Source organism: Salvelinus namaycush, unplaced genomic scaffold (assembly GCF_016432855.1).
Source record: "Salvelinus namaycush isolate Seneca unplaced genomic scaffold, SaNama_1.0 Scaffold966, whole genome shotgun sequence".
Taxonomy (NCBI): Eukaryota; Metazoa; Chordata; class Actinopteri; order Salmoniformes; family Salmonidae; genus Salvelinus; species Salvelinus namaycush.
Window position 1 is genome coordinate 4,529 of NW_024061715.1, and position 72,089 is coordinate 76,617.

The 72,089-nt window shown below is 44.5% G+C and overlaps 2 protein-coding genes and 1 non-coding gene across 4 annotated transcripts in view; 1 reads left to right on the top strand and 2 right to left on the bottom strand.

Annotated features, from left to right (window-relative positions):
• Positions 1–26,035: 26,035 nt before the first annotated feature.
• Positions 26,036–26,107, bottom strand: trnaq-cug. Its single transcript has one exon. It is a non-coding gene; the product is annotated as a tRNA-Gln (tRNA).
• A 205-nt stretch (positions 26,108–26,312) lies between these two features.
• On the top strand, positions 26,313–45,676 carry LOC120043580 (ras-related protein Rab-11A). 2 transcript variants are annotated; one of them, XR_005476479.1, is made up of 6 exons: positions 26,313–26,476; positions 28,349–28,544; positions 39,537–39,730; positions 42,783–42,863; positions 42,975–44,151; positions 44,217–45,676. XR_005476479.1 is itself a non-coding variant. In XM_038988144.1 (5 exons), exons 1-5 carry the CDS (start codon positions 26,437–26,439, stop codon positions 43,109–43,111), a joined length of 648 nt encoding a protein of 215 aa, XP_038844072.1. In that variant the 5' UTR covers positions 26,313–26,436; the 3' UTR covers positions 43,112–45,676. The 2 variants fall into 2 exon arrangements, 1 of the variants encoding a protein (XP_038844072.1); XM_038988144.1 differs by having other exon boundaries at positions 42,975–45,676.
• A 14,015-nt stretch (positions 45,677–59,691) lies between these two features.
• The window catches only part of LOC120043579 (multiple epidermal growth factor-like domains protein 11), a gene marked incomplete at its 5' end in the record, with an annotated part of 29,749 nt that continues 17,351 nt past the window's right edge, over positions 59,692–72,089 (bottom strand). The window contains 6 exons of the mRNA XM_038988143.1: positions 59,692–59,909; positions 61,470–61,670; positions 65,504–65,557; positions 66,513–66,582; positions 67,927–68,048; positions 70,345–70,581. Coding sequence (XP_038844071.1) covers positions 59,692–59,909; positions 61,470–61,670; positions 65,504–65,557; positions 66,513–66,582; positions 67,927–68,048; positions 70,345–70,581 — 902 coding nt within the window. The remainder of the gene's footprint in view (positions 59,910–61,469; positions 61,671–65,503; positions 65,558–66,512; positions 66,583–67,926; positions 68,049–70,344; positions 70,582–72,089) is intronic.

The following is a 72,089-nucleotide window of genomic DNA, read 5'->3' on the forward strand; positions in this document are numbered from 1 at the left end:
AATGGAACAGCTGGATAGGGGGAAACAGATTGAGTTGTGGATCTAGTTCAGAATGGAACAGCTGGATAGGAGGAAACAGATTGAGTTGTGGATCTAGTTCAGAATGGAACAGCTGGATAGGGGGAAACAGATTGAGTTGTGGATCTAGTTCAGAATGGAACAGCTGGATAGGGGGAAACAGATTGAGTTGTGGATCTAGTTCAGAATGGAACAGCTGGATAGGAGGAAACAGATTGAGTTGTGGATCTAGTTCAGAATGGAACAGCTGGATAGGGGGAAACAGATTGAGTTGTGGATCTAGTTCAGAATGGAACAGCTGGATAGGGGGAAACAGATTGAGTTGTGGATCTAGTTCAGAATGGAACAGCTGGATAGGGGGAAACAGATTGAGTTGTGGATCTAGTTCTGAATGGAACAGCTGGATAGGGGAAACAGATTGAGTTGTGGATCTAGTTCAGAATGGAAAAGCTGGATAGGGGAAACAGATTGAGTTGTGGATCTAGTTCAGAATGGAACAGCTGGATAGGAGGAAACAGATTGAGTTGTGGATCTAGTTCAGAATGGAACAGCTGGATAGGAGGAAACAGATTGAGTTGTGGATCTTGTTCTGAATGGAACAGCTGGATAGGAGGAAACAGATTGAGTTGTGGATCTAGTTCAGAATGGAAAAGCTGGATAGGGGGAAACAGATTGAGTTGTGGATCTAGTTCAGAATGGAACAGCTGGATAGGGGGAAACAGATTGAGTTGTGGATCTAGTTCAGAATGGAACAGCTGGATAGGGGAAACAGATTGAGTTGTGGATCTAGTTCAGAATGGAACAGCTGGATAGGGGGAAACAGATTGAGTTGTGGATCTAGTTCAGAATGGAACACCTGGATAGGAGGAAACAGATTGAGTTGTGGATCTAGTTCAGAATGGAACAGCTGGATAGGGGGAAACAGATTGAGTTGTGGATCTAGTTCTGAATGGAACAGCTGGATAGGGGAAACAGATTGAGTTGTGGATCTAGTTCAGAATGGAACAGTTGGATAGGGGGAAACAGATTGAGTTGTGGATCTAGTTCAGAATGGAACAGCTGGATAGGAGGAAACAGATTGAGTTGTGGATCTAGTTCAGAATGGAACAGCTGGATAGGAGGAAACAGATTGAGTTGTGGATCTAGTTCAGAATGGAACAGCTGGATAGGAGGAAACAGATTGAGTTGTGGATCTTGTTCAGAATGGCACAGCTGGATAGGGGGAAACAGATTGAGTTGTGGATCTAGTTCAGAATGGAACAGCTGGATAGGAGGAAACAGATTGAGTTGTGGATCTAGTTCAGAATGGAACAGCTGGATAGGAGGAAACAGATTGAGTTGTGGATCTAGTTCAGAATGGCACAGCTGGATAGGGGGAAACAGATTGAGTTGTGGATCTAGTTCAGAATGGAACAGCTGGATAGGAGGAAACAGATTGAGTTGTGGATCTAGTTCAGAATGGAACAGCTGGATAGGAGGAAACAGATTGAGTTGTGGATCTAGTTCAGAATGGAACAGCTGGATAGGGGAAACAGATTGAGTTGTGGATCTTGTTCTGAATGGAACAGTTGGATAGGGGGAAACAGATTGAGTTGTGGATCTAGTTCAGAATGGAACAGTTGGATAGGGGGAAACAGATTGAGTTGTGGATCTAGTTCAGAATGGAACAGCTGGATAGGAGGAAACAGATTGAGTTGTGGATCTTGTTCAGAATGGCACAGCTGGATAGGGGAAACAGATTGAGTTGTGAATCTAGTTCAGAATGGAACAGCTGGATAGGAGGAAACAGATTGAGTTGTGGATCTAGTTCAGAATGGAACAGCTGGATAGGAGGAAACAGATTGAGTTGTGGATCTAGTTCAGAATGGAACAGCTGGATAGGGGGAAACAGATTGAGTTGTGGATCTAGTTCAGAAATACAATTTCATGTGTACATCTTCTCCTTTAAGAGTTTCCTTAGAGGCTTTGTCATGTTCCCTGTTGTGTGTGTGTGTGTGGACGTTGTAAACTATACTTGTGAGTCCCCACAAGAATAATAAACAAACAAAAATTTGACCAACTGGGGACAGTCCCCAAGGTCAAATTCTATTTCTAGGGGGTTTAGGGTTAAGGTTAGAATTAGATTTAGGTTGAGGTTTAGGGTTAGGTTTTCGGGTTAAGGTTAGGGTTAAGGTTAGGGAAAATAGGATTTTGAATGGGAATCAATTGTGTGTCCCCACAAGTGTAGTTGTACAAGACTGTGTGTGTGTGTGTGTGTGTGTGTGTGTGTGTGTGTGTGTGTGTGTGTGTGTGTGTGTGTGTGTGTGTGTGTGTGTGTGTGTGTGTGTGTGTGTGTGTGTGTGTGTGTGTGTGTGTGTGTGTGTGCGTGTGTATGTGTGTGTGTGCGCGTGCGTGTTTGTGTGTGTGTGTGTGTGTGTGCATGTGTGTGCGCGTGTTTGTGTGTGTGTGTGTGTGTGTGTGTGTGTGTGCAGGCGTGTGTGTGTGTGTGTGCGTGCGTGCGTGCGCGTGCGTGTGTGTCAGAGAGGTCTCTAAGTCCATGGCCGCTAGTTCAGTCACGTCTTCAAGGTAAAGTTGTTGTGAGAACAGCACTAAGGTGGTCAGGGTCAGTCAGGTCGTTAAGCATTATGTGTTTTCACCACTGGCTACAGAGACACAACAGAACAGGCCTTGTTGTGTCTCACATCGCTCCCTACTCACTGTGGTACACATTAAACACTAGTTGTAAGGAACACGAGGGGAGACAGAGAGCTGGTTTCAAGCGCAGGGCCCAGCAGGTGTTTATTGCAAAGGACCACAGGAGGAGGCAGGTGGCTGGGTCCAGGGGCAGGCAGAAGGTCATACACAGGAGGAGGCAGGTGGCTGGGTCCAGGGGCAGGCAGAAGGTCATACACAGGAGGAGGCAGGTGGCTGGGTCCAGGGGCAGGCAGAAGGTCATACACAGGAGGAGGCAGGTAGCTGGGTCCAGGGGCAGGCAGAAGGTCATACACAGGAGGAGGCAGGTGGCTGGGTCCAGGGGCAGGCAGAAGGTCATACACAGGAGGAGGCAGGTAGCTGGGTCCAGGGGCAGGCAGAAGGTCATGCACAGGAGGAGGCAGGTAGCTGGGTCCAGGGGCCGGCAGAAGGTCATACACAGGAGGAGGCAGGTAGCTGGGTCCGGGGGCAGGCAGAAGGTCATACACAGGAGGAGGCAGGTAGCTGGGTCCAGGGGCAGGCAGAAGGTCATACACAGGAGGAGGCAGGTAGCTGGGTCCAGGGGCAGGCAGAAGGTCATACACAGGAGGAGGCAGGTAGCTGGGTCCAGGGGCAGGCAGAAGGTCATACACAGGAGGAGGCAGGTAGCTGGGTCCAGGGGCAGGCAGAAGGTCATACACAGGAGGAGGCAGGTAGCTGGGTCCAGGGGCAGGCAGAAGGTCATACACAGGAGGAGACAGGTAGCTGGGTCCAGGGGCAGGCAGAAGGTCATACACAGGAGGAGGCAGGTAGCTGGGTCCAGGGGCAGGCAGAAGGTCATACACAGGAGGAGGCAGGTAGCTGGGTCCAGGGGCAGGCAGAAGGTCATACACAGGAGGAGGCAGGTAGCTGGGTCCAGGGGCAGGCAGAAGGTCATACACAGGAGGAGGCAGGTAGCTGGGTCCAGGGGCAGGCAGAAGGTCATACACCGGAGGTACAACAAGGCAACAGTACAGGTAGGGAAAAGGCTAGTAACGTAGTCCGGGAGATCAGGCAATAGGTTGCTAACAGGAAATCTGATAGTCTAAAGTACAGGCAGAGAATAGGCAGAAGGCGTCGTTAGTTAGGCAGGCAAAAACTATCAAACACAGGAGGAGTAAATGACAGGAAACCCAGCGTTCCGAAAGCCGTGTGTCACAAAACACACAATACCTCACAGTGATGAGGTGCAAAGAACTCAACTAAATAGTGTGATAATGACCTACAGAGAACTGAACTAAATAGTGTGATAATGACATACAGAGAACTGACCTAAATAGTGTGATAATGACATACAGAGAACTGACCTAAATAGTGTGACCACGTAGAGCAACGATTCAGGGAACGATTCAGGGAACCACGTAGAGCAACGATTCAGGGAACCACGTAGAGCAACGATTCAGGGAACCACGTAGAGCAACGATTCAGGGAACCACGTAGAGCAACGATTCAGGGAACCACGTAGAGCAACGATTCAGGGAACCACGTAGAGCAACGATTCAGGGAACCACGTAGAGCAACGATTCAGGGAATTACGTGGAGCAACGATTCAGGGAATCACGTGGAGCAACGATTCAGGGAATCACGTGGAGCAATGATTCAGGGAACCACGTAGAGCAACGATTCAGGGAACCACGTAGAGCAACGATTCAGGGAACCACGTAGAGCAACGATTCAGGGAACCACGTAGAGCAACGATTCAGGGAACCACGTAGAGCAACGATTCAGGGAACCACGTAGAGCAACGATTCAGGGAACCACGTAGAGCAACGATTCAGGGAATCACGTGGAGCAACGATTCAGGGAATTACGTGGAGCAACGATTCAGGGAATCACGTGGAGCAACGATTCAGGGAATCACGTGGAGCAATGATTCAGGGAACCACGTAGAGCAACGATTCAGGGAACCACGTAGAGCAACGATTCAGGGAACCACGTAGAGCAACGATTCAGGGAACCACGTAGAGCAACGATTCAGGGAACCACGTAGAGCAACGATTCAGGGAACCACGTAGAGCAACGATTCAGGGAACCACGTAGAGCAACGATTCAGGGAATCACGTGGAGCAACGATTCAGGGAACCACGTAGAGCAACGATTCAGGGAACCACGTAGAGCAACGATTCAGGGAACCACGTAGGACATTGAACATTATCTCAATTGGGTCTTCAGTTGGTAGTGATAGAAGGAACGCTCTACTTCAGACAGGGCTGCCTCGCTTGCTGTTCCTGACTGGTAGCCTCAAGTTGCCTTTTCACACTTGTCCATCTGTGTTATGGTCTTAAATAAACACATCCAGTACTGTCTAAAACAGCTGATCCAACGTAACGAGGAGGAGCTTGGAACTGTTTTTAACCTGTTTGGGCTGCAGGGGGAGTATTGAGTAGCCAGATAAAAGGTGCCCATTTCAAACGGCCTCGTACTCAATTCTTGCTCGTACAATATGCATATTATTATTACTATTGGATAGAAAACACTATCTAGTTTCTAAAACCGTTTGAATTATTTCTCTGAGTGAAACAGAACTCATTCTGCAGCACATTTCCTGACCAGGAAGTGGAAAGACTGAAATCGATGCTCTGTTCTACTTCCTGCCTATACATGGGCATGATACGTAAGAGTCTACGTGCACTTCATACACCTTCCCCTGGATGTCAAGAGGCGGTGAGAGAAGAAATTTAGTGTTTATCTTGGTCTGAGGTGGAATAAAAGCTCTTTGTATGACGTGACCGTCCATTTTCTGTTTTCTGGAGCGCGCGAAAGACGACATGGATTTGCCTTCTGTTTAGCTGTCGTTATGGACGACTAATATCTCCGGCTATGATTTTATTTGATACATGTGACCATATCATCGTAAAGTATGTTTTTTCAATATAGTTTCATCAGATTATTGAACATTTTTCGGGAGTTTTGCCGTGTTCCGTTCTCTTCCGTTTGTTGACTTGGAGAGCTTTGTGCCACTTGGCAAGTGCGCGTGCTAAATCGAGAGGGAAAATGAACGTTCTGAATCCAAACAACGACTGTTCTTGACAAAGGACACCTTCTACAACATTCTGATGAAAGATCACCAAAAGTAAGAAACATTTTATGATGCTAATTCATATATCTGTCGTGCATGTGAATTAGTCGTGGGCGCCCAACTTTGGGGTACTCAGCTATACCGAAGCTGGATGTCGTAATGAAGTTATTTTTTAGAATTCTAACACTGCGATTTCATTAAGAACTAATGGATCTATCATTTCCTATACAACATGTATTTTTTACTTATGTTTATGAATAGCTATTTGGTCAGAATATGTGTGTCAGAAAAATATCGTTGCTGTTTAGACGTTGTGGGAAAAAGATGCTACGTTAGCACAATGTGTAACCACTGATTTCAGCTCTAAATATGCACATTTTCGAACAAAACATAAGTGTATGTATAACCTGATGTTATAGGACTGTCATCTGATGAAGAAAATCAAGGTTAGTCAAAAATTATATATCTTTTGCTTGTTTGTTACGATCGCTAACTTTTGCTACTGGGAAATTGCTTGTGTTTTTGGCTATTGTGGTAAGCTAATATAACGCTCTATTGTGTTTTCGCTGTAAAACACTTGATAAATCGGAAATATTGTCTGGAATCACAAGATGCCTGTCTTTCAATTGCTGTACACTATGTATTTTTCAGAAATGTTTTATGATGAGTATTTAGTTATTTGGCGTTGGTGTCTGTAATTATTCTGTCTGCTTTCGGTGCAATTTCTGATTGTAGCTGCAATGTAAACTATGATTTATACCTGAAATATGCACATTTTTCTAACAAAACATATGCTATACAATAAATATGTTATCAGACTGTCATCTGATGAAGTTGTTTCTTGGTTAGTGGCTATTTATATCTTTATTTGGACGAATTTGTGATAGCTACTGATGGAGTAAAAAACTGGTGGAGTAAAAAAGTGGTGTCTTTTGCTAACGTGGTTAGCTAATAGATTTACATATTGTGTCTTCCCTGTAAAACATTTTAAAAATCGGACATGTTGGCTGGATTCACAAGATGTGTACCTTTCATATGCTGTATTGGACTTGTTAATGTGTGAAAGTTAAATATTTAAAAAAAATATCTTTTGAATTTCGCGCCCTGCACTTTGAGCTGGCTGTTGTCATAAGTGTACCGGTGTCGGGCTGCAGCCATAAGAAGTTAATAAACACATCCAGTACTGTCTAAAACAGCTGATCCAACGTAACGAGGAGGAGCTTGGAGCTGTTTTTAATAAACACATCCAGTACTGTCTAAAACAGCTGATCCAACGTAACGAGGAGGAGCTTGGAGCTGTTTTTAATAAACACATCCAGTACTGTCTAAAACAGCTGATCCAACGTAACGAGGAGGAGCTTGGAACTGTTTTTAATAAACACATCCAGTACTGTCTAAAACAGCTGATCCAACGTAACAAGGAGGAGCTTGGAGCTGTTTTTAATAAACACATCCAGTACTGTCTAAAACAGCTGATCCAACGTAACGAGGAGGAGCTTGGAACTGCTTTTAATAAACACATCCAGTACTGTCTAAAACAGCTGATCCAACGTAACGAGGAGGAGCTTGGAACTGCTTTTAATAAACACATCCAGTACTGTCTAAAACAGCTGATCCAACGTAACGAGGAAGAGCTTGGAACTGCTTTAAACCACTGTTTGATCTGCTGTGTGATTTTATATACAATATCCCTCATTAACTACAGACTGAGAAAGCGCTTCATGTTAGTTAGGATAAATATAGTTAGTTAAAACTAATTCAGGGAGTTGATGTGAAGTCAGAGACATGTCTCAGATTATCATTTACTCAACACTTGTTGCCTTAGCTATACCACAGAGACAGACAGAGAGAGACAGAAAGAGAGAGACAGGGAGACAGAGAGAGAGAGAGAGAGAGAGAAAGAGAGAGACAAAGAAAGAGAGAAAGAGAGAGAGAGAGAGACAGAGAGAGAGAGAGACAGAGAGAGAGAGAGACAGAGACAGAGAGAGAGAGAGAAAGAGAGAGAGAGAGAGACAGAGAGAGAGAGAGACAGACAGAGAGAGAGAGAGAAAGAGAGAGACAAAGAAAGAGAGACAGAGAAAGAGAGAGAGACAAAGAAAGAGAGAGACAGAGACACAGAGAGAGAAAGAGAGACAGAGAAAGAGAGAGAGACAAAGAAAGAGAGAAAGAGAGAGAGGCAGAGAGGCAGAGAGGCAGAGAGAGAGAGAGAGAGAGAGAGAGAGAGAGAGAGAGAGAGAGAGAGAGAGAGAGAGACAGAGAGAGACAGAGAAAGAGAGAGAGAGAGAGAGTGACAGACAGAGAAAGAGAGAGAAAGAGAGAGACAGAGAAAGAGACAGACAGAGAAAGAGAGAGAGCGAGAGAGAGAGCGAGAGAGCGAGAGAGAGCGAGAGAGAGAGAGAGAAAGAGAGAGACAGAGAGACAGAGAAAGAGACAGACAGAAAGAGAGAGAGAGAGAGAGAGAGAGAGAGAGTGACAGACAGAGAAAGAGAGAGAAAGAGAGAGACAGAGAAAGAGACAGACAGAGAAAGAGAGAGAGAGAGCTTCTTCTACTTTCCCCAACGCACAAGTGGTTATCTCCACCCTGCTACCACGAAAAGACTTCCACCCTGCTACAATACAGCGGGTAAACGCAAGCATTTCCCGTGACTGTGCCTCAAAACCAAATGTCTTTCTGGCCCACCACTCCACCCTGGACTTGAACAGCCTCTATGACCAGGTCCACCTCTACAAGGCAGCAGTGCCCACCTTTGCCCGGACTCTAAAGGACATCGCTCTCAAACGCAGCCCCAACACTTCACACAGGAGCAACAGATCAATAGACACCCCACCCAGACCAGCGAGACACCCTCCAAGACCTTCAGGACCCCCCCCTGGACCTACACATAGAGGACCCACGCCAAGAGGACTTACATCCAGACCACAGCACCCCCAGACACATCCACACCCCCACCCCAACCAATCAACACCCCCCCACATCAACCATGCCCACACCCAATTTAGGCCCCCTCAGATCAGACCTATGCCACTCCTGCCCACCCCATGCACCCCACCCCCGCAAAGAGGGCATCAACATGGAAGTCACACCTACGCCCAGGTAGTGAGCGGGCAAACAGGCCCAACCCCCACTCTTACACTCGCCCAAGCCAACGGCATGTACCAGATGCTCAGCAGGCTCTGCTCACACTTACTGGCCTGAGGCCAAACCACGACCAACAACATTGGACACTTTATGGAACAAAAAGCCTTCACTATATCATCCTGGAATATCCAAGGCCTGAGGTCATCTGCCTTTGGCCTAAAGAGCAGGAACCCGGACTTCACCAAAGAAATCGGTAATGCAGACATTGTCATCCTGCAAGAAACATGGTATAGAGGAGACGGACCCACTGGTTGCCCTCTAGGTTACAGAGAGCTGGTAGTCCCATCCACCAAACTACCAGGTGTGAAACAGGGAAGGGACTCAGGGGGAATGCTAATTTGGTATAGAGCAGACCTAACTCACTCCATTAAATTAATCAAAACAGGAACATTTTACATTTGGCTAGAAATTCAAAAGGAAATTATCTTAACAGAGAAAAATGTCCTCCTGTGTGCTACCTATATCCCCCCACTAGAATCCCCATACTTTAATGAAGACAGCTTCTCCATCCTGGAGGGGGAAATCAATCATTTCCAGGCCCAGGGACATGTATTAGTCTGTGGCGACCTAAATGCCAGAACTGGACACGAACCTGACACCCTCAGCACACAGGGGGACAAACACCTGCCTGCAGGTGACAGCATTCCCTCCCCCATATGCCCCCCTAGGCACAACTATGACAACATAACCAACAAAAACGGGTCACAACTCCTGCAGCTCTGTCGCACGCTGGGTATGTACATAGTCAATGGTAGGCTTCGAGGGGACTCCTATGGTAGGTACACCTATAGCTCATCTCTTGGCAGTAGCACTGTAGACTACTTTATCACTGACCTCAACCCAGAGTCTCTCAGAGCGTTCACAGTCAGCCCACTGACACCCCTATCAGATCACAGCAAAATTACAGTCTACTTGAACAGAGCAATACTCAATCATGAGGCATCAAAGCCAAAGGAAGCCAAAATCTCAAATAGAAAACCGAAGAAAATGAACAACAATGACAAATGGTTTGATGAAGAATGCAAAAATCTAAGAAATAAATTGAGAAACCTGTCCAACCAAAAACATAGAGACCCGGAAAACCTGAGTCTACGCCTTCACTATGGTGAATCACTAAAACAATACAGAAATACACTACGGAAAAAGAAGGAACAGCATGTCAGAAATCAGCTCAATGTAATTGAAGAATCCATAGACTCTAACCAATTCTGGGAAAATTGGAAAACACTAAACAAACAACAACACGAAGAATTATCTATCCAAAATGGAGATGTATGGGTAAACCACTTCTCCAATCTTTTTGGCTCTATAACAAAGAATAAAGAGCAAAAACATATACATGATCAAATACAAATCTTAGAATCAACTATTAAAGACTACCAGAACCCACTGGATTCTCCAATTACCTTGAATGAGTTACAGGACAAAATAAAAACCCTCCAACCCAAAAAGGCCTGTGGTGTTGATGGTATCCTTAATGAAATGATCAAATATACAGACAACAAATTCCAATTGGCTATACTAAAACTCTTTAACATCGTCCTTAGCTCTGGCATCTTCCCCAATATTTGGAACCAAGGACTGATCACCCCAATCCACAAAAGTGGAGACAAATTTGACCCCAATAACTACCGTGGAATATGCGTCAACAGTAACCTTGGTAAAATACTCTGCATTATCATTAACAGCAGACTCGTACATTTCCTCAATGAACACAATGTACTGAGCAAATGTCAAATTGGCTTTTTACCAAATTACCGTACAACAGACCATGTATTCACCCTACACACCCTAATTGACAACCAAACAAACCAAAACAAAGGCAAAGTCTTCTCATGCTTTGTTGATTTCAAAAAAGCCTTCGACTCAATTTGGCATGAGGGTCTGCTATACAAATTGATGGAAAGTGGTGTTGAGGGTAAAACATACGACATTATAAAATCCATGTACACAAACAACAAGTGTGCGGTTAAAATTGGCAAAAAACACACACATTTCTTCACACAGGGTCGTGGGGTGAGACAGGGATGCAGCTTAAGCCCCACCCTCTTCAACATATATATCAAGGAATTGGCGCGGGCACTAGAACAGTCTGCAGCACCCGGTCTCACCCTACTAGAATCCGAAGTCAAATGTCTACTGTTTGCTGATGATCTGGTGCTTCTGTCACCAACTAAGGAGGGCCTACAGCAGCACCTAGATCTTCTGCACAGATTCTGTCAGACCTGGGCCCTGACAGTAAATCTCAGTAAGACCAAAATAATGGTGTTCCAAAAAAGGTCCAGTCGCCAGGACCACAAATTCAATCTAGACACCGTTGCCCTAGAGCACACAAAAAACTATACATACCTCGGCCTAAACATCAGCACCACAGGTAACTTCCACAAAGCTGTGAACGATCTGAGAGACAAGGCAAGAAGGGCATTCTATGCCATCAAAAGGAACATAAATTTCAACATACCAATTAGGATCTGGCTAAAAATACTTGAATCAGTCATAGAGCCCATTGCCCTTTATGGTTGTGAGGTCTGGGGTCCGCTCACCAACCAAGATTTCACAAAATGGGGCAAACACCAAATTGAGACTCTGCATGCAGAATTCTGCAAAAATATCCTCCGTGTACAACGTAGAACACCAAATAATGCATGCAGAGCAGAATTAGGCCGATACCCACTAATTATCAAAATCCAGAAAAGAGCCGTTAAATTCTACAACCACCTAAAAGGAAGCGATTCCCAAACCTTCCATAACAAAGCCATCACCTACAGAGAGATGAACCTGGAGAAGAGTCCCCTAAGCAAGCTGGTCCTAGGGCTCTGTTCACAAACACAAACACACCCCACAGAGCCCCAGGACAACAGCACAATTAGACCCAACCAAATCATGAGAAAACAAAAAGATAATTACTTGACACATTGGAAAGAATTAACAAAAAAACTGAGCAAACTAGAATGCTATTTGGCCCTAAACAGAGAGTACACAGTGGCAGAATACCTGACCACTGTGACTGACCCAAACTTAAGGAAAGCTTTGACTATGTACAGACTCAGTGAGCATAGCCTTGCTATTGAGAAAGGCCGCCGTAGGCAGACATGGCTCTCAAGAGAAGACAGGCTATGTGCACACTGTCCACAAAATGAGGTGGAAACTGAGCTGCACTTCCTAACCTCCTGCCCAATGTATGACCATATTAGAGACACATATTTCCCTCAGATTACACAGATCCACAAAGAATTCGAAAACAAATCCAATTTTGATAAACTCCCATATCTACTGGGTGAAATTCCACAGTGTGCCATCACAGCAGCAAGATTTGTGACCTGTTGCCACAAGAAAAGGTCAACCAGTGAAGAACAAACAGCATTGTAAATACAACCCATATTTATGCTTATTTATTTTAACTTGTGTGCTTTAACCATTCGTACATTGTTACAACACTGTATATATATAATATGACATTTGTAATGTCTTTATTGTTTTGAAACTTCTGTATGTGTAATGTTTACTGTTAATTTGTATTGTTTGTTTCACTTTTGTGTATTGTCTACCTCACTTGCTTTGGCAATGTTAACACATGTTTCCCATGCCAATAAAGCCCCTTGAATTGAATTGAATTGAATTGAGAGAGAGCGAGAGAGAGAGAGAGAGAGAGCGAGAGAGAGAGAGAGAAAGAGAGAGACAGAGAGACAGAGAAAGACAGAGAGACAGAGAGAGTGACAGACAGAGAAAGAGAGAGAAAGAGAGAGACAGAGAAAGAGACAGACAGAGAAAGAGAGAGAGAGAGCGAGAGCGAGAGCGAGAGCGAGAGAGAGAGAGAGAGAGAGAGAGAGAGAGAGAGTGACAGACAGAAAAAGAGAGAGAGAGAGAGAGAGAGAGAAAGAGAGAGACAGAGACAGACAGAGAAAGAGAGAGAGAGCGAGAGAGAGAGCGAGAGAGAGTGACAGACAGAGAAAGAGAGAGAAAGAGACAAACAGAGAGAGAGAGAGCGAGAGAGAGAGCGAGAGAGAGACAGAGAAAGAGACAGACAGAGAAAGAGAGAGAGAGAGAGCGAGATAGAGAGAGAGAGAGACAGAGAGACAGAGAAAGAGACAGAGATACAGAGAAAGAGCGAGAGAGAGAGAGAGAGAGAGAGAGAGAGAGAGAGAGCGAGATCAGTGGAGTACGTAGAGGATGCTTGGCTTTCAGATCAGTCAGGTAAATTGCTTGCTGTTCCTAATTCCTGACAGCCAATGATGTACTGTAATCTTTAGGTTTAACTGAGAGTGCCAGTGAGAGACTGGGGAGTGTTAATTAACCACGACTACATCAGCTAACCTTGATAAATAACTCTGCTTGTACAGGCGGGCTGTGCCAGCTTGAGACACACACAGACAGACACAGATCAGCACCCATCTGTCTGTCTGCTAAATGATGCCATCGGGTGCCTTTTTCAGTCCGAAGGAAACACAGTTGAAAACCAAATCAAAAGTTGGTTCTACAGGTACTGAGAACTGATGATACATAGTAAACAAGAGGGCACGACAAAACCTATTCCCCCTCAGGAGACTGAAAAGATTTGGCATGGGTCCTCAGATCCTCAAAAGGTTCTACAGCTGCACCATCGAGAGCATCCTGTCTGATTGCATCACTGCCTGGTATGGCAACTGTTCGGCCTCCGACCGCAAGGCACTACAGAGGGTAGTGCTTACGGCCCAGTACATCACCAGGGGTAAAGCTTCCTGCCATCCAGGACCTCTATACCAGGCGGTGTCAGAGGAAGGCCCTAAAAATGCTCAAAGACTCCATCTACCCTAGTCTTAGACTGTTCTCTCTGCTACCGCACGGCAAGCGGTACCAGAGCGACAAGTCTAGGTCCAAGAGGCTTCTAAACAACTTCAGTGCCCGACCTCACTAATGCTCTTGTGGCTGAATGGAAGCAAGTCCCCTGCAGCGATGTTCCAACATCTAGTGGAAAGCCTTCGCAGCAGAGCAGAGGCTGTTATAGCAGCAAAGGGAGGGGACCAACTCCATATTAATGCCCATGATTTTGGAATGAGCTGTTTGAAGAGCAGGTGTTCACATGTGGTCATGTAGTGTATATTGATATTTGAAGTTTTTTGGCTTCTGTAGGTAGCGTCAGCTAGCGCTAGTCTGTAGGTAGCGTCAGCTAGCGCTAGTCTGTAGGTAGCGTCAGCTAGCGCTAGTCTGTAGGTAGCGTCAGTTAGCGCTAGTCTGTAGGTATCGCCAGCTAGCGCTAGTCTGTAGGTATCGCCAGCTAGCGCTAGTCTGTAGGTAGCGTCAGCTAGGGCTAGTCGGCTGTAGCTGCGCCCAAACTTTTAAAAATAGTGAGCCAACATGTATTCAGCACTTTTATGTCCATGACTGATCAAAACTAGTTTTCTCATGACTCTCTCTTGTCTCTCTGCAGCAGCAGACATATAGTGAACAATATGTTTGGAACATCGAATCGCAATAAAATCTCAGTATTGAATCACACTACATATAGAATCACAACACATATCGTATCGTTGTATCGGTACCTAAACATGGTGATAATATTGTATGGAGAGGTCCCTGGTAATTCCCTGACCTAACTCATAGTGCATCCGGAAGAATGGTAAAAGACTAGCTTATAATAAAAAAGACTAGCTTTATACTAGGTGTTATTGACCTTACAGTCACGCTATCTGTCCCTTCAGGGATGCTAGACACGGGCTATTGTGCCCCGCTATAGGGACACAGATAAATGAAGCTATTGGGGTCTTTTTTTCATGACCAAAGTGACTGCAGTAAAGCAACCAACACTGTGGGATAACACAGGAAGTGGAGTGGTTCAACAGCTAGCCTACTTCCTTTTCTCCAGCTGATGTAATATGGATGGAAGGACTTTAAGTCTTTAAGCCAGGTTCTTATGTCCTTAGAGAAACACAGAGACTTAAAGTAACAACACATTCTATCTACTCTGGCATATTGGCATAGGCTAAAGATATACTCTGATTTTCCTAAACACAAGAGTCCAGCATCAGTACAGAGTTATAGAAACAGAGTTATAGAAACAGAGTTATAGAACGGAGTTACAGAGTTACAGAAACATAGTTATAGAAACAGAGTTATAGAGTTATAGAAACAGAGTTATAGAAACAGAGTGAGAGTACGTCAGAAAGAATGATCCAGAAATCACTTAATTTGTTACGTATTGTCTCTTCCTTCATACCCACTCTAGGTACCGGTCCTTCATACCCACTCTAGGTATCTATCCTTCATACCCACTCTAGGTACCGGTCCTTCATACCCACTCTAGGTACCGGTCCTTCATACCCACTCTAGGTATCTATCCTTCATACCCACTCTAGGTACTGGTCCTTCATACCCACTCTAGGTATCTATCCTTCATACCCACTCTAGGTACCGGTCCTTCATACCCACTCTAGGTACCGGTCCTTCATACCCACTCTAGGTATCTATCCTTCATACCCACTCTAGGTACCAGTCCTTCATTCCCACTCTAGGTATCTATCCTTCATACCCACTCTAGGTATCTATCCTTCATACCCCCTCTAGGTATCTATCCTTCATACCCACTCTCGGTATCTATCCTTTATACCCACTCTAGGTACCGGTCCTTCATACCCACTCTAGGTACCGGTCCTTCATACCCACTCTAGGTATCTATCCTTCATTCCCACTCTAGGTATCTATCCTTCATACCCACTCTCGGTATCTATCCTTCATACCCACTCTCGGTATCTATCCTTTATACCCACTCTAGGTACCGGTCCTTCATACCCACTCTAGGTACCGGTCCTTCATACCCACTCTAGGTATCTATCCTTTATACCCACTCTAGGTACTGGTCCTTCATACCCACTCTAGGTATCTATCCTTCATACCCACTCTCGGTATCTATCCTTTATACCCACTCTAGGTATCTATCCTTCATACCCACTCTCGGTATCTATCCTTTATACCCACTCTAGGTATCTATCCTTCATACCCACTCTAGGTACCGGTCCTTCATACCCACTCTAGGTATCTATCCTTTATACCCACTCTAGGTACTGGTCCTTCATACCCACTCTAGGTATCCATCACTACTTTAGACCAGGGCCCTTCAGGACAAAGAGAATAGGGTTCCATTTGGAACGTCCACTAGATAATTCCTTCACTACCTGGCAGAAAACCCTTCTTCAGAGAGCTTAAGGCTTCAAGGCAAGGCAGCCAACAGGTTTGCCAAATCCTTGTGTTTTTAGTTGTCCTGGCCTGTTTTTCATTCACAGGCAGCTCTTTGCTTTGGGAAGCGCCAGTAGGTGCTTTGATTTGGTGACTCATCAGAAGATGAAGACAGCCAATTGCTTTCACCTCCATAAGCTCCCCATCCCCCGTTCTGTGTATTAGAGAAATTAAAGGAAATACATAGTCAGTGGAACGACTGAATACATTCAACTGAAATGTGTCTTCTGCATTTAACCCAATCCCTCTGAATCAGAGAGGAGCGGGGGGGCGGAGGGAGCAGAGGAGAGGAGAGATTAACCTTTTTTATCATTTGCATTTTCCTCCCCCACAATCACATTATCTCTGTTTTTCCAGTTTGACACTCCTGGAGTGAATTGAATTCCTGTTAACTTTATCACGGTGGAATGTCAATTAAAGAGGAGCTCTAATTGAGATTCATTCAGTCCAGGGATCTAGTAACGCACAACATAGGGATGGAGGCAGGTGAGGAACGGACTTTCCCTCAGTAGTAGTTGGTAAAGATGCAGGTCATTAAGACAGACTTTCCCTCAGTAGTAGCTGGTAAAGATGCAGGTCATTAAGACAGACTTTCCCTCAGTAGTAGCTGGTAAAGATGCAGGTCATTAAGACAGACTTTCCCTCAGTAGTAGCTGGTAAAGATGCAGGTCATTAAGACAGACTTTCCCTCAGTAGTAGTTGGTAAAGATGCAGGTCATTAAGACAGACTTTCCCTCAGTAGTAGCTGGTAAAGATGCAGGTCATTAAGACAGACTTTCCCTCAGTAGTAGCTGGTAAAGATGCAGGTCATTAAGATAGACTTTCCCTCAGTAGTAGCTGGTAAAGATGCAGGTCATTAAGACAGACTTTCCCTCAGTAGTAGCTGGTAAAGATGCAGGTCATTAAGACAGACTTTCCCTCAGTAATAGCTGGTAAAGATGCAGGTCATTAAGACAGACTTTCCCTCAGTAGTAGCTGGTAAAGATGCAGGTCATTAAGACAGACTTTCCCTCAGTAGTAGCTGGTAAAGATGCAGGTCATTAAGACAGACTTTCCCTCAGTAGTAGCTGGTAAAGATGCAGGTCATTAAGACAGACTTTCCCTCAGTAGTAGCTGGTAAAGATGCAGGTCATTAAGACAGACTTTCCCTCAGTAGTAGATGGTAAAGATGCAGGTCATTAAGATAGACTTTCCCTCAGTAGTAGCTGAGTACTAGCTAAACCAACGGTTACTGTACGTAACCTAGCCCTGCCTAAACCAATGGTTACTGTACGTAACCTAGCCCTGCCTAAACCAATGGTTACTGTACGTAACCTAGCCCTACCTAAACCAATGGTTACTGTACGTAACCTAGCCCTGCCTAAACCAATGGTTACTGTACGTAACCTAGCCCTACCTAAACCAATGGTTACTATACGTAAGCTAGCCCTGCATAAACCAACGGTTACAGTACGTAACCTAGCCCTGCATAAACCAACGGTTACAGTACGTAACCTAGCCCTGCCTAAACCAATGGTTACTATACGTAACCTAGCCCTGCCTAAACCAACGGTTACAGTACGTAACCTAGCCCTACCTAAACCAATGGTTACTATACGTAAGCTAGCCCTGCATAAACCAACGGTTACAGTACGTAACCTAGCCCTACCTAAACCAATGGTTACTATACGTAAGCTAGCCCTGCATAAACCAACGGTTACAGTACGTAACCTAGCCCTGCCTAAACCAATGGTTACTGTACGTAAGCTAGCCCTGCATAAACCAACGGTTACAGTACGTAACCTAGCCCTACCTAAACCAATGGTTACTATACGTAACCTAGCCCTACCTAAACCAATGGTTACTATACGTAACCTAGCCCTGCATAAACCAACGGTTACAGTACGTAACCTAGCCCTACCTAAACCAATGGTTACTATACGTAAGCTAGCCCTGCATAAACCAACGGTTACAGTACGTAACCTAGCCCTGCCTAAACCAATGGTTACTGTACGTAAGCTAGCCCTGCATAAACCAACGGTTACAGTACGTAACCTAGCCCTGCCTAAACCAATGGTTACTGTACGTAAGCTAGCCCTGCCTAAACCAATGGTTACTGTACGTAAGCTAGCCCTGCATAAACCAACGGTTACAGTACGTAACCTAGCCCTGCCTAAACCAATGGTTACTGTACGTAAGCTAGCCCTGCATAAACCAACGGTTACAGTACGTAACCTAGCCCTGCCTAAACCAATGGTTACTGTACGTAAGCTAGCCCTGCCTAAACCAATGGTTACTGTACGTAAGCTAGCCCTACCTAAACCAACGGTTACAGTACGTAACCTAGCCCTGCCTAAACCAATGGTTACTGTACGTAACCTAGCCCTACCTAAACCAATGGTTACTGTACGTAACCTAGCCCTACCTAAACCAATGGTTACTGTACGTAACCTAGCCCTACCTAAACCAATGGTTACTGTACGTAACCTAGCCCTACCTAAACCAATGGTTACTGTACGTAACCTAGCCCTACCTAAACCAATGGTTACTGTACGTAACCTAGCCCTGCCTAAACCAACGGTTACAGTACGTAACCTAGCCCTACCTAAACCAATGGTTACTATACGTAACCTAGCCCTGCCTAAACCAATGGTTACTGTACGTAACCTAGCCCTACCTAAACCAATGGTTACAGTACGTAACCTAGCCCTGCCTAAACCAACGGTTACAGTACGTAACCTAGCCCTACCTAAACCAATGGTTACTGTACGTAACCTAGCCCTACCTAAACCAATGGTTACTGTACGTAACCTAGCCCTGCCTAAACCAACGGTTACAGTACGTAACCTAGCCCTGCCTAAACCAATGGTTACTGTACGTAACCTAGCCCTACCTAAACCAACGGTTACTGGGATAGAACATGGCATAGGCCTATAGCCCAGCTTAGCCCAATGGTTTATGTGATATTACAGATGACAGACAGTAACAGTGTTTGTGATGACAAACACCCTGTAAGCCCAATGTTTGCATCTGCTAGTAAGTGACTATTAAACCCCTTACTTAAAGGCTGGCCAGGACTTAGTGCTGTTACATCAATCCTCTGAGACCACAGCCCACTCAACACACAGCCAGCCAGAAAGCCAGCCATCCAACACACAGCCAGATAGACAGCCAGCCAGCCACCCAACACACAGCCAGACAGACAGCCAGCCAGCCAGCCACTCAACACACAGCCAGACAGCCAGCCAGCCACCCAACACACAGCCAGACAGCCAGCCAGCCAGCCAGCCAGCCACTCAACACACAGCCAGCCAGAAAGCCAGCCACCCAACACACAGCCAGCCAGCCATCCACCCAACACACAGCCAGCCAGACAGACAGCCAGCCAGCCACTCAACACACAGCCAGCCAGAAAGCCAGCCACCCAACACACAGCCAGAAAGCCAGCCAGCCAGCCACTCAACACACAGCCAGACAGACAGCCAGCCACCCAACTCACAGCCAGCCAGCCACCCAACACACAGACAGCCAGCCAGCCAGCCAGCCAACACACACACAGACAGCCAGCCAGCCAACACACAGACAGACAGCCAGCCAGCCAGCCAACACACAGACAGACAGCCAGCCAGACAGCCAACACACAGACAGCCAGCCAACACACAGACAGCCAGCCAGACAGCCAACACACAGACAGCCAGCCAGCCAACACACAGACAGACAGCCAGCCAACACACAGACAGCCAGCCAGCCAGACAGCCAACACACAGACAGCCAGCCAGCCAACACACAGACAGCCAGCCAACACAGCCAGCCAGCCAGCCAGCCACCCAACACACAGCCAGCCAGCCTAACAACAGTGTAAAAACAGCCCACCCACTGACATTCAGGAGACATCCTGCCACCCACTGACATTCAGGAGACACCCTGCCCATTTGTAGGCCTAATACATTACAAAATACTCTGTTCCCAGATTTAGCCTAGGCCTAATTGATGTTTCTGTTTTGCAATCCCTGAGTCAATGTAAGCCTAAGCCTGTGAAATGACCATTTATTTGTTTTGTTTCCAAATCTAAAGCAGTCCATCCGATGTTATGTGTCTATTTCCAACCTCCCACCCCTGACATAGACTGTTCTCTCTGCTACCGCACGGCAACCGGTACCGGAGCACCAAGTCTAGGTCCAAGAGGCTCGTAAATAGCTTCTACCCCCAAGCCATAAGACTTCTGAACAGCTAATCAAATGGCTACCCAGACTTTTTGCATTGCCTCCCTCCCCCCGGAACGCTGCTATGCATAGTCACTTTAATAACTCTACCTACATGGTACATATTACCTCAAATACCTCAACACCGGTGCCCCCGCACATAGACTCTGTACCGGTACCCCCTATATACAGCCCCACTATTGTTATTTACTGCTGCTCTTTAATTATTTGTTAATCTTATTTTCTTAAAACTACATTGTTGGTTAAGGGCTTGTAAGTAAGCATTTCACTGTAAGGTTGTATTCGGCGCATGTGACAAATAAGATATGATTTGATTTCCTTTAGCTTTGCTGAAGAAGACAGAAATCTCATACATTACTTAGTCTTTCTCATAGCCTACATTCTGCATCATCTTCTATTCTGACGAGGCTACATTCTGCATCATCTTCTATTCTGACGAGGCTACATTCTGCATCATCTTCTATTCTGACTAGGCTACATTCTGCATTATCTTCTATTCTGACGAGGCTACATTCTGCATCATCTTCTATTCTGACGAGGCTACATTCTGCATCATCTTCTATTCTGACTAGGCTACATTCTGCATCATCTTCTATTCTGACTAGGCTACATTCTGCATCATCTTCTATTCTGACGAGGCTACATTCTGCATCATCTTCTATTCTGACTAGCCTACATTCTGCATCATCTTCTATTCTGACTAGGCTACATTCTGCATCATCTTCTATTCTGACTAGGCTACATTCTGCATCATCTTCTATTCTGACTAGGCTACATTCTGCATCATCTTCTATTCTGACTAGGCTACATTCTGCATCATCTTCTATTCTGACTAGGCTACATTCTGCATCATCTTCTATTCTGACGAGGCTACATTCTGCATCATCTTCTATTCTGACGAGGCTACATTCTGCATCATCTTCTATTCTGACGAGGCTACATTCTGCATCATCTTCTATTCTGACGAGGCTACATTCTGCATCATCTTCTATTCTGACGAGGCTACATTCTGCATCATCTTCTATTCTGACGAGGCTACATTCTGCATCATCTTCTATTCTGACGAGGCTACATTCTGCATCATCTTCTATTCTGACGAGGCTACATTCTGCATCATCTTCTATTCTGACGAGGCTACATTCTGCATCATCTTCTATTCTGACTAGGCTACATTCTGCATCATCTTCTATTCTGACTAGGCTACATTCTGCATCATCTTCTATTCTGACGAGGCTACATTCTGCATCATCTTCTATTCTGACGAGGCTACATTCTGCATCATCTTCTATTCTGACGAGGCTACATTCTGCATCATCTTCTATTCTGACGAGGCTACATTCTGCATCATCTTCTATTCTGACGAGGCTACATTCTGCATCATCTTCTATTCTGACGAGGCTACATTCTGCATCATCTTCTATTCTGACTAGGCTACATTCTGCATCATCTTCTATTCTGACTAGGCTACATTCTGCATCATCTTCTATTCTGACGAGGCTACATTCTGCATCATCTTCTATTCTGACGAGGCTACATTCTGCATCATCTTCTATTCTGACGAGGCTACATTCTGCATCATCTTCTATTCTGACGAGGCTACATTCTGCATCATCTTCTATTCTGACTAGGCTACATTCTGCATCATCTTCTATTCTGACTAGGCTACATTCTCATGTATGTACTGGTTCCCCTGTCCGAAGTCTGGTTCTCCTTTAAAATGTCCTATCCCTGGACACTGACATCTGCACTTCTATCATTAGGCTGTTGCCTTTGCTTTGAAGCCCATCAGTGGTGCAGCTGCTGCCTCTCTGCACAGTGAGAAAGGACCCCTGGGCTTTGGCAAGGCCTTGGTCTTCGTCCTAAATTGCACCCTATTCCCTATGTAGTGTACTACTTTGACCAGGGCCCTGAGCCCTGCTTCTGGTACTCTAATCTTCATGCTGTGTGGTTCAAAGGCAGGACTCGACTGTTGACTGACTACCTTTACGTATTTCTCTCTCACGTGTGACAGTGTTTTTTCTTGCGTGGTCAACATGTTTTCCTCCTTTAACATTCCGATACAGAGGACACCGTTGGTTAAAACGGGAAAAAACACGGCATGGCAGACTGCTTACATTTTTCCTCTCTCGAACAATTGTTTTACTATTTTCCATAAATCATGACAACTGAGTTTGTGTTGAACACTGACAATGTTTGTCAGGTATTAGCTTAGTTATTGACGCACAGGACAGAATAAAATAGAATATGATATGATAGGATAGAATCGAGACTGTTGACTGGCTCCAGAAGAGGAAAGGTGCAGTCTACTGAGTGAGTATATAAACACCTCTCTGGTATATGTGGCAGTGAGGTTTCCAAACCACATGGGTAGGTTGTGTCTATCTTCCTGTCAGAGTGTGATGGTAGGATTTGATCTGACTTGTCTGTTCTGTATGGTGTCACCACTTTAATCTCTCGTGAGGAAATACACAATGAAATCCATCTTAATAGCCTAAAGTTAACTCATAGCTGATGTCTCCATCATTCCAGCATGCAAGAAAGTATGCAAGAATTTGGAGAAGTTTTTACACATCTGCTTTCCATACAGCTGTTTCCACAGCACAAACAGTGTACTTGTTGTGTTGCCACCAAGACATCCCAGTGAATACAAAATCTAAATCACTTCTCCACTATACTCACTTCAGCTCAATCTAAACAGTAGGGTCAACTTTATTTCCTCAGTCAAAAACCACGATGCTGGTTCCTCAATCTTGAGCGTGTAACTAATGGTGTACTCTTGCTTGCACATTCATCAAGCCTGCTGCAAATAACTGCATAGCTCTGCCAAGCAGAAGTAACACATGGTTTTCTTCCCCCTCTTAAATTATTTATTCTGACAGAGGAAGATATTTAGCTTCATTTTAAGACTATCTGACCCACACATGACTTTATTATAGTCCAAGACAAAAATCTATTGACACTATATAACCAATCAGTCAATCCTTATGTCCCTGCATAGGGTCATAGTCGGTCATTGACCGCTTGCCTTCACAAAATGTTGCGCCGCTCCAGAGAACCTGACGTGCCACACAGGTGGGTTCTATAAACGGGTCCCATACTGTGATTCCATGCTCTAGAGCACGAATATAAAGCTAACTATATTCATTATGCACAGTTATCCACCACCTTGACAGACTGACAGCAACACGTGGCATGTCATATGCATACGCATGAAGGTATTACAGAAGCCGACTAGCTACTAAATCAATGACAATGCAGCTTTAAAAGCAGGACACACTGAGGCTGGTACAAGCAAACGCTCCACACGGGCTGGTACTGTCTGTCTGGACAGTTATCCGGTGAATTCACTGCATGAATTCTGCTCAAATTCACATAGGGGTGCCCCACTAAACTGATAGTGACAGCCTGGAATAAAACACCGTTCGCCCTAGTTAGCCTGGCTACAGCCGGTTACCTCACATTAGCTAGCAAACTCGTAGCTAAACCCTTAACAACTCCTCACAAAATAACGGTTTAATTAACATCATACTTACTCCACTAGCAAATGCGCTATCACTCCTCGTCCAACTTCGGCAGGATTTCTTCAAAAACACACTGGCATTACAAAACAGTCAATATTATAATCAGACGTTGATATCTAGAAATAGACTATAATATTTATATCCAGCTCTCTTCATAGCGCCGACCCGGCTCCGTCTTCCGCCATTTTGGTTGTGATGGGGAATACGTTGCGTACCGCAGTTTTGTTTGGCTGCTGTCGGGTCACCCTATGTCATTATAGGACGCACCAAAATAACATTTCATTGTGTTATAGCTGTGTAAAAGATGTATGAACTACACTATCTATAAACTAATAATTAACTTTTTGCAAACTAAGTTATAAAACTTTGATTGTAAAGATTCTGACTTGCAAGCCTACACAAGTACTGGTAAAATACATAAAAATGCATAGGACTATATATAAAATACATATAATACATGATATACATAGTTGTAAGTATACTTTAATGTGAAGTGTTATTAAAAATGTTAATTTCCCAGACAAAAACAAAAATATAAACGCAACATAAAACAATTTCAATGTTTAATTTTTTTTATTTAATAAAATGAAACAATTTCAAAGATTTTACTGAGTTACAGTTCATGGATTTCACATGACTGGGAATACAGAAATGCATATGCTCTGTTGGTCACAGAGAAAAGGTAGGGGGTGTGGATCAGAAAACCAGTCAGTATCTGGTGTGACCACCATTTACCTCATGCAGGGCAACACATCTTCTTCACATAGAGTTGATCAGGCTGTTGATTGTGGCCTGTGGAATGTTGTCCCACTCTTCTTCAATGGCTGTGCAAAATTACTGGATATTGGCGGAAACTGGAACACGCTGTCGTACACATAGATCCAGAGCAACCCAAACATGCACAATGGGTGACATGTCTGGTGAGTATGCAGGCCATGGAAGAACTGGGAGATTTTCAGGAATTGTGTACAGATCCTTGCAACATGGGGCCGTGCATTATCATGCTGAAACATGAGGCGATTGCAGCAGATGAATGGCACGACAATGGGCCTCAGGTTCTGGTCACAGTATCTCTGTGCATTGACATTGCCATCGATAAAATGCAATTGTCTTCGGTGTCCGTAGTTTATGCCTGCCCACACCATAACCCCACCTCCACCATGCAGCACTCTGTTCACAACGTTGACATCAGCAAACTGCTCTCACACACAACACCGTACCCGCTGTCTGCTATCCACAAGGTACAGTTGAAACTGGGATTCATCAGCGAAGAGCAGACTTCTCCAGCATATGATATGTCACACCTGTCAGATGGATGGATTATCTTGGCAAAAGACAAATGCTCACTTACAGGGATGTAAACAAATGTGTGCACAAAATTGACCATTTCCCGGGGTCGTTTATTTCAGCTCATGAAACATGAGACGAACATTTTACATGTTGCGTTTAGATTTTTCTTCAGTGTAGATAGCCTAGCCCTAGATCCTATCATAATTATAATTCCCCCGCGGAGTTTAGTACTAGAGGTAGCCTAATCAGAACTATTCTGCCACCTAGTGGCAAATCACATTATTCTTAAAATCCAATTTAGTTTTTTTTAATGTGGGTTTTCATGGGTTTTTTATGTGGAGGTATACACTGAGTGTACAAAACATTAGTAGCACCGTCCTAATATTAAATTGCACCCACTTTTTTGCCCTCAGAATAGCCTCAATTCGTCGGGCCATGGACTCTACAAGGTGTCGAAAGCGTTCCACAGGGATGTTGGCCCATGTTGACTCCAATGCTTTCCACAGTTGTGTCATGTTATCTGGATGTCCCTTGGGTGGTGGACCATTCTTGATTGAAATTGTCTGGATGTCCTTTGGGTGGTAGACACGGGAAACTGTTGAGTGTAAAAAAACAGCTGCGTTGCAGTTCTTGAAACACTCAAACCGGTGCGACTGGCATCTACCACCATACCCTGTTGAAAAGCACTTAAACACATTCCATGTCTCAAGGTTTATAAATCCTAATTTAACCTGTCTTCTCCCGTTCTTCTACACTGATTGACGTGGATTTTACTGGTGACATCAGAAAGGGTTCATAGCTTTCAACTGGATTCACCTGGTTAGTCATGGAATGAGCAGGTGTTCGTGATGTTTTATACAAGTAGTGTATTTTGATCGGCTTTCTAATGGCACCTCCCATCTGCGCCGTATTTTAGGGGGGAAAAATTAGGTTCTACCGAGATTTGAACTCGGATCGCAGGATTCAGAGTCCTGAGTGCTAACCATTACACCATAGAACCCCGTGCTACATATTCATTCATATTGTGTATATAAACGTTATCTATGTAATAAGAATACCACTGCATTGTAGTGGTTATTTTCTGTGGCGGAGTACTACTTCACTGGTGCATTTTTATTTGAAGTGCCTGCAATTCATATCGTAACAAGGAATATCGGCCTTTTTGTTTCTCCCTCTCCCCTAGCTCGACAACGTCACAACAAAATCCCGGAAGTGTCAGTCTGAAAACAGACCCGTCGCCGTTAGCTAACGGAGTGTTTCAAAATCTATTTGCTAAATCGTCGCATTTTAAACAGTTTATACAAACGAAATACTCATATCTTTTACAAAATGGGAACCAGAGATGATGAATACGATTATCTGTTTAAAGGTAACATTACAGCATGATTCTCGATATCAAAGCTAGCTTGGTAGCTAACGTTAGCTAGGCAGCTGTTTAGCTAACGTTAACAGTCAAACCTTTCAATTTGTGTCTGTGAAGTATAATATAGGTGTGTGAATAGCACTGACACATTTGTTTTATAAACGAAAACTACATATTGATGATAAATTATAAACATAAATTGTGAAGCAGTTGGATTGCAACGTTAGCTACGCAAACGCCTAACGTTAGTACGTTAGCAGCTGTTTCTAAACAATGCTGACTTTTGTATGATTAAGTGACGTCGGGGTGTTTCCCGAGATAGCTAGATTGCTAGTTTAGCTAGCCAGCTGGTTAGCTTAGCTACATGCAACGAACATTGGTTATTATCTAGCTACATTCATCCGTAGATAAATAATGTGACGTTATAATCTCCCTTTCCTGTTTTTTCCCCCTCTGTGCTGTTTAATCTAAATGTCACAGATGTCACGTGTTGTGGCTATCTGTTTTGTTGTTTTCTATTTGAAGTTGATTTAACATAAAAAGCCTAAGACTAAGAATTAACGTTAGCTACACTCCACTGTGGATGATAGACTAAGAATTAGCGTTAGCTACACTCCACTGTGGATGATAGACTAAGAATTAACGTTAGCTACACGCCACTGTGGATGATAGACTAAGAATTAACGTTAGCTACACACCACTGTGGATGATAGACTAAGAATTAGCGTTAGCTACACTCCACTGTGGATGATAGACTAAGAATTAACGTTAGCTACACTCCACTGTGGATGATAGACTAAGAATTAACGTTAGCTACACGCCACTGTGGATGATAGACTAAGAATTAACGTTAGCTACACTCCACTGTGGATGATAGACTAAGAATTAACGTTAGCTACACTCCACTGTGGATGATAGACTAAGAATTAACGTTAGCTACACGCCACTGTGGATGATAGACTAAGAATTAACGTTAGCTACACTCCACTGTGGATGATAGACTAAGAATTAACGTTAGCTACACTCCACTGTGGATGATAGACTAAGAAGTAACGTTAGCTACACGCCACTGTGGATGATAGACTAAGAATTAACGTTAGCTACACACCACTGTGGATGATAGACTAAGAATTAGCGTTAGCTACACTCCACTGTGGATGATAGACTAAGAATTAACGTTAGCTACACTCCACTGTGGATGATAGACTAAGAATTAACGTTAGCTACACGCCACTGTGGATGATAGACTAAGAATTAACGTTAGCTACACACCACTGTGGATGATAGACTAAGAATTAGCGTTAGCTACACTCCACTGTGGATGATAGACTAAGAATTAACGTTAGCTACACTCCACTGTGGATGATAGACTAAGAATTAACGTTAGCTACACGCCACTGTGGATGATAGACTAAGAATTAACGTTAGCTACACTCCACTGTGGATGATAGACTAAGAATTAGCGTTAGCTACACTCCACTGTGGATGATAGACTAAGAATTAACGTTAGCTACACACCACTGTGGATGATAGACTAAGAATTAACGTTAGCTACACTCCACTGTGGATGTTTGACCGTGTCACTGCAAAAGTGAATGGTGGTAGTCAGATATTTTATGCGATGGAATCTTGTCTATGTAGCACCACGTGATGTAACTATGTCATATCCCCATGTAATTGCTACACATTGACCTTTTGGTAGGGCCTGATTAATGCAGGAGGTTACATGGGTTGAAGCCCTGGGGGCCAAAACCGCAGGGGCCCATGAGGCAGAGAAAAATTCAAGTGTGTGTGTGTGTGTAATCCGGCCCTGACCTTTTGGGGTCAATAAAGATTTTTATTGAATTGAATCCATCAGCCATTAACGTTGTGTTCCAGTGGTTCTGATAGGAGACTCGGGTGTGGGCAAGAGCAACCTGCTCTCTCGTTTCACCCGGAATGAGTTTAACCTGGAGAGTAAGAGCACCATTGGAGTGGAGTTTGCCACCCGCAGTATCCAGGTGGATGGGAAAACGGTGAAGGCTCAGATCTGGGACACGGCAGGACAGGAGCGCTACCGGGCTATCACCTCAGCGTGAGTATGCTGTAGGGTAAAGTTGCCCCTAGATGCTGATCTGGGGTCAGTTTAGCATTTTCCCCCACTAATGGTTAATGTTAGGATTGGGGAAGGTAAGCTGATCCTAGATCTGTACCAGAGTTTACAATAGGAAGATTTGGCGCTGGACAAGTGACCGGGAAGAATTTTATTTATTGAACCTTTGAGAAATTTACCAGTCATCCATATGTAATATATTACATTTATCAGACTCCACTTACAGTCATGTTATATATTCCATTTAGCAGACTCCACTTACAGTCATGTAATATATTCCATTTAGCCGACTCCACATAGTCATGTAATATATTCCATTTAGCCGACTCCACATAGTCATGTAATATATTCCATTTAGCCGACTCCACATACAGTCATGTAATATATTCCATTTAGCAGACTCCACATACAGTCATGTAATATATTCCATTTAGCAGACTCCACATACAGTCATGTAATATATTCCATTTAGCAGACTCCACTTACAGTCATGTAATATATTCCATTTAGCAGACTCCACTTACAGTCATGTAATATATTCCATTTAGCAGACTCCACTTACAGTCATGTAATATATTCCATTTAGCAGACTCCACTTACAGTCATGTAATATATTCCATTTAGCAGACTCCACTTAGTCATGTAATATATTACATTTATCAGACTCCACTTACAGTCATGTAATATATTACATTTAGCAGACCCACTTATGTAATATATTCCATTTAGCGGATGCCACTTAGTCATGTAATATATTCCATTTATCAGACTCCACTTAGTCATGTAATATATTACATGTATCAGACCCACTTATGTAATATATTCCATTTATTAGACCCACTTAGTCATGTAATATATTCCATTTACACCAACGCAGGCAGCGCCATCAATAAACAAGGAATGTTGGCCAAATGAGCCTCATTTACATGTCCTTAACAGCCTGTAACTAATTACAAAACACTATTCCTTATGTTTCGATGTGTAGCATATGCAGAACTTTATAGCCTATTGTTTTATTGGTTTTTACTTTCCTAAAACAATAATTGTCCATTTCACTGTTCAGCTGTCTGAGATTTGACCACTGAATGCATTAGGCCATTGTATTAGGGCATTGCATTAGGGCATTGTATTAGGGCATTGCATTAGGGCATTGCATTAGGGCATTGCATTAGGGCATTGCATCAGGCCATTGCATCAGACCATTGCATCAGACCATTGCATCAGACCATTGCATCAGGCCATTGCATTAGGCCATTGCATTAGGGCATTGCATTAGGCCATTGCATTAGGCCATTGCATCAGGGCATTGCATCAGGGCATTGCATCAGGGCATTGCATCAGGGCATTGCATTAGGGCATTGCATCAGGGCGTTGCATCAGGGTGTTGCATTAGGGCATTGCATCGGGGTGTTGCATTAGGCCATTGCATTAGGCCATTGCATCAGACCATTGCATTAGGGCATTGCATTAGGCCATTGCATTAGGCCATTGCATTAGGCCATTGCATTAGGCCATTGCATTAGGGCATTGCATTAGGCCATTGCATTAGGGCATTGCATTAGGGCATTGTATTAGGGCATTGCATTAGGGCATTGCATTAGGGCATTGCATTAGGGCATTGCATCAGACCATTGCATTAGGCCATTGCATCAGACCATTGCATCAGACCATTGCATCAGGCCATTGCATTAGGCCATTGCATTAGGCCATTGCATTAGGCCATTGCATTAGGCCATTGCATTAGGCCATTGCATCAGGGCATTGCATCAGGGCATTGCATCAGGGCATTGCATCAGGGCATTGCATCAGGGCATTGCATCAGGGCATTGCATTAGGGCATTGCATTAGGCCATTGCATTAGGCCATTGCATTAGGCCATTGTATTAGGCCATTGCATTAGGGCATTGCATTAGGCCATTGCATTAGGCCATTGCATCGGGGTGTTGCATTAGGCCATTGCATTAGGCCATTGCATCAGACCATTGCATCAGGGCATTGCATTAGGGCATTGCATTAGGCCATTGCATTAGGCCATTGTATTAGGGCATTGCATCAGGGCATTGCATTAGGCCATTGCATTAGGCCATTGCATTAGGCCATTGCATTAGGCCATTGCATTAGGCCATTGCATCAGGGCATTGCATTAGGCCATTGCATTAGGCCATTGTATTAGGGCATTGCATTAGGCCATTGTATTAGGGCATTGCATTAGGCCATTGCATTAGGCCATTGCATTAGGCCATTGCATTAGGGCATTGCATTAGGCCATTGCATTAGGCCATTGCGTTGTCATTATTTTGGGTATTGTGTGTAGATGGGTGAGGGAAAAAAACATAAATTGTATCAATTTTGTATCCAACAAAATGTGGAATAAGTCAATGGGTATGAATACCTTCTGAAGGCACTGTATGTACAGTATGTATGTATGTGTATGTATGTATGTATGTATGTATGTGTATGTATGTATGTATGTATGTATGTATGTATGTATGTATGTATGTATGATGAGAAGCTTAGCCCCAGAGTGGGAGATATGCCGGCGGGGGGTGTTCAATAGAGATGAAATTACCTGCATCTCTATGTCGTCTAATAATATAGGAGGAATTATTTTGGGCGAATTCACCACCTGAGGAAGTGGAAACTCAAAACACCTTTAGCTTGATCACTAACTCTAAAGATAACAACCAATTTATAGTAGCCATGTATTAATCTAACAGTACATTTAATGTAAAAAACCCATTGCAGTTGTAGCCTACCGTCCAATGAGGTCCAATATGGCCTATGCACTCACAATGGCCAATGTGCATTTCACGCCCCCTGTATCTCAAAGCCGTATCAAATATATGTTTTTAAAATAGTTGCAATTGAGCTCATAATTGAGAGTTCCTTTCACTATGTAAAAGTAGCTAAAACCATTGTGTTCTCCTGTAATCCCACTGAGACTCATTACTGTATCCTGTAATCCCACTGAGACTCGTTACTGTATCCTGTAATCCCACTGAGACTCGTTACTGTATCCTGTAATCCCACTGAGACTCGTTACTGTATCCTGTAATCCCACTGAGACTCGTTACTGTATCCTGTAATCCCACTGAGACTCGTTACTGTATCCTGTGCTCCTGTCTGTCCTGTGCTCAATGTATGTTTGGTGCTGGTGTGGAAGCAGGGAGGATATTTCAGTGTCAGTATGAACACAGTCGGGGACGTAAGGTATCAAGTGTCTCAGAGGAGGAGAGAGTTCTGCCTTTTAGATCATAATGATGGAGATTTCATGGACAAACTGCTTCCTGGAGAAGTGGAGAGGGAGGATAGATGTTTTACATCAGAACTCTGAATATAGTAGGCCTAATCCCTAACGGTCATCTTTCCTTCAGTGTCCTCCTCGTGTATCATGGGAAAGAGCTTAGAGGTTACTGTCTCTCTCTCTATTGGTTAATGCACATTGATCTCAGAAGGATTCAACTCCGGTGATGTGTGTGAACTCAGCCCCCTAGCCAAAGACACAGTACTATCGTGTCCTAGTGGATAGGAGTCAAAGACACAGTACTATCGTGTCCTAGTGGATAGGAGTCCAGTCAGACACAGTACTATCGTGTCCTAGTGGATAGGAGTCCAGTCAGACACAGTACTATCGTGTCCTAGTGGATAGGAGTCCAGTCAGACACAGTACTATCGTGTCCTAGTGGATAGGAGTCCAGTCAGACACAGTACTATCGTGTCCTAGTGGATAGGAGTCCAGTCAGACACAGTACTATCGTGTCCTAGTGGATAGGAGTCCAGTCAGACACAGTACTATCGTGTCCTAGTGGATAGGAGTCCAGTCAGACACAGTACTATCGTGTCCTAGTGGATAGGAGTCCAGTCAGACACAGTACTATCGTGTCCTAGTGGATAGGAGTCCAGTCAGACACAGTACTATCGTGTCCTAGTGGATAGGAGTCCAGTCAGACACAGTACTATCGTGTCCTAGTGGATAGGAGTCCAGTCAGACACAGTACTATCGTGTCCTAGTGGATAGGAGTCCAGTCAGACACAGTACTATCGTGTCCTAGTGGATAGGAGTCCAGTCAGACACAGTACTATCGTGTCCTAGTGGATAGGAGTCCAGTCAGACACAGTACTATCGTGTCCTAGTGGATAGGAGTCCAGTCAGACACAGTACTATCGTGTCCTAGTGGATAGGAGTCCAGTCAGACACAGTACTATCGTGTCCTAGTGGATAGGAGTCCAGTCAGACACAGTACTATCGTGTCCTAGTGGATAGGAGTCCAGTCAGACACAGTACTATCGTGTCCTAGTGGATAGGAGTCCAGTCAGACACAGTACTATCGTGTCCTAGTGGATAGGAGTCCAGTCAGACACAGTACTATCGTGTCCTAGTGGATAGGAGTCCAGTCAGACACAGTACTATCGTGTCCTAGTGGATAGGAGTCCAGTCAGACACAGTACTATCGTGTCCTAGTGGATAGGAGTCCAGTCAGACACAGTACTATCGTGTCCTAGTGGATAGGAGTCCAGTCAGACACAGTACTATCGTGTCCTAGTGGATAGGAGTCCAGTCAGACACAGTACTATCGTGTCCTAGTGGATAGGAGTCCAGTCAGACACAGTACTATCGTGTCCTAGTGGATAGGAGTCCAGTCAGACACAGTACTATCGTGTCCTAGTGGATAGGAGTCCAGTCAGACACAGTACTATCGTGTCCTAGTGGATAGGAGTCCAGTCAGACACAGTACTATCGTGTCCTAGTGGATAGGAGTCCAGTCAGACACAGTACTATCGTGTCCTAGTGGATAGGAGTCCAGTCAGACACAGTACTATCGTGTCCTAGTGGATAGGAGTCCAGTCAGACACAGTACTATCGTGTCCTAGTGGATAGGAGTTACAGTCAGACACAGTACTATCGTGTCCTAGTGGATAGGAGTCCAGTCAGACACAGTACTATCGTGTCCTAGTGGATAGGAGTTACAGTCAGACACAGTACTATCGTGTCCTAGTGGATAGGAGTCCAGTCAGACACAGTACTATCGTGTCCTAGTGGATAGGAGTTACAGTCAGACACAGTACTATCGTGTCCTAGTGGATAGGAGTCCAGTCAGACACAGTACTATCGTGTCCTAGTGGATAGGAGTCCAGTCAGACACAGTACTATCGTGTCCTAGTGGATAGGAGTCCAGTCAGACACAGTACTATCGTGTCCTAGTGGATAGGAGTCCAGTCAGACACAGTACTATCGTGTCCTAGTGGATAGGAGTCCAGTCAGACACAGTACTATCGTGTCCTAGTGGATAGGAGTCCAGTCAGACACAGTACTATCGTGTCCTAGTGGATAGGAGTCCAGTCAGACACAGTACTATCGTGTCCTAGTGGATAGGAGTCCAGTCAGACACAGTACTATCGTGTCCTAGTGGATAGGAGTCCAGTCAGACACAGTACTATCGTGTCCTAGTGGATAGGAGTCCAGTCAGACACAGTACTATCGTGTCCTAGTGGATAGGAGTCCAGTCAGACACAGTACTATCGTGTCCTAGTGGATAGGAGTCCAGTCAGACACAGTACTATCGTGTCCTAGTGGATAGGAGTCCAGTCAGACACAGTACTATCGTGTCCTAGTGGATAGGAGTCCAGTCAGACACAGTACTATCGTGTCCTAGTGGATAGGAGTCCAGTCAGACACAGTACTATCGTGTCCTAGTGGATAGGAGTCCAGTCAGACACAGTACTATCGTGTCCTAGTGGATAGGAGTCCAGTCAGACACAGTACTATCGTGTCCTAGTGGATAGGAGTCCAGTCAGACACAGTACTATCGTGTCCTAGTGGATAGGAGTCCAGTCAGACACAGTACTATCGTGTCCTAGTGGATAGGAGTCCAGTCAGACACAGTACTATCGTGTCCTAGTGGATAGGAGTCCAGTCAGACACAGTACTATCGTGTCCTAGTGGATAGGAGTCCAGTCAGACACAGTACTATCGTGTCCTAGTGGATAGGAGTCCAGTCAGACACAGTACTATCGTGTCCTAGTGGATAGGAGTCCAGTCAGACACAGTACTATCGTGTCCTAGTGGATAGGAGTCCAGTCAGACACAGTACTATCGTGTCCTAGTGGATAGGAGTCCAGTCAGACACAGTACTATCGTGTCCTAGTGGATAGGAGTCCAGTCAGACACAGTACTATCGTGTCCTAGTGGATAGGAGTCCAGTCAGACACAGTACTATCGTGTCCTAGTGGATAGGAGTCCAGTCAGACACAGTACTATCGTGTCCTAGTGGATAGGAGTCCAGTCAGACACAGTACTATCGTGTCCTAGTGGATAGGAGTCCAGTCAGACACAGTACTATCGTGTCCTAGTGGATAGGAGTCCAGTCAGACACAGTACTATCGTGTCCTAGTGGATAGGAGTCCAGTCAGACACAGTACTATCGTGTCCTAGTGGATAGGAGTCCAGTCAGACACAGTACTATCGTGTCCTAGTGGATAGGAGTCCAGTCAGACACAGTACTATCGTGTCCTAGTGGATAGGAGTCCAGTCAGACACAGTACTATCGTGTCCTAGTGGATAGGAGTCCAGTCAGACACAGTACTATCGTGTCCTAGTGGATAGGAGTCCAGTCAGACACAGTACTATCGTGTCCTAGTGGATAGGAGTCCAGTCAGACACAGTACTATCGTGTCCTAGTGGATAGGAGTCCAGTCAGACACAGTACTATCGTGTCCTAGTGGATAGGAGTCCAGTCAGACACAGTACTATCGTGTCCTAGTGGATAGGAGTCCAGTCAGACACAGTACTATCGTGTCCTAGTGGATAGGAGTCCAGTCAGACACAGTACTATCGTGTCCTAGTGGATAGGAGTCCAGTCAGACACAGTACTATCGTGTCCTAGTGGATAGGAGTCCAGTCAGACACAGTACTATCGTGTCCTAGTGGATAGGAGTCCAGTCAGACACAGTACTATCGTGTCCTAGTGGATAGGAGTCCAGTCAGACACAGTACTATCGTGTCCTAGTGGATAGGAGTCCAGTCAGACACAGTACTATCGTGTCCTAGTGGATAGGAGTCCAGTCAGACACAGTACTATCGTGTCCTAGTGGATAGGAGTCCAGTCAGACACAGTACTATCGTGTCCTAGTGGATAGGAGTCCAGTCAGACACAGTACTATCGTGTCCTAGTGGATAGGAGTCCAGTCAGACACAGTACTATCGTGTCCTAGTGGATAGGAGTCCAGTCAGACACAGTACTATCGTGTCCTAGTGGATAGGAGTCCAGTCAGACACAGTACTATCGTGTCCTAGTGGATAGGAGTCCAGTCAGACACAGTACTATCGTGTCCTAGTGGATAGGAGTCCAGTCAGACACAGTACTATCGTGTCCTAGTGGATAGGAGTCCAGTCAGACACAGTACTATCGTGTCCTAGTGGATAGGAGTCCAGTCAGACACAGTACTATCGTGTCCTAGTGGATAGGAGTCCAGTCAGACACAGTACTATCGTGTCCTAGTGGATAGGAGTCCAGTCAGACACAGTACTATCGTGTCCTAGTGGATAGGAGTCCAGTCAGACACAGTACTATCGTGTCCTAGTGGATAGGAGTCCAGTCAGACACAGTACTATCGTGTCCTAGTGGATAGGAGTCCAGTCAGACACAGTACTATCGTGTCCTAGTGGATAGGAGTCCAGTCAGACACAGTACTATCGTGTCCTAGTGGATAGGAGTCCAGTCAGACACAGTACTATCGTGTCCTAGTGGATAGGAGTCCAGTCAGACACAGTACTATCGTGTCCTAGTGGATAGGAGTCCAGTCAGACACAGTACTATCGTGTCCTAGTGGATAGGAGTCCAGTCAGACACAGTACTATCGTGTCCTAGTGGATAGGAGTCCAGTCAGACACAGTACTATCGTGTCCTAGTGGATAGGAGTCCAGTCAGACACAGTACTATCGTGTCCTAGTGGATAGGAGTCCAGTCAGACACAGTACTATCGTGTCCTAGTGGATAGGAGTCCAGTCAGACACAGTACTATCGTGTCCTAGTGGATAGGAGTCCAGTCAGACACAGTACTATCGTGTCCTAGTGGATAGGAGTCCAGTCACACAGTACTATCGTGTCCTAGTGGATAGGAGTCCATCACACAGTACTATCGTGTCCTAGTGGATAGGAGTTACAGTCAGACACAGTACTATCGTGTCCTAGTGGATAGGAGTCCAGTCAGACACAGTACTATCGTGTCCTAGTGGATAGGAGTCCAGTCAGACACAGTACTATCGTGTCCTAGTGGATAGGAGTCCAGTCAGACACTGTACTATCGTGTCCTAGTGGATAGGAGTCCAGTCAGACACAGTACTATCGTGTCCTAGTGGATAGGAGTCCAGTCAGACACAGTACTATCGTGTCCTAGTGGATAGGAGTCCAGTCAGACACAGTACTATCGTGTCCTAGTGGATAGGAGTCCAGTCAGACACAGTACTATCGTGTCCTAGTGGATAGGAGTCCAGTCAGACACAGTACTATCGTGTCCTAGTGGATAGGAGTCCAGTCAGACACAGTACTATCGTGTCCTAGTGGATAGGAGTCCAGTCAGACACAGTACTATCGTGTCCTAGTGGATAGGAGTCCAGTCAGACACAGTACTATCGTGTCCTAGTGGATAGGAGTCCAGTCAGACACAGTACTATCGTGTCCTAGTGGATAGGATTCCAGTCAGACACAGTACTATCGTGTCCTAGTGGATAGGAGTCCAGTCAGACACAGTACTATCGTGTCCTAGTGGATAGGAGTCCAGTCAGACACAGTACTATCGTGTCCTAGTGGATAGGAGTCCAGTCAGACACAGTACTATCGTGTCCTAGTGGATAGGAGTCCAGTCAGACACAGTACTATCGTGTCCTAGTGGATAGGAGTCCAGTCAGACACAGTACTATCGTGTCCTAGTGGATAGGAGTCCAGTTAGACACAGTACTATCATGTCCTAGTGGATAGGAGTAGGAGGATAGGAATTTTTGCCACTGTGCTGTTGCTTGCTCTCTGAGGATCTAGACCGGGGTACTGTAAAGCTCATTGAGGGTCTAGACCGGGGTACTGTAAAGCTCATTGAGGGTCTAGACCGGGGTACTGTAAAGCTCATTGAGGGTCTAGACCGGGGTACTGTAAAGCTCTCTGAGGGTCTAGACCGGGGTACTGTAAAGCTCTGAGGGTCTAGACCGGGGTACTGTAAAGCTCATTGAGGGTCTAGACCGGGGTACTGTAAAGCTCTCTGAGGGTCTAGACCGGGGTACTGTAAAGCTCATTGAGGATCTAAACCGGGGTAGTGTAAAGCTCATTGTGGATCTAGACCGTGGTACTGTAAAGCTCATTGAGGATCTAAACCGGGGTAGTGTAAAGCTCATTGTGGATCTAGACCGGGGTACTGTAAAGCTCATTGAGGGTCTAGACCGGGGTACTGTAAAGCTCATTGAGGGTCTAGGCCGGGGTACTGTAAAGCTCATTGAGGTCTAGGCCGGGGTACTGTAAAGCTCATTGAGGTCTAGACCGGGGTACTGTAAAGCTCATTGAGGGTCTTGACCGGGGTACTGTAAAGCTCATTGAGGGTCTAGACCGGGGTACTGTAAAGCTCATTGAGGATCTAGACCGGGGTACTGTAAAGCTCATTGAGGGTCTAGACCGGGGTACTGTAAAGCTCATTGAGGGTCTAGACCGTGGTACTGTAAAGCTCTGAGGATCTAGACCGGGGTACTGTAAAGCTCATTGAGGATCTAGACCGGGGTACTGTAAAGCTCATTGAGGGTCTAGACCGGGGTACTGTAAAGCTCATTGAGGGTCTAGACCGTGGTACTGTAAAGCTCTGAGGATCTAGACCGTGGTACTGTAAAGCTCTGAGGATCTAGACCGGGGTACTGTAAAGCTCATTGAGGGTCTAGACCGGGGTACTGTAAAGCTCTCTGAGGGTCTAGACCGGGGTACTGTAAAGCTCATTGAGGGTCTTGACCGGGGTACTGTAAAGCTCATTGAGGGTCTAGACCGGGGTACTGTAAAGCTCATTGAGGGTCTAGACCGGGGTACTGTAAAGCTCTGAGGATCTAGACCGGGGTACTGTAAAGCTCATTGAGGGTCTAGACCGTGGTACTGTAAAGCTCATTGAGGGTCTAGACCGTGGTACTGTAAAGCTCATTGAGGATCTAGACCGTGGTACTGTAAAGCTCTGAGGATCTAGACCGGGGTACTGTAAAGCTCATTGAGGGTCTAGACCGGGGTACTGTAAAGCTCTGAGGGTCTAGACCGGGGTACTGTAAAGCTCTCTGAGGGTCTAGACCGGGGTACTGTAAAGCTCATTGAGGATCTAAACCGGGGTAGTGTAAAGCTCATTGTGGATCTAGACCGTGGTACTGTAAAGCTCATTGAGGATCTAAACCGGGGTAGTGTAAAGCTCATTGTGGATCTAGACCGGGGTACTGTAAAGCTCATTGAGGGTCTAGACCGTGGTACTGTAAAGCTCTGAGGATCTAGACCGGGGTACTGTAAAGCTCATTGAGGATCTAGACCGTGGTACTGTAAAGCTCATTGAGGATCTAGACCGGGGTACTGTAAAGCTCATTGAGGGTCTAGACCGGGGTACTGTAAAGCTCTGAGGGTCTAGACCGTGGTACTGTAAAGCTCTGAGGATCTAGACCGGGGTACTGTAAAGCTCATTGAGGATCTAGACCGTGGTACTGTAAAGCTCATTGAGGATCTAGACCGGGGTACTGTAAAGCTCATTGAGGGTCTAGACCGGGGTACTGTAAAGCTCTGAGGGTCTAGACCGGGGTACTGTAAAGCTCTGAGGGTCTAGACCGGGGTACTGTAAAGCTCTGAGGGTCTAGACTGGGGTACTGTAAAGCTCATTGTGCCCTGTTGTTAAAAGGGCTATAATGGTACGCTGGCTTTTATTGATAAAATTGACCATGCCTCTTTGTCCACTGTTGATGATGTCATTGTGCAGGTACTACAGAGGCGCGGTGGGGGCCCTGTTGGTCTATGACATCGCCAAGCACCTGACCTATGAAAATGTGGAGCGGTGGTTGAAAGAGCTGAGAGACCATGCAGACACCAACATCGTCATCATGCTGGTCGGCAACAAGAGCGACCTGCGTCACCTCCGGGCCGTGCCCACCGACGAGGCCCGGGCGTTCGCAGGTTAGAGATGCCTCGCCGTTCTGAACTAGTGTCAGACGCTGTACAAGCTGCATACATTTCTGTTTTCTACTTTCCTTCATTTATGATGCTGCTGTCTCACAAAAAATGTATGTTTTAATGTCACTTTTTATGCTTGCATTCATTCCTGTGGAATGTTCCATGACTGGTACAGTCTCTGTTCCATAACTGGTACCGCCTGGTACAGTCTCTGTTCCGTAACTGGTAGTCTCTAATGTTTCATAACTGGTACAGTTTCTGTTCCATAACTGGTAGTCTCTAATGTTCCATAACTGGTACAGCCTGGTACAGTCTCTGTTCCATAACTGGTAGTCTCTAATGTTCCATAACTGGTACAGTCTCTGTTCCATAACTGGTAGTCTCTAATGTTCCATAACTGGTACAGTCTCTGTTCCGTAACTGGTAGTCTCTAATGTTTCATAACTGGTACAGTTTCTGTTCCATAACTGGTAGTCTCTAATGTTTCATAACTGGTAGTCTCTAATGTTCCATAACTGGTACAGCCTGGTACAGTCTCTGTTCCATAACTGGTGGTCTCTAATGTTCCATAACTGGTACAGTCTCTGTTCCATAACTGGTACAGCCTGGTACAGTCTCTGTTCCATAACTGGTAGTCTCTAATGTTCCATAACTGGTACAGTCTCTGTTCCATAACTGGTAGTCTCTAATGTTCCATAACTGGTACAGCCTGGTACAGTCTCTGTTCCATAACTGGTAGTCTCTAATGTTCCATAACTGGTACAGCCTGGTACAGTCTCTGTTCCATAACTGGTACAGCCTGGTACAGTCTCTGTTCCATAACTGGTAGTCTCTAATGTTCCATAACTGGTACAGCCTGGTACAGTCTCTGTTCCATAACTGGTAGTCTCTAATGTTCCATAACTGGTACAGACTGGTACAGTCTCTGTTCCATAACTGGTAGTCTCTAATGTTCCATAACTGGTACAGCCTGGTACAGTCTCTGTTCCATAACTGGTAGTCTCTAATGTTCCATAACTGGTACAGTCTCTGTTCCATAACTGGTAGTCTCTAATGTTCCATAACTGGTACAGCCTGGTACAGTCTCTGTTCCATAACTGGTAGTCTCTAATGTTCCATAACTGGTACAGTCTCTGTTCCATAACTGGTACAGCCTGGTACAGTCTCTGTTCCATAACTGGTAGTCTCTAATGTTCCATAACTGGTACAGTCTCTAATGTTCCGTAACTGGTAGTCTCTAATGTTCCATAACTGGTACAACCTGGTACAGTCTCTGTTCCATAACTGGTAGTCTCTAATGTTCCATAACTGGTACAGTCTCTGTTCCATAACTGGTAGTCTCTAATGTTCCATAACTGGTACAGCCTGGTACAGTCTCTGTTCCATAACTGATAGTCTCTAATGTTCCATAACTGGTACAGCCTCTGTTCCATAACTGGTAGTCTCTAATGTTCCATAACTGGTAGTCTCTAATGTTCCATAACTGGTACAGCCTCTGTTCCATAACTGGTAGTCTCTAATGTTCCATAACTGGTACAGACTGGTACAGTCTCTGTTCCATAACTGGTAGTCTCTAATGTTTCGTAACTGGTACAGTCTCTGTTCCATAACTGGTAGTCTCTAATGTTCCATAACTGGTACAGACTGGTACAGTCTCTGTTCCATAACTGGTAGTCTCTAATGTTCCATAACTGGTACAGCCTGGTACAGCCTCTGTTCCATAACTGGTAGTCTCTAATGTTCCATAACTGGTACAGTCTCTGTTCCATAACTGGTAGTCTCTAATGTTCCATAACTGGTACAGCCTGGTACAGCCTCTGTTCCATAACTGGTAGACTCTAATGTTCCATAACTGGTACAGCCTGGTACAGTCTCTGTTCCGTAACTGGTAGTCTCTAATGTTCCATAACTGGTACAGCCTGGTACAGTCTCTGTTCCATAACTGGTAGTCTCTAATGTTCCATAACTGGTACAGCCTGGTACAGTCTCTAATGTTCCATAACTGGTAGTCTCTAATGTTCCATAACTGGTAGTCTCTAATGTTCCATAACTGGTACAGCCTGGTACAGTCTCTGTTCCATAACTGGTAGTCTCTAATGTTCCATAACTGGTAGTCTCTAATGTTCCATAACTGGTAGTCTCTAATGTTCCATAACTGGTAGTCTCTAATGTTCCATAACTGGTAGTCTCTAATGTTCCATAACTGGTAGTCTCTAATGTTCCATAACTGGTAGTCTCTAATGTTCCATAACTGGTAGTCTCTAATGTTCCATAACTGGTAGTCTCTAATGTTCCATAACTGGTAGTCTCTAATGTTCCATAACTGGTACAGACTGGTACAGTCTCTGTTCCATAACTGGTAGTCTCTAATGTTCCATAACTGGTAGTCTCTAATGTTCCGTAACTGGTAGTCTCTAATGTTCCATAACTGGTACAGTCTCTGTTCCATAACTGGTAGTCTCTAATGTTCCATAACTGGTAGTCTCTAATGTTCCATAACTGGTACAGTCTCTGTTCCATAACTGGTACAGTCTCTGTTCCATAACTGGTACAGTCTCTGTTCCATAACTGGTAGTCTCTAATGTTCCATAACTGGTACAGTCTCTGTTCCATAACTGGTAGTCTCTAATGTTCCATAACTGGTACAGTCTCTGTTCCATAACTGGTAGTCTCTAATGTTCCATAACTGGTACAGTCTCTGTTCCATAACTGGTAGTCTCTAATGTTCCATAACTGGTACAGCCTGGTACAGCCTCTGTTCCATAACTGGTAGTCTCTAATGTTCCATAACTGGTACAGCCTGGTACAGTCTCTGTTCCGTAACTGGTAGTCTCTAATGTTCCATAACTGGTACAGACTGGTACAGTCTCTGTTCCATAACTGGTAGTCTCTAATGTTCCGTAACTGGTACAGTCTCTGTTCCATAACTGGTAGTCTCTAATGTTCCATAACTGGTACAGCCTGGTACAGTCTCTGTTCCATAACTGGTAGTCTCTAATGTTCCGTAACTGGTACAGCCTCTACTTATGTTCTTCCGTTGTTTTTGTTCCCTCAGAGAAAAACGGTTTGTCTTTCCTCGAGACGTCAGCCCTGGATTCCACCAACGTTGAAACGGCTTTCCAGACCATTCTGACAGGTGTGTGTGTCATGTTTTTTTTTCTGTCACACCTGTTGATTTCATCTGCTGTCTTGGCAAGACAGACTGGATATGACAATCTTCTGTCTTTCTCCCTCTCCCCTCCATCAGAAATCTATCGTATCGTCTCTCAGAAGCAGATGTCAGAGCGTCAGGAGAGCGACATGTCTCCTAGCAACAATGTGGTCAACATCCAGGTGCAGCCCACTGAGAACAAACCAAAGATGCAGTGCTGTCAGAACATCTAGCCCCGCCCACATTACCACTACACCTCCACCCCCTCATATACCCTGTACCCCCACCTCTACCCCCTCATATACCCTGTACCCCCACCTCTACCCCCTCATATACCCTGTAAACCCCACCTCTACCCCCTCATATACCCTGTACACCCATCTTGTTTTAGCTCGCCCGGTGAACCCGGTTGGGTGGAGATTTCACTTTAGAACCAATTAAATGGTCTCTCAAATGTGTGAATTTGGCCCACCCGGCTCTCAGGGTGAGGTAAACCGGATGCACCCACTTACTCAGTCTCATAGGAGTAGTCCCCTCCTCCACTCCCTCCCTCCTCCTCCCCCTCTCTCTCTCCCCCACTCCCTCTCTCCTCCTCTCCCTCCTCCACTCCCTCTCCCTCCCTCCTCTTCCTCGCTCCACTCCCTCCCTACTGATCATGATCTGAGAAGCCTAGTCAGTGTCTGGAGTAGTGTGTTCCCCAGCTGAGCCTTTTCAGACAGGAAGGCATTTATATTTCTCACTTAGATTTAATACTGTTGATGCGCTGACATGTCTTACACAGAAATGTCTTAATATATTCATGTGATTTTTCATTTTCTTCAATTTATGACTTCCATTTTGTGTGTTCCTTGATTTTTTTTACCTGTCTTTTTTTAAACGTTTTTTTTCTTCAAATATTGTATCATATTTCCTACTAATGTGTATGTATTTGAAGCACACTGAGAATGCTCTGATGTGTATCTGTCTACGACCCCCTCCCATCAGTTAGCCTCCCTCCCTCTCTCTTTAGTACAATGTAATGTTTGACAACGGTAGGTTTTTCCAAACATGTGGATGTATTAAGCACAGTGTACTAGATAGAATGTATGCTCCCTGGTCCATTGCGATAGGTGGAGTTTGACAATTGATCTGATTGTTGTAAATAGCTTAAGTAAAGACTTGTGCATTAGATCTGTTTGCGGATGGCTTCAACCATGCCAATGGACAGACAGGGCAGGCATCAAAGTACCTAACACGTAGAGGAACAACAGCTTTGTAAAAACACTTTTTAAACGTTTCCCCAAATGGAACCCTATGCCCCACCATATATAGTGCACTACTTGTGACCAGGGCCCATAGGGTTCCATTTGGGACACAGTATTCGTCACTTTGTTTACAGTCAGCCTGTGGCAGGTCAGCTTAGCATGTTAGGATAATGATGATGTCACTTCATGGCACCGCTTTGCATGTTTTTTTATCTTGGTTTAAAAGATAACTGAGTTATCATAACTCTCTGACTGAATTTATCACTGAGTTATCGTAACTCTCTGACTGAATTTATCACTGAGTTATCGTAACTCTCTGACTGAATTTATCACTGAGTTATCATAACTCTCTGACTGAATTTATCACTGAGTTATCGTAACTCTCTGACTGAATTTATCACTGAGTTATCGTAACTCTGACTGAATTTATCACTGAGTTATCAGTACTCTCTGACTGAATTTATCACTGAGTTATCAGTACTCTCTGACTGAATTTATCACTGAGTTATCGTAACTCTGACTGAATTTATCACTGAGTTATCGTAACTCTGACTGAATTTATCACTGAGTTATCGTAACTCTGACTGAATTTATCACTGAGTTATCGTAACTCTGACTGAATTTATCACTGAGTTATCGTAACTCTGACTGAATTTATCACTGAGTTATCGTAACTCTGACTGAATTTATCACTGAGTTATCGTAACTCTCTGACTGAATTTATCACTGAGTTATCGTAACTCTCTGACTGAATTTATCACTGAGTTATCGTAACTCTCTGACTGAATTTATCACTGAGTTATCGTAACTCTGACTGAATTTATCACTGAGTTATCGTAACTCTGACTGAATTTATCACTGAGTTATCGTAACTCTGACTGAATTTATCTCTGAGTTATCGTAACTCTCTGACTGAATTTATCACTGAGTTATCGTAACTCTCTGACTGAATTTATCACTGAGTTATCGTAACTCTCTGACTGAATTTATCACTGAGTTTTCGTAACTCTGACTGAATCTATCACTGAGTTATCGTAACTCCCTGACTGAATGTGAAACACTACCATTGCCCAGAGGATGCAGTTGGCTAGACGGTGACCGTGGTGAAATAATATAGAAGTTTGTCCATTAAACATTTCTGAACTCTCTTGGATAAATTGAGCGTACATAGTTACAGACGTCTTTAAAAACATAGTCGGAGATGTCTGTAACAGGAAGTGACTAGCTTTATAGTCAGTCAGGGACTTCATTTCAATTCAGGAAATACACCTAATTCCAATTGCACATTTTCCTCATTGAAAAACATGGGAGAGAATAAGGTATTTCTGTTTTTACTTTGTGACTTGAAATAGCATTAGTCAGTCAAATTACACATTAGGTTCCTATTTTCAACATGATCAAACTACAGAATAATGATACCCGCTGTAGTGTTCTGGCCCAAACAACTAAAATCAAGTCAAATCACATTTTATTTGTCACATACACATGTATAGCAGATGTTATTGGGGTTGTAGTGAAATGCTTTGTGCAACAGTGCAATAATATCTAACAATTCACAACATTACACACCATTTAAAAGTAAAAGAATGGAATTAAGAAATATATAAAATATTAGGACGAGCAATGGCGGAGTGGCACAGATTAAAATACAGTAGAATAGAATACAGTATATACATATGAGATGAGTCAAGCAGAAATATGTAAACAACATTAAACGTATAAAATATGTAAACAACACATTCTAGGTATTTTCTTCAAGTAATACCTTCTCTTGAATATGCATGTATACTACGTCTAGTGTAAATGTGATGCTATACTATATTCTATGCAGCGACAGTCCGATACCAGAGAATATTAATTGACATATTTTATTTGACGAAATATCAAACTGTGGGGGAAAAAAAGATATGTCATGAAATTAGTTGCTGACAAGATACTATTCAATAGGAATCAGGCTGGTATTCTAGCCTTGTATTACTGGTCTAGTTATGTGTTCATAATTAGGCTGGTAATCTAGCCTTGTATTACTGGTCTAGTTATGTGTTCATAATTAGGCTGGTAATCTAGCCTTGTATTACTGGTCTAGTTATGTGTTCATAATTAGGCTGGTAATCTAGCCTTGTATTACTGGTCTAGTTATGTGTTCATAATCAGGCTGGTATTCTAGCCTTGTATTACTGGTCTAGCTATGTGTTCATAATCAGGCTGGTATTCTAGCCTTGTATTACTGGTCTAGTTATGTGTTCATAATCAGGCTGGTATTCTAGCCTTGTATTGCTGGTCTAGTTATGTGTTCATAATCAGGCTGGTAATCTAGCCTTGTATTGCTGGTCTAGTTATGTGTTCATAATCAGGCTGGTAATCTAGCCTTATATTACTGGTCTAGTTATGTGTTCATAATCAGGCTGGTAATCTAGCCTTGTATTGCTGGTCTAGTTATGTGTTCATAATCAGGCTGGTATTCTAGCCTTGTATTACTGGTCTAGTTATGTGTTCATAATCAGGCTGGTATTCTAGCCTTGTATTGCTGGTCTAGTTATGTGTTCATAATCAGGTTGGTATTCTAGCCTTGTATTGCTGGTCTAGTTATGTATTCATAATCAGGCTGGTATTCTAGCCTTGTATTACTGGTCTAGTTATGTGTTCATAATCAGAATGTCTATCAGTTTGCATTCATGTCAAGAAGTATCTGTTAGTAAAAAATCATGTTTTAAATACATAGATTGGATCTTTGTCCCAAATGTCACCCTATTCTAAAGTAGTGCACTAGATAGGGAATAGGGTGACATCCATATACTGGGTCACATTATTTAGGTTAGCTGCTGTTCACTCTCAGTGCCTCCCTCTACCACTCATTAAAATCCAATAACTCAACTAACCACCTCTACTCCCATCTACCATAGAACGTTCCTACTGGTCAACTAACCAGCTCTACTCCCATCTACCATAGAACGTTCCTACTGGTCAACTAACCACCTCTACTCCCATCTACCATAGAACGTTCCTACTGGTCAACTAACCACCTCTACTCCCATCTACCATAGAACGTTCCTACTGGCCAACTAACCACCTCTACTCCCATCTACCATAGAACGTATCTACTGGTCAACTAACCAGCTCTACTCCCATCTACCATAGAACGTTCCTACTGGTCAACTAACCACCTCTACTCCCATCTACCATAGAACGTTCCTACTGGTCAACTAACCACCTCTACTCCCATCTACCATAGAACGTTCCTACTGGTCAACTAACCAGCTCTACTCCCATCTACCATAGAACGTATCTACTTACCGGCCAACCACCCTCTATATAGCTCCAGCTATCACCAGACAGACCTGCATCAAATACTTCTAAATACTTGAGCTGATTCTGTTTGCCTTGTTCAATGGGACCAACAGAACAGTCCCAAAAGTGCAAACCCACCAAGCTAAATCACGCGCACCTCAAAATACTTGGAAATACTTTAAAATTATTTCCCAGTCTTTTCTAAAATATGAAGTATTTAAAAGTATTTTTTAGACACAGTTATGTACTTTTTGCCCAGATCTGGTCTGGCTCTTATCACGTTGTCCAGTGTTATCACAGTCCGTCACATTAAAGCCTGTTTACACCAAGCTGCCTCTTACTTCAACACATGGCTTTCTACTTCATTAATATAGTCCCAATATTATTATTATGCCTTACGTATGTAGCTAGGTCATTATTAGTAGTAGTAGTAGTATATATCTGTTCTGCTGAGGTCTGAGTGTTCCATATTAAAACCCCTTCATGTATATCCTCTCTCTCTATAAGCCACCTACTTTAGGCAGAGGAACAGTGATGAGTGTAAACGGTGAGGCTAACTAAGGTTAGATGTCACGGTCGGGCTCCATTTCAGTTCAGACAATCCAGAAAGTAAACTGAAATGTATTTCCTGGTTTGACTGCATTAAAATGGACTTGAAACCCAACCATGAGAGGTGTAATGTAACCTGCTGATCCCCACCTGGATGCTGCAGCTAGATGCCATGCTTAACACGTCCATAGAGGCTCTAATGTAGTGATATTACTATAGCCTGGTCCCAGATCTGTCTCTAATTACTATAGCCTGTTCCCAGATCTGCCTCTTATTACTATAGCCTGGTCCCAGATCTGCCTCTTATTACTATAGCCTGGTCTCAGATCTGCCTCTTATTACTATAGCCTGGTCCCAGATCTGTCTCTTATTACTATAGCCTGGTCCCAGATCTGTCTCTTATTACTATAGCCTGGTCTCAGATCTGTCTCTTATTACTATAGCCTGGTCTCAGATCTGTCTCTTATTACTATAGCCTGGTCTCAGATCTGTCTCTTATTACTATAGCCTGGTCTCAGATCTGTCTCTTATTACTATAGCCTGGTCTCAGATCTGTCTCTTATTACTATAGCCTGGTCTCAGATCTGTCTCTTATTACTATAGCCTGGTCTCAGATCTGCCTCTTATTACTATAGCCTGGTCCCAGATCTGTCTCTTATTACTATAGCCTGGTCTCAGATCTGTCTCTTATTACTATAGCCTGGTCTCAGATCTGCCTCTTATTACTATAGCCTGGTCTCAGATCTGTCTCTTATTACTATAGGCTGGTCTCAGATCTGTCTCTTATTACTATAGCCTGGTCCCAGATCTGTCTCTTATTACTATAGCCTGGTCCCAGATCTGTCTCTTATTACTATAGCCTGGTCCCAGATCTGCCTCTTATTACTATAGCCTGGTCCCAGATCTGCCTCTTATTACTATAGCCTGGTCTCAGATCTGCCTCTTATTACTATAGCCTGGTCTCAGATCTGTCTCTTATTAATATAGCCTGGTCCCAGATCTGCCTCTTATTACTATAGCCTGGTCTCAGATCTGCCTCTTATTACTATAGCCTGGTCCCAGATCTGCCTCTAATGTAGTGATATTACTATAGTCTGGTCTCAGATCTGCCTCTAATGTAGTGATATTACTATAGCCTGGTCCCAGATCTGCCTCTTATTACTATAGCCTGGTCCCAGATCTGTCTCTTATTACTATAGCCTGGTCCCAGATCTGCCTCTAATGTAGTGATATTACTATAGCCTGGTCTCAGATCTGCCTCTAATGTAGTGATATTACTATAGCCTGGTCCCAGATCTGTTTTTGTTTTTGCCTAGTCCATTGTCAAGCCAAACCATGTTTTACATGACAGTTCCATATGGAGTTGGGAAGAGAGCATAAACAGACTGGCACCCAGGCTAATATTACTACCACCAGAAATAGAACTAAAATGACATTTCTGAATTCAAATGACATTCCTGGTGGCACTAATGTCACTACATATCCTGTATACGGGTGGGATGTTTACGTACAAAACCGATGTCGGGGTGAATTCCATTTCAATTCCAGTCAATTCAGGAAGTTCAAATTCTCTTTTCAATGAAAACATTTTTTGTGAATTGTTTACTTTTCCGAAATTGAAATGGAATTGACGCCAACCCTGGCGCGCGCATCCGAGAGGCGGGAAACTGACAGGGTTCGCTTAGAACCATAGGATTATTGACAACATGTAAACTATATTTAGTCTCTAAATGTTTATTGAAAACATAAATCAGTTTACATCATTGTTGTAACGTTGCCAGGCAACCCATCTATAGTTCCACTGCTCTTATCACTGATGTAGGACGGGAGGTTCCTGCCAAATCACATTACTAATATTTCAGAGTTAGCCTGGTTAAACCAGACTCGAGTGCTGCGCTCACCATTTGAAACAACAGTGACATGTAGCTAAATCAGTTGTGATTCCAGGCTATTTCAGAGTGTTCTGTTGAACTTCTACTGTAGCTGTATCTGTGTGTGATGGTGGTATTGTAACCATGGAAATATAGCGCTTGAGCCCCGTGTGTGTGTGTGTGTGTATAGAAGCAAAGGTAGGTAGCTATTGATTGAGTGCGTCCGTCTGACAGTACCAATGGCGTTATCTAACAGACGGTACTGTCAGCCTGTCAACACACAACTAGGGCACCATATTCCCTATCTAGTGCACTACTGTTGACCAGGGCCCATAGGGATCTGGTCAAAAGTAGTGCACTAGATAGGGTATATAGGATACCACTTCGGACTAGCAGACTATGGAAGTGTAGAGAAGTGAATGTTTTTGTCCTTGTTTGAAAAATGATTTCAAGCCTTCTCATATACCTCCATTGTTTTTTAATGAACTGTGTCTTTGGTTCATGATTGTTGTCGAACTATAATGACATGCTGTCACTATAACTGATTGTAATTCCATTGTAAAACATTTGAAAGTCAAACGATGTAATTTCAATGCATTTGGAGGATTATATGTGTGGGGGGGGTAGTCGAAACGGACGCTTTTATGTTTTGTACAGATTGATCAATTGTATAATTGTGTTTTTGTTTAATCTTAAGTTATCGATTCATATTAATAAAGCGCACCAGTCATAAACATTTCAACTCTCTTAGTTGGTATTTGCATACAAAGGCAGAATAACATTTAATTTGGTAACAAATTATCGGACATTTAATTTGGTAACATTTATTGGACATTTAATTTGGTAACAAAGTATCGGACAGTATTTTCTGACAAGGAATACATGGCGAGCAGCACGGTTGGGATCAATTACACTGAAATTCCAATTTTCTTCAATGCTTTTCATTTAGGAAAATGTGAAATTGGAAAAATAGCAGCGAGCAGCAATGAACGGGGTTCACAGGATGACAGAAAGGACACAAGATCAGTTAGATAACAAAGCAAGCACTCAATCATGTAGGAACTATCTTCCTTTATGTGCAATCAGTGAAAGCATTACCATGTTTATCTCAATACCACAAGGATGATGCAAGTGAAGTTTAGTCTAGTAATGTAGGTTGGTTATTTTGAATGCAGCAGGTAATTATTCTTAAAGCCAATTCCTTCATGTATTGAGTGTTATATATGCTGACTGCGCAAGCCACATAAAAAGGCAACAATATGTGATAATAAAGAAATACTAATCAAGATATTTCATATTGTTAATCTTCATAATTTAAATCTAACATTCATTTGCATGAAACAAAGTCCACTTGATCAATAGGTATTGCTCTAGATCCCATGGTGCCAATGACATCTATAGTGGTGCCAATGACATCTATAGTGGTGCCAATGACATCTATAGTGGTGCCAATGACATCTATAGTGGTGCCGATGACATCTATAGTGGTGCCGATGACATCTATAGTGGTGCCGATGACATCTATAGTGGTGCCGATGACATCTATAGTGGTGCCAATGGCATCTATAGTGCCACCAACTGGTCTGCCATCTAAGGTTGCAGTGACTTTATATTCACAAATTTCATGGCCCCTTGTCCATCGGTTCAATTCGTATAGCCCTGGTGTGATATGGTGTCATCTAGTGGTATAGCGTTTCTGACTTTGAATGCAGCAAGTAATCATTCTCAGATTCATTTGAAGATAATTCATTGAGTCTGACTCCAGATTTTGGTATATAATCTGACAAAAAAATTTAATGAGAAGATGTTTACAGTATTTTAGCATTAGCATATGTGCTAACGTACATATAGAGGTACAGTGTGGCCATATTTGAATGCAGCAAAACAAAAACAAATCTCAAAACCATTAAAGACTGATACAAAGAGTCTACATACAAAATGTGGAGTGAATCTGACGCCATGGTTCACGAGGAGATGATGACTGCGGATGATTCTGAGCTGTAGTTACATTTGCAAAGAATGAGTTTTAGTAACCCTGTAATTACTTTATTTTTTTAAATGTATCAATATCAAATTCAGTGAGGTTCATCTTAGGGGTGTCCTTGATAGCGATGAGTTTCAAGCTGATAGCCCTGACTGTGGACTGGATTTACAGTGGTTCAAATGGACAGGGGAAATCAGATTTTTAGATATGTCAATAACTCAGCCATCTCTTAACCAATCCCTCAGCTTTTCTCAAACTACGACATGTACCATGGGACTGCATTTCGAATTATTTGGTGTCATTTGGACCTATGGTTCATGAGAAGAATATTTTTTTTTAAAGTATTTTTTGCATATTAACATACAGTATGTGCTAATATGCATCTATTGGTATAGTGTGGCCATCTTGGAATGCATCAGCTTTATTTTCTCAAACTCTTTAGGGACAGTTGTGATCCAAAGACCAAATCTGGAGTGAATCTGACTTTTAGTCCAGGAGAAGAAGATTTGTTACTATTTTTTAAAGCATTAGCGTTAAATAGTAAAAAAAAAGTGTATCGTTAATATTTTCCCTTATTATTTTAAGATCTCAATGCCTAACTTAACATGGTTCATCATGGTAATGACTCTAAAAATGTTTCCTGATTTACCAATAACTCAGCCATCTCTTAACCAATCCCTGAGTCAAACTAAGTTGATATAATATACCATACATACACTACGTGTGATTTGGTTTTATGGTATCATGAGAAAACACTTTTTTTTCTTCTAAAGTTTTCCAAAATGTCCAAGATGGAGAAAAATCTATCCTTATGGGTCCTTGAGGTAAATGTGTTTAACATGAGTAAAAACACCTAACATACAAAGTTTCAAGTCTCTAGGTCAAACGGGGCGACGCATATGAGGGTTTAAGTGAGACTTCTTATAACAGCGCCACCTACAGGCCCGTCGGTGCCATTCCTTCACCAAGTTACTCATGGCCTCTAGTGTCTGTGTGCCAAATTAGAACACAAATAGTTACCAATCTATGCTTGAGTTATTTGACCATGTCAAGACCCCCAAAAAATGTATACAGAGAAGAACAATACGTTTCACAGCCAACGATCTATTTTGGTTGACCCTGAAGGATTACAATAGATTATGGGGTCTTCTAAAGACCCCCACCATTGATTATGTTGTTATTCATTTGCTTACGTGCCATTGTACTTATGCTCACTGTATAGCTGAATATTGAGGCCTCTGTCTGTGTCTAGCTCTCTGCCAAAACCCGCAGCCCCGCGTCTGTGAGAAAAGGGACTGAGGGTGATAGCGAGACACAGAGAAGACAGCGTCTGTTTTTCTCTGAAACAAAGGCAGATTTGCATACCGCTGAGACAGGTTCTCAGAAACTTTGTGTTAAGAATAACTTGTTCTTCTAGCTGCACATGCAGGTTTTGGACATAGGAGATCATACCATAAGGCGGAGGTCACACCGTAAGGCGGAGGTCACACCGTAAGGCGGAGGTCACACCGTAAGGTGTGATCTTGGGTATATAAGATCCTGTCTTTTGTTCGGGGCAGAACTCAGGAGAGACATCAGTTGTATGTGTGATGTTTGATCTTTGACTTCTGTCTACAGCTGTATTTTGATAAAAATTGTTATGATTTATAAGTGCACATTTTGAGTGTTCCTTATTTGTTAAGTCAACAACGGAGGCCAGAAGAGTGGAACCAACAACCCTGGTGAGCAGTAAGTCACAGTCGAGACAATTCTTATCCAGAGCAACTTGGGTTATGTGCCCTGCTCAATATTCTTTTACCTAATCAGTTCGGGATTCGAACCAGCGACCTTTCGGTTACTGGTCCGCTAGGCTATATGCCTCCCCCAGACAAGACAACACTCCCCCTAGCCCTGAGCTATGGCATCTTTATTGAAGATTAAAACACTTTAAAAGAGGAAAAAGTCAAAGCAGCGTTGGGTTACATCAGGTTACATCAGACTCTGGGAATTCTAGACTATGTCCCAAATGGCACCTTAGTCTTTTAATAGTGAACCACTTTTGACCAGTGCTCTGGTGCACTATGAAGGGAAAAGGGTGCGAGTTGGGACGTACCTCTTATCCTTATGAGGAGAAATATCAACTAACAAACTAACAAAGCCATGAGGTCAAAACTGTCTGTGTATGATTGTCCTGTTACTCATGTTGGGCCCAATTCAGACACGGATATGTTGTCTTAAGTCCATGTTAAGTATACTTACCTCAAGTCTGAATCGGGCCTGTTATAAACATGTCATTGTTATTGGCTGAATCGGTGAAATATTAATGTAGAGATAGAGATCAATGTAATGGTTCTGTCGTTACCACATTGTGTCACAGGGTGTAAAAGTATACATCTAATTATTACAGGGTAACTATAACTTAACATGGTGATGTGCATCGTTCACAAATATGAACTGGTTTCTCTACAATGGTGCTACATTTGGAAATGGGACTTCATCATTTCCAGTGAACATGTTGGCAGCATCAATACCTCTGAACCGTTCTCTTTTCCTTCGTGTCATCAATACCTCTGAACCGTTCTCTTTTCCTTCGTGTCATCAATACCTCTGAACCGTTCTCTTTTCCTTCGTGTCATCAATACCTCTGAACCGTTCTCTTTTCCTTCGTGTCATCAATACCTCTGAACCGTTCTCTTTTCCTTCGTGTCATCAATACCTCTGAACCGTTCTCTTTTCCTTCGTGTCATCAATACCTCTGAACCGTTCTCTTTTCCTTCATGTCATCAATACTTCTGAACAGTTCTCTTTTCCTTCATGTCATCAATACCTCTGAACAGTTCTCTTTTCCTTCGTGTCATCAATACTTCTGAACAGTTCTCTTTTCCTTCGTGTCATCAATACCTCTTAACCGTTCTCTTTTCCTTCGTGTCATCAATACCTCTGAACCGTTCTCTTTTCCTTCGTGTCATCAATACCTCTGAACCGTTCTCTTTTCCTTCATGTCATCAATACCTCTGAACAGTTCTCTTTTCCTTCATGTCATCAATACCTCTGAACAGTTCTCTTTTCCTTCATGTCATCAATACCTCTGAACAGTTCTCTTTTCCTTCATGTCATCAATACCTCTGAACAGTTCTCTTTTCCTTCATGTCATCAATACCTCTTAACCGTTCTCTTTTCCTTCGTGTCATCAATACCTCTGAACCGTTCTCTTTTCCTTCATGTCATCAATACCTCTGAACCGTTCTCTTTTCCTTCGTGTCATCAATACCTCTGAACCGTTCTCTTTTCCTTCATGTCATCAATACCTCTTAACCGTTCTCTTTTCCTTCGTGTCATCAATACCTCTGAACCGTTCTCTTTTCCTTCGTGTCATCAATACCTCTGAACCGTTCTCTTTTCCTTCGTGTCATCAATACCTCTGAACCGTTCTCTTTTCCTTCATGTCATCAATACCTCTGAACCGTTCTCTTTTCCTTCATGTCATCAATACCTCTGAACCGTTCTCTTTTCCTTCGTGTCATCAATACCTCTGAACCGTTCTCTTTTCCTTCGTGTCATCAATACCTCTGAACCGTTCTCTTTTCCTTCGTGTCATCAATACCTCTGAACCGTTCTCTTTTCCTTCGTGTCATCAATACCTCTTAACCGTTCTCTTTTCCTTCGTGTCATCAATACCTCTTAACCGTTCTCTTTTCCTTCATGTCATCAATACCTCTGAACCGTTCTCTTTTCCTTCGTGTCATCAATACCTCTGAACCGTTCTCTTTTCCTTCGTGTCATCAATACCTCTGAACCGTTCTCTTTTCCTTCATGTCATCAATACCTCTGAACCGTTCTCTTTTCCTTCGTGTCATCAATACCTCTGAACCGTTCTCTTTTCCTTCGTGTCATCAATACCTCTTAACCGTTCTCTTTTCCTTCGTGTCATCAATACCTCTGAACCGTTCTCTTTTCCTTCGTGTCATCAATACCTCTGAACCGTTCTCTTTTCCTTCGTGTCATCAATACCTCTGAACCGTTCTCTTTTCCTTCGTGTCATCAATACTTCTGAACCGTTCTCTTTTCCTTCGTGTCATCAATACTTCTGAACCGTTCTCTTTTCCTTCATGTCATTGCACATTCTTGTAAAGCAGTTCAACGAGGATTCATTCCCATGTTCAAAACGATCAGTGGGTAAACATGGGTAAAGTCTATGAAATAAGTTAGTTTGTACCAAATGGTTTAACAATGACATTAGGGGTATTCTCTGTATACTACTATACTTAGATTCATAATTTGGCATGCACATTTACCAGCATTACACAACATAAAGTCACTAACACTACTGTAACGCCAACATTAAATTCCTTAACTTTATATACAATAAATACAGAAAGATAACTTTTCCGAAAGAGAAAATATGGACCCGTTAAGGATCTTAAAAATATAAACATGAAATCAGCAAAGATGTGGAAAAATACCACAACTATACATGTACAATGAGTTGTAGAAGTTAAGCGTTTTTTTATATATATTTTTTTTCTTTTCTTTTTACAGTATATAACCATGGGTCGTATTCATTAGTACACACCGTAGAAAAACGTTTTGCAATGGAAAACGAAAAGGTAGTGCCTCCCTGTTTCAGTCCGTTGTCTTCTTTCAAAGACGTCGGTGCCTAATTAATACAATCCTGGTTTGTCTAGGAACTGTCATTGTCTCCTCTCCTTCATCTGCAGTTATATGAGTGTTAGCTGTGTTGCTGGCGATATCAATATACAATAGAACAGGGAATCCAAGCCCAGTCAGTCCCCATTCAGGTCCTGTAATGACTGTCTCTTAATACTTCTCCAGTCCACTGCCTGAAAGATCGGCAGATCTAATGCCCTTTTGATGATGCTCCAAGCTGGTCTCATCTGAGGCAGTTGTTGGTTTCTCTTTCTCTAGGGGCAGCCTGGTTGGTTCCTGGTGGTTTTGTCCTCTAGGGGCAGCCTGGTTGGTTCCTGGTGGTTTGTCCTCCTCTAGAGGCAGCTTGGTTGCTTCCTGGTCGTTTTGTCCTCCTCTATGTAACGGATGTGAAATGGCTAGCTAGTTAGCGGGTACGCGCTAATAGCATTTCAATCGGTTACGTCACTTGCTCTGAGACCTGAAGTAGGGTTTCCCCTTGCTCTGCAAGGGCCGCGGCCTTTGTGGAGCGATGGGTAACGATGCTTCGTGGGCGACCGTTGTTGATGTGTGCAGAGGGTCCCTGGTTCGCGCCCGAGGTCGGGGCGAGGGGACGGTTTAAGGTTATACTGAAATGGCTAGCTAGTTAGCGGGTACGCGCTAATAGCATTTCAATCGGTTACGTCACTTGCTCTGAGACCTGAAGTAGGGTTTCCCCTTGCTCTGCAAGGGCCGCGGCCTTTGTGGAGCGATGGGTAACGATGCTTCGTGGGCGACCGTTGTTGATGTGTGCAGAGGGTCCCTGGTTCGCGCCCGGGTCGGAGCGAGGGGACGCCGTAAAGTTATACTGTTACATCTAGGGGCAGCCTGGTTACTTCCTGGTGGTTTTGTCCTTCTCTAGGGGCAGCCTGGTTACTTCCTGGTGGTTTTGTCCTTCTCTAGGGGCAGCCTGGTTGGTTCCTGGTGGTTTTGTCCTTCTCTAGGGGCAGCCTGGTTACTTCCTGGTGGTTTTGTCCTTTTCTAGGGGCAGCCTGGTTACTTCCTGGTGGTTTTGTCCTTCTCTAGGGGCAGCCTGGTTACTTCCTGGTGGTTTTGTCCTTCTCTAGGGGCAGCCTGGTTACTTCCTGGTGGTTTTGTCCTTCTCTAGGGGCAGCCTGGTTACTTCCTGGTGGTTTGTCCTTCTCTAGGGGCAGCCTGGTTGGTTCCTGGTGGTTTGTCCTCCTCTAGGGGCAGCCTGGTTACTTCCTGGTGGTTTGTCCTTCTCTAGGGGCAGCCTGGTTGCTTCCTGGTGGTTTTGTCCTCTAGGGGTTGGTTACTTCCTGGTGGTTTTGTCCTCTAGGGGCAGCCTGGTTACTTCCTGGTGGTTTGTCCTTCTCTAGGGGCAGCCTGGTTGCTTCCTGGTGGTTTTGTCCTCTAGGGGTTGGTTACTTCCTGGTGGTTTTGTCCTCTAGGGGCAGCCTGGTTGCTTCCTGGTGGTTTTGTCCTCTAGGGGTTGGTTACTTCCTGGTGGTTTGTCCTCCTCTAGGGGCAGCCTGGTTACTTCCTGGTGGTTTTGTCCTCTAGGGGCAGCCTGGTTACTTCCTGGTGGTTTTGTCCTCCTCTAGGGGCAGCCTGGTTACTTCCTGGTGGTTTGTCCTCCTCTAGGGGCAGCCTGGTTACTTCCTGGTGGTTTGTCCTCCTCTAGGGGCAGCCTGGTTACTTCCTGGTGGTTTGTCCTCCTCTAGGGGCAGCCTGGTTACTTCCTGGTGGTTTGTCCTCCTCTAGGGGCAGCCTGGTTACTTCCTGGTGGTTTGTCCTCCTCTAGGGGCAGCCTGGTTACTTCCTGGTGGTTTGTCCTCCTCTAGGGGCAGCCTGGTTACTTCCTGGTGGTTTGTCCTCCTCTAGGGGCAGCCTGGTTACTTCCTGGTGGTTTTATCCTCCTCTAGGGGCAGCCTGGTTACTTCCTGGTGGTTTTGTCCTCCTCTAGGGGCAGCCTGGTTGGTTCCTGGTGGTTTTGTCCTTCTCTAGGGGCAGCCTGGTTACTTCCTGGTGGTTTTGTCCTCCTCTAGGGGCAGCCTGGTTACTTCCTGGTGGTTTGTCCTCCTCTAGGGGCAGCCTGGTTACTTCCTGGTGGTTTTATCCTCCTCTAGGGGCAGCCTGGTTACTTCCTGGTGGTTTTGTCCTCCTCTAGGGGCAGCCTGGTTGGTTCCTGGTGGTTTTGTCCTTCTCTAGGGGCAGCCTGGTTACTTCCTGGTGGTTTTGTCCTCCTCTAGGGGCAGCCTGGTTACTTCCTGGTGGTTTGTCCTCCTCTAGGGGCAGCCTGGTTACTTCCTGGTGGTTTGTCCTCCTCTAGAGGCAGCCTGGTTACTTCCTGGTGGTTTGTCCTTCTCTAGGGGCAGCCTGGTTACTTCCTGGTGGTTTGTCCTCCTCTAGGGGCAGCCTGGTTACTTCCTGGTGGTTTGTCCTTCTCTAGGGGCAGCCTGGTTGGTTCCTGGTGGTTTTGTCCTCCTCTAGGGGCAGCCTGGTTACTTCCTGGTGGTTTGTCCTCCTCTAGAGGCAGCCTGGTTACTTCCTGGTGGTTTGTCCTTCTCTAGGGGCAGCCTGGTTGGTTCCTGGTGGTTTTGTCCTCTAGGGGCAGCCTGGTTACTTCCTGTTGGTTTGTCCTTCTCTAGGGGCAGCCTGGTTGGTTCTCTGGTCACCCAATCCAGACATGGAATAGAATCACTGAGCCAGGCATGACTATATAGTGGTCCATGATCTTTTGTGTTCATGACTCCACAGGTCTGTTTCATAGTGTGTGTGTGTGTATGTGTGCGTGTGTCTGTCCTTCCTTCCTTCCCTAGGATATGTGTGTGTCCTCCACCGAGCCAGAGTGTAAACAAAGAGGGTACCACACATCTCCACTAGTTATATCACTTCCCAGTGTCTTCCTCAGACACTTCAAATAGCTCTAATATATTACACTTTCAGTATGCTTTATCCAGTCTCACACAGCAGTGAGTCCACACAGCAGTGAGTCCACACAGCAGTGAGTCCACACAGCAGTGAGTCCACACAGCAGTGAGTCCACACAGCAGTGAGTCCACACAGCAGTGAGTCCACACAGAGCCTCTGTTGGTATATCATCTAGTATGTCCACAACACTGATGTTGTACTGGTACTTTGTCTCTATAGTCACAATACAGTCTTTATCCGCAACCCCAGGTGGAGCAGCCCGTGCCCCAACAGTAAGTCATAGGTCTAAGGTCGCGGCCCAGCGTTAGGGAGTGGTCTATCTATAGCAGGGAGCTGGTAGGGCTGCCGGGCAGGGGTGGGCTGTGGCTCTGGTGGCTGTGGCTCTGGCTGTGTGTAGGGCTGTAGCTCTGGCTGTGTCTCAGGGGCAGCAGGTCGTAGTGGCTGGGGATGTGGCTGTTCCTGGGGAGGTCGTACGGGTTCTGAGGGTACGTGGGAACCACCACACCATTACAGCCCTGGAGAACACTCACCTTGGGTTCTAAAGGGGGGATGGAGGGATGTAGATAGGGGGATGGAGGGATAGAGATAGGGGGATGGAAGGATAGAGATGGAGGGATAGAGATAGGGGGATGGAGGGATAGAGATAGGGGGATGGAGGGATGAAGGGATAGAGATAGGGGGATGGAGGGATAGAGATAGGGGGATGGAGGGATAGAGATAGGGGGATGGAGGGATAGAGATGGAGGGATAGAGATAGGGGGATGGAGGGATAGAGATAGGGGGATGGAGGGATAGAGATAGGGGGATGGAGGGATAGAGATAGGGGGATGGAGGGATAGAGATAGGGGGATGGAGGGATAGAGATAGGGGGATGGAGGGATAGAGATAGGGGGATGGAGGGATAGAGATAGGGGGATGGAGGGATAGAGATAGGGGGATGGAGGGATAGAGATGGAGGGATAGAGATAGGGGGATGGAGGGATAGAGATGGAGGGATAGAGATAGAGATGGAGGGATAGAGATAGGGGGATGGAGGGATAGAGATAGGGGGATGGAGGGATAGAGATAGGGGGATGGAGGGATAGAGATAGGGGGATGGAGGGATAGAGATGGAGGGATAGAGATAGGGGGATGGAGGGATAGAGATAGAGATGGAGGGATAGAGATAGGGGGATGGAGGGATAGAGATAGGGGGATGGAGGGATAGAGATGGAGGGATAGAGATATGGGGATGGAGGGATAGAGATAGGGGGATGGAGGGATAGAGATAGGGGGATGGAGGGATGAAGAGAGAAAGAGAGGTTTGAACTTTTATCATCATTCAAACACTTCATACAAGTGCCCTCCACAATAACCCCCTCAGACAGAGAGAGAGAGACAACAGACAGAGACAACAGACTGAAACAACAGACAGAGACAACAGACTGAAAGAACAGACAGAGACAACAGACAGAGACAACAGACAGAGACAACAGACAGAGACAACAGACAGAGACAACAGACTGAAACAACAGACTGAAACAACAGACAGAGACAACAGACAGAGACAACAGACAGAGACAACAGACAGAGACAACAGACAGAGACAACAGACAGAGACAACAGACAGAGACAACAGACTGAAACAACAGACTGAAACAACAGACTGAAACAACAGACAGAGACAACAGACAGAGACAACAGACTGATAACCAGTCAGTTACACAGAAAAACGAATTCATCTTCCTCATGAGCTCATCTTCTCCAGAACTAAGGGGATCCCCCATAACTCACCCACGTCATAGACCTTCTTGCTGGTGGTGGTGGTGACTATAGCAGAGGAGCAGTAGGACATCTATATATCTATAACTCACCCACGTCATAGATATTCTTGCTGGTGGTGGTGGTGACTATAGCAGAGGAGCAGTAGGACATCTATATATCTATAACTCACCCACGTCATAGACCTTCTTGCTGGTGGTGATGGTGGTGACTATAGCAGAGGACAGTAGGACATCTATATATCTATAACTCACCCACGTCATAGACCTTCTTGCTGGTGGTGATGGTGGTGACTATAGCAGAGAAGCAGTAGGACATCTATATATCTATAACTCACCCACGTCATAGACATTCTTGCTGGTGGTGGTGGTGACTATAGCAGAGGAGCAGTAGGACATGTCGTGGTGGACAGGACTCTTCATCTCTACATAGCTGCTCTCTGTGTGTTTACAGGCCACGGCCAGCGGGTCATTGATGGTGGCGTAGGGGTTCTCACTGTTCAGAGAGCAGCTGCTGGACAGCGAACCCTTCATGTAGTCTGACAAACACAAATAACACACTGAGAAGCAGGAAGACAGGAGCACTTTTACCAAGGTAAAGGTATCTGTTAGCGAAGGATTCTGATATCAGCAATGACATTGTCAGCCTTTCAATGCATTCGTCATATCAACATTGGGAGGCGAATACAACATAAGATTACAATTCTACCCCAGGAGGTAAGACAAGTGAAAACTATTATCCACTGACAACCTGGAGAAAAACAATTAAAAACAGAGTACAGGATAAATGACACAGGACACAACATTCACAGCATTAGTAGCATATCACAGTATGAAGCATTTAAATCCAAAAGAAGTGAGTTTGTTTCTGGGATGTTATGTTAGTTAGAGACTGGAGGAGAGGAGGAGAGGACCAGAGAGGAGTGTGTTAGTTAGAGACTGGAGGAGAGGACCAGAGAGGAGTGTGTTAGTTAGAGACTGGAGGAGAGGACCAGAGAGGAGTGTGTTAGTTAGAGACTGGAGGAGAGGAGGAGAGGACCAGAGAGGAGTGTGTTAGTTAGAGACTGGAGGAGAGGAGGAGAGGACCAGAGAGGAGTGTGTTAGTTAGAGACTGGAGGAGAGGACCAGAGAGGAGTGTGTTAGTTAGAGACTGGAGGAGAGGACCAGAGAGGAGTGTGTTAGTTAGAGACTGGAGGAGAGGACCAGAGAGAAGTGTGTGAGACCATCAGGAGGAAGGAACACACACAGAGGAGCAGGAGATCACAGGCGTGCCCTGTGGAGAGAGAGACACAGAGGTCAAAACACGCAGAGAGGTCAAAACACACACAGAGGTCAAAACACACACAGAGAGGTCAAAACACACACAGAGAGGTCAAAACACACACAGAGGTCAAAACACACACAGAGAGGTCAAAACACACACAGAGGTCAAAACACACACAGAGGTCAAAACACACACAGAGAGGTCAAAACACACAGAGAGGTCAAAACACACACAGAGGTCAAAACACACACACCAGTTCATACACAAACCAGAGTGTGTGAGCGGTGGTCGGAAATCCCGCTCATTGCTTACAGAGCGGTGCAACGCTCCGGCTCTCCACGTCCTTTCCAACCGCTCTGCTAAAAACCGCTCCTCGCTCACAGGAAGAAAAAAAACTAGCCGCTCCAAATTCCCTCCATTCATTATAATCACCATTTAACCAACACCCATCTATTGTTGTGACTACCTGGACCTACCATTTAACCAACACTCATCTGTTGTTGTGACTACCTGGACCTACCATTTAACCAACACCTATATATTGTTGTGACTACCTGGACCTACCATTTAACCAACACCCATCTATTGTTGTGACTACCTGGACCTACCATTTAACCAACACTCATCTGTTGTTGTGACTACCCGGACCTACCATTTAACCAACACCCATCTATTGTTGTGACTACCTGGACCTACCATTTAACCAACACTCATCTATTGTTGTGACTACCTGGACCTACCATTTAACCAACACTCATCTGTTGTTGTGACTACCTGGACCTACCATTTAGCCAACACTCATCTATTGTTGTGACTACCTGGACCTACCATTTAACCAACACTCATATATTGTTGTGACTACCTGGACCTACCATTTAACCAACACCCATCTATTGTTGTGACTACCTGGACCTACCATTTAGCCAACACTCATCTATTGTTGTGACTACCTGGACCTACCATTTAACCAACACCCATCTATTGTTGTGACTACCTGGACCTACCATTTAACCAACACCCATCTATTGTTGTGACTACCTGGACCTACCATTTAACCATCACCCATCTATTGTTGTGACTACCTGGACCTACCATTTAACCAACACTCATCTATTGTTGTGACTACCTGGACCTACCATTTAACCAACACCATCTATTGTTGTGACTACCTGGACCTACCATTTAACCAACACCCATCTATTGTTGTGACTACCTGGACCTACCATTTAACCAACACCATCTATTGTTGTGACTACCTGGACCTACCATTTAACCAACACCATCTATTGTTGTGACTACCTGGACCTACCATTTAACCAACACCCATCTATTGTTGTGACTACCTGGACCTACCATTTAACCAACACCCATCTATTGTTGTGACTACCTGGACCTACCATAAGGTTTTGAAGTTTTGAAACCAAACCATATGATTTGAATGAAAAGTATAATTTTTATATTTGTATATATATACAGTATACAGTGGGGCAAAAAAGTATTTAGTCAGCCACCAATTGTGCAAGTTCTCCCACTTAAAAAGATGAGAGAGGCCTGTAATTTTCATCATAGGTACACTACAAGTATGACAGACAAAATCACATTGTAGGATTTTTAATGAATTTATTTGCAAATTATGGTGGAAAATAAGTATTTGTGCAAGGAGGAGCAGGATGAGCATTGCCAGAGCCCTGCAAAATGACCTCCAGCAGGCCACAAATGTGCATGTGTCTGCTCAAACGGTCAGAAACAGACTCCATGAGGGTGGTATGAGGGCCCGACATCCACAGGTGGGGGTTGTGCTTACAGCCCAACACCGTGCAGGACGTTTGGCATTTGCCAGAGAACACCAAGATTGGCAAATTCGCCACTGGCGCCCTGTGCTCTTCACAGATGAAAGCAGGTTCACACTGAGCACATGTGACAGACGTGACAGAGTCTGGAGACGCCGTGGAGAACGTTCTGCTGCCTGCAACATCCTCCAACATGACCGGTTTGGCGGTGGGTCAGTCATGGTGTGGGGTGGCATTTCTTTGGGGGGCCGCACAGCCCTCCATGTGCTCGCCAGAGGTAGCCTGACTGCCATTAGGTACCGAGATGAGATCCTCAGACCCCTTGTGAGACCATATGCTGGTGCGGTTGGCCCTGGGTTCCTCCTAATGCAAGACAATGCTAGACCTCATGTGGCTGGAGTGTGTCAGCAGTTCCTGAAAGAGGAAGGCATTGATGCTATGGACTGGCCCGCCCGTTCCCCAGACCTGAATCCAATTGAGCACATCTGGGACATCATGTCTCGCTCCATCCACCAACGCCACGTTGCACCACAGACTGTCCAGGAGTTGGCGGATGCTTTAGTCCAGGTCTGGGAGGAGATCCCTCAGGAGACCATCCGCCACCTCATCAGGAGCATGCCCAGGCGTTGTAGGGAGGTCATACAGGCACGTGGAGGCCACACACACTACTGAGCCTCATTTTGACTTGTTTTAAGGACATTACATCAAAGTTGGATCAGCCTGTAGTGTGGTTTTCCACTTTAATTTTGAGTGTGACTCCAAATCCAGACCTCCATGGGTTGATAAATTTGATTTCCATTGATAATTTTTGTGTGATTTTGTTGTCAGCACATTCAACTATGTAAAGAAAAAAGTATTTAATAAGAATATTTCATTCATTCAGATCTAGGATGTGTTATTTTAGTGTTCCCTTTATTTTTTTGAGCAGTGTATATATCAAATCAAATTTTATTGTAGTAGCTAAAGCAAGGGGCTATAGCAGCACACAAGTAGACTATCCAGATGTATGCTGGGACGGGCATGGACTGAGCTCATGAAGTGAGCGCTGCTGGAGAGGTACTGGAGCGAAACAGGAGCGGGCGAGAAGGCCGACGTTCCAGCCTTTGGGAAACTCGCTCCGCGCTCCAGTCAAATTGGGCACCCTCCACTCCTCGCTCCGCTCCTCGCTCCGCTCACACACTCTGACACAAACACACACACAGCACACATGCAGTCACACACTACAGTGCAGGAAAGTCTTTGGGTAACACAGACAACCACTCTGTTATATGAGATGGTCCTCTTCTTGATAAGGACATAGTGGAGTCTCATACTCTACCTCTGTAGTACTGTTCATGGCAGGAGCTGTAACGTCTGTCTACACGGTACACACCTACAGAGATGTTAAAGGGACAGATTAAGAGTCTGTCTACACGGTACACACCTACAGAGATGTTAAAGGGACAGATTAAGAGCCTGTCTACACGGTACACACCTACAGAGATGTTAAAGGGACAGATTAAGAGCCTGTCTACACGGTACACACCTACAGAGATGTTAAAGGGACAGATTAAGAGTCTGTCTACACGGTACACACCTACAGAGATGTTAAAGGGACAGATTAAGAGCCTGTCTACACGGTACACACCTACAGAGATGTTAAAGGGACAGATTAAGAGTCTGTCTACACGGTACACACCTACAGAGATGTTAAAGGGACAGATTAACAGTCTGTCTACACGGTACACACCTACAGAGATGTTAAAGGGACAGATTATTAGACTGTGTTCTAGAGGAAACTTGTATATGGCCATCTATACAGCAGGTGTTCCTAATGTTTAGTACAGTCAGTGTATATGGCCATCTATACAGCAGGTGTTCCTAATGTTTTGTACAGTCAGTGTATATGGCCATCTATACAGCAGGTGTTCCTAATGTTTTGTACAGTCAGTGTATATGGCCATCTATACAGCAGGTGTTCCTAATGTTTTGTACAGTCAGTGTATATGGCCATCTATACAGCAGGTGTTCCTAATGTTTAGTACAGTCAGTGTATATGGCCGTCTATACAGCAGGTGTTCCTAATGTTTTGTACAGTCAGTGTATATGGCCATCTATACAGCAGGTGTTCCTAATGTTTTGTACAGTCAGTGTATATGGCCGTCTATACAGCAGGTGTTCCTAATGTTTTGTACAGTCAGTGTATATGGCCATCTATACAGCAGGTGTTCCTAATGTTTTGTACAGTCAGTGTATATGGCCATCTATACAGCAGGTGTTCCTAATGTTTTGTTAAACAATCCCAACTTGTATTTCCAATGGGTTTATAAGGGAGTCGCCAGACATACCCAGTTCATCAAGGTTATAGTAGGCTGTCCACTCTGGAGCACTATTCCTGTTTAACCTCTTGTCCTTCACCTGGGAAGGAAACACACACAGACTGAGGACCACAGCAAGAGGAGCTGCTACACGTGGAACAGCTAATGAGGACCACGGGAAGAGGAGCTGCTGCACGTGGAACAGCTAATGAGGACCACAGGAAGAGGAGCTGCTACACGTGGAACAGCTAATGAGGACCACAGCAAGAGGAGCTGCTACACGTGGAACAGCTAATGAGGACCACAGGAAGAGTAGCTGCTACACGTGGAACAGCTAATGAGGACCACAGGAAGAGGAGCGGCTACACGTGGAACAACTAATGAGGACCACAGGAAGAGGAGCTGCTACACGTGGAACAGCTAATGAGGACCACAGGAAGAGTAGCTGCTACACGTGGAACAGCTAATGAGGACCACGGGAAGAGGAGCTGCTGCACGTGGAACAGCTAATGAGGACCACAGGAAGAGGAGCTGCTACACGTGGAACAACTAATGAGGACCACAGGAAGAGGAGCTGCTACACGTGGAACAGCTAATGAGGACCACAGGAAGAGGAGCTGCTACACGTGGAACAGCTAATGAGGACCACAGGAAGAGTAGCTGCTACACGTGGAACAGCTAATGAGGACCACAGGAAGAGTAGCTGCTACACGTGGAACAGCTAATGAGGACCACAGGAAGAGTAGCTGCTACACGTGGAACAGCTAATGAGGACCATTGGAAGAGTAGCTGCTACACGTGGAACAGCTAATGAGGACCACAGGAAGAGGAGCTGCTACACGTGGAAAAACACACAAAGAACTGACAAATAAAAGACACATATTTTTTGGAGAATGCCAATGTACAGGTAACTGCCAGAATAAAGGAAACACTGGAGTAAATGAGGGATACAAAGTATATTGAAACCAGCTGCTTCCACACAGATGTGGTTCCTGAGTTAATGAAGCAATTAACATAGTAACGGTAGCTTTTTGCTTCCCCATACAATGACAATGACCCATACACATGTCACGAGTGGTCACTGAATGGTTTGATCAGCATGAAAGCGATGTAAACCATATGCCCTGGCCCGTCTCAGTCACCAGATCTCAACCCAATTGAACACTTCTGGGAGATTCTGTTGCAGATCCTAATACAGTGTTTTCCACCACCATCAACAAAACACCACATGATGGAATTTTCTGGTGGAAGAAAGGTGTCACATCCCTCCAATAGAGTTCCAGACTCCTGTAGAATCTATGACAAGGTGCGTTGAAGCCGGTCTGTCTGCTCGTGGTGGCCCAACGCCCTATTAACACATTTTGATGTTTTTTGTTTTCTTTATTTTGGCAGTTGCCTGTATGTCCTCTTAGCATAAATAAAGTGAATGTTCGTTGCCACCCACCTTGGCCCTTCTGGTCTTCTTGTCAGGCTTGGCGTAGTGGCCAGCGTAGGTACACGCTCCCAGAGTGTGGTAGGAGGGGTTAGTGAAACAACGACTGACGTTGCTGTTGGTAGGAGATGAGTCTAGAGAGGAGAATAAGCCTGTACACTGAAGCCCTGCTCACCACGGAAACAGCAGCTTATAGCATAGGACTCTACACACACACTCACAGTCACATGGGCCCTGCTCACCACGGAAACAGCAGCTTATAGGACTCTACACACACACTCACAGTCACATGGGCCCTGCTCACTACAGAAACAGCAGCTTATAGGACTCTACACACACACTCACAGTCACATGGGCCCTGCTCACCACGGAAACAGCAGCTTATAGCATAGGACTCTACACACACACTCACAGTCACATGGGCCCTGCTCACCATGGAAACATCAGCTTATAGCATAGGACTCTACACACACACTCACAGTCACATGGGCCCTGCTCACTACAGAAACATCAGCTTATAGGACTCTACACACACACTCACAGTCACATGGGCCCTGCTCACCACGGAAACAGCAGCTTATAGCATAGGACTCTACACACACACTCACAGTCACATGGGCCCTGCTCACTACAGAAACATCAGCTTATAGGACTCTACACACTCACAGTCACATGGGCGAGCACGCAAGCAAACGCAAAAACACACAGCTCCATCGGGACATTTTCAATATAAGGCTGTAAAGACAGAGGTTTCATCAGAAAGCTGAGTTTGCTGAGAACACAAACAGCAAGAGAGAGGAGGATCTAGCTGCAAAGAGAGTTCAGACAGATCACACACGAATTTAGTTAGATCACCCCGAATTTAGTTAGGACACCCCGAATTTAGTTAGGACACCCCCGAATTTATTTAGATCACCCCGAATTTAGTTAGGACACCCCCAAATTTATTTAGATCACCCCGAATTTAGTTAGGACACCACCGAATTTATTTAGATCACCCCGAATTTAGTTAGGACACCCCCAAATTTATTTAGATCACCCCGAATTTAGTTAGGACACCACCGAATTTATTTAGATCACCCCGAATTTAGTTAGGACACCCCCGAATTTAGTCAGATCAGCCCGTATTCAGTCAGATCACCCACGAATTTAGTCAGATCACCCCCAGATTTAGTCAGATCACCCCGGAATTCAGTCAGATAACCCCCGAATTTAGTTAGATTACCCCGGAATTTAGTCAGATAACCCCCGAATTTAGTCAGATCACCCCCGAATTTAGTCAGATTACCCCGGAATTTAGTCAGATAACCCCCGAATTTAGTCAGATAACCCCCGAATTTAGTCAGATCACCCCCGAATTTAGTCAGATTACCCCGGAATTTAGTCAGATAACCCCCGAATTTAGAAAGAGACAGTGCTGTTGAGAGGGTCAACACTGTATAGAGACAATCCTGTGGAGAGAGTCCACACTGTAAAGAGACAGTCCTGTGGAGAGAGTCCACACTGTAAAGAGACAGTCCTGTGGAGAGAGTCCACACTGTATAGAGACAGTCCTGTGGAGAGAGTCCACACTGTATAGAGACAGTCCTGTGGAGAGAGTCCACACTGTATAGAGACAGTCCTGTGGAGAGAGTCCACACTGTATAGAGACAGTCCTGTGGAGAGAGTCCAGACCTGTGGATAAAGTCTTAACAACATTATAGTAAACATTTGTAAACCCCTGACTGACTTAGTTAACATGACTAAGTGGTAGAGTCCGGAGCGTCTCACCAGAGAGGGAGTAACCCTGGCTGACTTAGTTAACATGACTAAGTGGTAGAGTCTGGAGCGTCTCACCAGAGAGGGAGTAACCCTGACTGACTTAGTTAACATGACTAAGTGGTAGAGTCTGGAGCGTCTCACCAGAGAGGGAGTAACCCTGACTGACTTAGTTAACATGACTAAGTGGTAGAGTCTGGAGCGTCTCACCAGAGAGGGAGTAACCCTGACTGACTTAGTTAACATGACTAAGTGGTAGAGTCCGGAGCGTCTCACCAGAGAGGGAGTAACCCTGACTGACTTAGTTAACATGACTAAGTGGTAGAGTCCGGAGCGTCTCACCAGAGAGGGAGTAACCCTGGCTGACTTAGTTAACATGACTAAGTGGTAGAGTCTGGAGCGTCTCACCAGAGAGGGAGTAACCCTGGCTGACTTAGTTAACATGACTAAGTGGTAGAGTCTGGAGCGTCTCACCAGAGAGGGAGTAACCCTGACTGACTTAGTTAACATGACTAAGTGGTAGAGTCTGGAGCGTCTCACCAGAGAGGGAGTAACCCTGGCTGACTTAGTTAACATGACTAAGTGGTAGAGTCTGGAGCGTCTCACCAGAGAGGGAGTAACCCTGGCTGACTTAGTTAACATGACTAAGTGGTAGAGTCTGGAGTGTCTCACCAGAGAGGGAGTAACCCTGGCTGCTGATCCTCAGGGCAGGGCTGTAGGACACACTGGGGATGTGTTGCCCTCCTTTCTCTCTCTGCTGATGCCGCCACCACACCACCACCCCCAACACGGTCATGATGAAGAGGAGGAGGAAGATGATGCCCATGACAGCGCCCGCTGACTGGCGCTCTGATGCCAAGGCCGGGCTGATCTTAGTGTAAGGATTCAGCTCCTCCATCATCAGGGCAGCTGGAATAGAGGGGGGGGGGGGAGGCATATTTATATAAACACACAAACGTTTAACACTAGATCACCATTAATACACACAGAAACACCAGACCTGGATCACATACTGTAATAAACACCAGACCTGGATCACATACTGTGATAAACACCAGACCTGGATCAAATACTGTGATAAACACCAGACCTGGATCAAATACTGTGATAAACACCAGACCTGGATCAAATACTGTAATAAACACCAGACCTGGATCAAATACTGTAATAAACACCAGACCTGGATCACATACTGTAATAAACACCAGACCTGGATCACATACTGTGATAAACACCAGACCTGGATCACATACTGTGATAAACACCAGACCTGGATCAAATACTGTGATAAACACCAGACCTGGATCAAATACTGTAATAAACACCAGACCTGGATCAAATACTGTAATAAACACCAGACCTGGATCAAATACTGTAATAAACACCAGACCTGGATCAAATACTGTAATAAACACCAGACCTGGATCAAATACTGTAATAAACACCAGACCTGGATCACATACTGTGATAAACACCAGACCTGGATCACATACTGTGATAAACACCAGACCTGGATCAAATACTGTGATAAACACCAGACCTGGATCAAATACTGTAATAAACACCAGACCTGGATCAAATACTGTAATAAACACCAGCCCTGGATCAAATACTGTAATAAACACCAGACCTGGATCAAATACTGTAATAAACACCAGACCTGGATCACATACTGTGATAAACACCAGACCTGGATCAAATACTGTGATAAACACCAGACCTGGATCAAATACTGTAATAAACACCAGACCTGGATCAAATACTGTAATAAACACCAGCCCTGGATCAAATACTGTAATAAACACCAGACCTGGATCAAATACTGTAATAAACACCAGACCTGGATCACATACTGTGATAAACACCAGACCTGGATTAAATACTGTAATAAACACCAGACATGGATCAAATACTGTAATAAACACCAGCCCTGGATCAAATACTGTAATAAACACCAGACCTGGATCAAATACTGTAATAAACACCAGACCTGGATCACATACTGTGATAAACACCAGACCTGGATTAAATACTGTAATAAACACCAGACATGGATCAAATACTGTAATAAACACCAGCCCTGGATCAAATACTGTAATAAACACCAGACCTGGATCAAATACTGTAATAAACACCAGACCTGGATCAAATACTGTAATAAGCACCAGACCTGGATCAAATACTGTAATAAACACCAGACCTGGATCAAATACTGTCATAAACACCAGACCTGGATCAAATAATGTCATAAACACCAGACCTGGATCAAATACTGTCATAAACACCAGACCTGGATCAAATACTGTCATAAACACCAGACCTGGATCAAATACTGTCATAAACACCAGACCTGGATCAAATACATACTGCAATATGAGCACACATTCTCAGAACATGAGGTGTGCAGGACATAGCTT

What these genes read in the sequence shown, in the direction of transcription:
- LOC120043580 (XM_038988144.1), top strand. Translation starts at nt 26,437, where the DNA reads ATGGGAACCAGAGATGATGAATACGATTATCTGTTTAAAG. An exon ending in CGAGGCCCGGGCGTTCGCAG is followed by an intron (nt 39,731 to 42,782) that starts GTTAGAGATGCC and finishes TTGTTCCCTCAG; the next exon opens with AGAAAAACGGTTTGTCTTTC. An exon ending in TTTCCAGACCATTCTGACAG is followed by an intron (nt 42,864 to 42,974) that starts GTGTGTGTGTCA and finishes CCCCTCCATCAG; the next exon opens with AAATCTATCGTATCGTCTCT.